Here is a 72,089-nt window from a genome sequence, read left to right on the forward strand (position 1 = left end):
TTATCCATAGTGTGGGTGTTTGCTCTTTGGATTTACATACTGTCTATTCCTTCAGACCTCAAGGTTCTATCCCAAGAACTTCTGAAAATATCTATCTGAGTGTTAGTTGTAAGATTTAAATATTGGAATAATGAAGCAAAGCCCAAAGGTGATTGGAAAGATTTTGGAAAGAAAAATCTGATTAATAAGCTATAGCAGGAAAGTGTGATGATGACTAAAAAATCATGTAATATTCTTTTCTAAAATGTAATCTTCTCTTGTTGGGGTTTCCTTGAGTTCTCTAGAGGCAGCCTTAGTTTCAGTTCAGTAATCACCCCAAATGCAGTCAGGTATTAAAGTCCAAATCCTTATATTGTCTCCCTTCAAATTCTTGTCTCCTTTACTTGGAGCTTGGCTAGTTTTTCTGGAGACCTATCTCTCTCCTTTGTTCTGAGAGCTTCAGGTCCCCACTTGCCTTCTCTGGCTTCTGAATCTCCCCGACTTCCAAGGGTTTGTGCTTCAGCTTCCAGCCACAACAAAGGTGGAAGATGGAATGAATCTGTTTCAGCCTCTGAGAGCTTCTAGTGCTCTTGCCTTTCTGGTCCTGAGAGCTTCTCCTTATATGCCCCACACTGAGTATACACCAATCATTATATCACTAGGTAACCATTATTGGTTGTAGGATTAAATCAATGCTAAACTAGATTTAACCACTGTCTCCTCAATTCCACTTAGTACCTTGTTTCAAGTTCTGTCTCATAATAACAGCAGGCTAAATAATGTGATATAGAAAATGATGTGTTGCTTGTGATACCTGGATGGGTAAATAGGTAGATGAATAATATAAATTACTCTCTTTAAGAATGGAGAAGAATACTACTTTGTTAGATATTCCTTCTTCTTAAGGTTTTTTGAGTGTTTTATTGACTTGATCTTATCTAAGTTTAGTACTATGTTGACTGGAGAAGACAAAATTATTTACTGTTAAATGATGTAGCTCTGCAATTCTAATCCATAAACAAGTCAAATCAATGAATATTTATTAAAGGGAATTCACACTTTGGGAGCATACACTATGGGCAGATTAAAAAAAATTCAGTCATGTTTCTAAAGGAGTTTATATTCTAGGCTGAGGACTAATTGCCATATATAGAGAGCAATTGGAAGAGAGTAAGAGATCATATTATGTTCAAGGACAAAAATATGAGGCAGATACTTTAAGACTAAAAATGTTTGGGGAAAGGGGAGTTAGATGTGGCCTTGTAAAGTAAGAGAAGGCTTCATGAAGGAAATGGGACTTAAAGATAAGATATGGCATATAATAATCACTAGGATGAAATTAAGTGGCATGGTGGATAGAGTCCTGGGCCTATAGTCAGGAAGTCTTGAGTTCAAATATGGCCTCAGACACTTATTTACTATGTGACTCTGGACAAATTACTAAACCTTGTGGACCTTAGTTCCTCATCTGTAAAAATGAGCTGGGGAAAGAAATGTCAAACTATTGGAATACACGAGAGCTACCTGACAGTGGCTACTAGAGATCCAACCCAGATTAATCTCTCCTTGTGAAAGGATGATACAAGGAGACTGAGAGGTAGTTGCTGTGCTCTGACCTCTCTGAGAAGCCATTGCATTGTCTGACCTCTCTCCTCTTCCCCCTGCCTTCAATTTGTCTTATTTCCAGTCCACAACACATGTGTCATCAAAGGCTACCTTGCAACTCCTTCAGATCCACAGCTGTGGAGGCTCTCGGAGAACTGTAATGTCAAACCACCTCTGTAACTTTGCTGAGAAAATTCCAAATAGGGTCATGAAGAGTTGTGTATAACTCTGAATCAATTGAATGATAACAACAGGTTGAAATTTAGTAGAATTGAATTTTTTCCCTAATTCTGCCATTAAAATTGATTGTATTATAAAGGGCAAGTCTTATTATCTCTTTGGGGCTTAGTTTTTCCATCTGTAAAAGGGAAGGGCTGGACTAATATCTAAGTTCCTTTTTAACTCTGGAAGACTGAATGATGAATACAATATTCTTGGTTGGAGACTGGGAGAGCATGCTAGATAATGGATACAGTACCAGTAAAAGCACAGAGGTAGAAATGAGTAACTGACCTCAAAGGATTTAGATGGGAAATAATCAATAAAATGAATGCTAAATAATTCTTTAAGGAATAAAGATCTATAAGAATGAATATTAAAAGCAAACAAAAAGAAAACTTGCCATTTCAATTATTTCCTCTCTTGTATCTCTACCCATAAAGTCATGAGGTTTAGAAGGAATTGATGTTCTAAAAGGGAAATAATAACTAGAATTATGTAGCATTTCAAGGTTTCAAAGCACTTTACATATATTATTTGTATATTCTCATGACTTAACTGTAAAGAGAGTAGTCAGAACTCCTTTTCAGTTCACTCAGCAGAATGAATTGTATGCAATCATGCTAGTTCTTACTTATTATTCAGGAGATATAAATATAATATCTGATTCGGCCTATTCAGTAGATGTGGCACAAAAAAATGCCACAGCCCAAATACAAGTTGTAGCTTCTAATATATATCAGTTCTTTAAGGAACTTCAAGAGCAAGTGAGAAAGAATCCAGGTAAGATTTATATCTTGCATATCTACTCTCATAGTGGATTTCCAGATCCGATTTTTTAATGGAAATTCAAAGGCAGATTGCCTTCTAACCATATTAGCTAATACTCCTTTATTTCAGGCAGTCCAAGAATCTCATTCTAAATATCATCAGGCTACTCAAGCTTTACGTTTGCAATGTAGGTTAACAAAAGAGAAAGATAGGAGCATAGTAAAAAGCTATATAGCTTGCTTTCCTTTCCATGCTCCTACGCTCCCTCCAGGGAATAACTCTCATGGTTTCAAACCAATGAAATTTGGCAAATGGATGTGACCCATTATAAATCTTTTGGTCATCTGTCTTTTATTCATGTTGTAGTAGATCTTTTTCAGGATTTACTTTTGCAATACCAGCAGTAAAAGAGACAGCCCAAGTGCTCACTGAATTCCTTATATAAGCTTTTGAAATTATGGGTGTGCCACAAGCAATAAAAATAGATAATGGACCTGCATATACTTCTAAACATTTTGCCCACTTTTGTGCACAGTATCAGATTTTACTGGCATACCTTTTAATCCTCAAGGACAGACAATAGTAAAGAGGAGAAACAGAGACATCAAGATGCTCCTTCAAAAACAAAAGAAAGGGGGAGCCACAGGTAACCCTAGAAAACTTTTAAATTTACCTCTCTATACTATTAATTTTTTGATTTTTGAAAAGATGCACTGGCTCTGGCAGACAGGTTTTATAACTCACTAGAAGGGCAGTGTCCAGTGTGAGCAGCTCCATTAACTTTAGATAATTGCCAGGTAATGTGGAGAAATCCAGAAAGTGGTGAATGGAAGGGACCAGATAGGTTAACTGCTTGGGAGAGAGGGTGTGCTTGTATCTCTACAGATGGAGAAGTAATCAGATGAGTGCCAACAAGCCGAATTCACCTTCTCCATCAGAAAGCGAGACAGAAAAGGAAAAGACCCTCGAAACAAAGGAAAAGACCTAAGAAACATCAGATGGTTCCATGTCTGACCAGGTATGTCACTGAAAAAGCATGACAATGAACAACAAAAATTGTTGATGAGACTACTGCAGGACTTCAAAATCTGAAGGAATCATTGGATTCCCTGACACATGAAGTAATGGACAATAGATTGGTTTTGGACTATCTCTTGGCTGCTGAAGGAGGTGTATGTGCGATTGTTATTTATATACCCTTCTTCTAGGACTTATGGGCATGTATAATTCCTTGTGATGATTCATGTTGTTTGTTACATCACTACTAGACTGTGTTATATTACTATGTGCTTATGTAATACCTCCCATACTGATGGATTTATGTATACCTGTTTCAAGTAAGACTCTTCAATCCAGAGGAAACTTGCTAATAATATCTAGTTTGGTGTTCTCACCTTCCTGACAAGTCAGAGAGGGAGTGATCACCTCTTTTTTGGTGTTTTTACCTCCCTTCCTGAGAAGTCAGGGAGGGTGTGACCATCTGTGTTCTAAAACATAAGAAAGGAGGAGATGTAGAGGGCAGAACTCTGGCTAAGTATACTTGAAAGAAGGTGTTAACTCAGTAGAATTGATGAGACCTTGGTTCTCTAGTTCACATATATACTTAGTATGGTGATGTAATGATTCTCTAGTTCACACATATTCAATATGCTGCAATGATGTAATTGTATTAAGGTATATAAGGGCTGAGAAGGACTGGAAAAGAGACATTCCATTTTTGATCAGCCTCAGGGTGGCTGTTCTGTCTTCATTACTCCTCTATTAAGACCAAGGACTCGGGCTGATCCCAAAGTAAGCTAGCCTGAACATTACATTTTAATGGAAGGAATGATTATACAACTAGACTAAATCTGAATTAAACAATAATTACAAAAAGAAAGGGAATAAGTCCTTGTATGATATGAGTCAAGTCACCCAGCAGTTAATGTTATAGAAATTCTACTTTGGCCCTGTGAAAAGTTATAGGAGTCTTGGGACACTTGATCTGCTCCTTTCACTCTTTGTTTTTCTGAGAGGTAACATTCCAAAATCTACAGCTTTACACATTAGAGAATTTTTTTTTTTTTTTAATGTGGCCCATTATTCTTCTCTGTGTAAGGAGATGAGTTTTCTGTTCCTTTTCTTCAGAACTGACTCCACTTGGGTCATGTTGGTTTCTCTGCACAGGGAATTCATCCAGAAGAGATTTCTGAGAAAGGAAATGAATGATAAAGGAAAAAGGAGAAAGTTCACCAGTTGTGCAATCAGTATGCCTAATCTGTCCATATGGATGAGAGTCCCAGATGTGTGTTGCACATCTGCAGATATATACCCACTAGTGGTCTTTTGAGAGACTTAGCAGTGCATACTTCCTATCTGAAATCAGACTCTGGCCTAAAGAATGTGACACAGAATATATTATTTTTCTGTCATAAAAACAAAGCAAAACAAAACAAAAACTCAAAAGACTTAGATGAAATAAAGGAACCCTTCATGTCTCATTGCTTTCTGACTTAATCTAAGCAACAGAGAAATTAGAAAGTTTCTTTTTGTACAGCAATAATTTCCTCTGTCTCCTAGATTTTATACTAGGATTTTTGAAAACAGCAGTTGCTGATTCTGATTGCTCAGACAATGTGATGGTCTTTTGTTAGACTTAATTCAGGTTTAGTCATTTGGTTAAATAACAATGATGATTTTTGCATGAGAATGAATGTTCACTAACTAAATAAAATTACTAAAATTTCAGGCAGCTTCTTAATAAGTTAGTATGGTTGAAAAATGACTAACAAATAAAATTCACATATAATAATGTAATGTTAATGCTGTGAAAGACTTAAGACATAATATCCTCTTGATATATATATTTATATATATTATTATATATACACATACATTTTATATATATGTATACACATATATAAAATATATTTCACTATATGTGTAAGTTGTATATGAGGGGATGGCTGTGTTTTTACCATGTAGATTGTATGTCCACATGGGTTTTTATAGAGAGTCTTTCAGGGAGGCAAGAATACATATATATAGTTTCTTCCTCCAATCTTTCCCCAAGAGAGACTTTAATATTTTCCAGGAAGGGAATTAAGGGGTTGAGGGTAGAAGTTGTACTGGGAGTATACACAGAGAAAGAGAGTGTGTACTAGGCTAGAATTATATCTATCTGTTCTTTTAAATATTGTTAATAGAGGGTGGGGATAGGGGATAGGGAGACAATTCTAAGGTTCATTCTATGCTCCTGATCACCATTCTTTAATGGTGAAGGTGGGTCCCAATATATAAATATCCCAGGTTTGATTTCCCCATTAGAATTTGCATAGCAAACAGATCCATTTGCCCACAGGAATAACAAAGAGAAATCAGAGAATCCATTTGTTCACACAAATAGCAAAGATAAATCAGAGAAAGTAGACATAGGAAAATATACAGCAGACAATATGCAGACATGTGAAGTGAGATAATTCAACTCAACAAGAGATAGTCTCAGATCTCACTAATGGGGAAATTTCTCCTAAGTCTTTGGTGAGAATATACTAAGAATAGAGACATAAGTAAGTGTATATATACTTATACAAATTGCTGTCTTGTCTATCTGTAGGCTTCTTCCCAAATTGTTTCTCCCTCAAGTACCCCGACCGTCTTCCCCTCCCAGTTTTTTTTAATTGCTGTTGTTTTGTTTTGTTTTATTGACTGTGTAAAAGAGGCCATTCTTTGCCTCAAATCTCATCTAGCCTTTATTACTGAATGGGTGTTACCTCAGTCAAACTGAGACTTGTTAAAGACCTTAGCTTAGAAAGGCCATGGTCTTTCACTTTATCTAAGGTCATCTCTAGGCATTCTGATCTATATTCTGTCATTGGACTCAAAAGATTCTGGAGGAGAAAGTGAGGCGGTGACTTTGCACTTCCTCAATTAAATCCAACTCATTTGTATATCATGGCATCACTTCCCTCATATCATAGTTCCCTTGGAGAAGGAAGGACAACTTTAAGGGAGTCTAGAATAGTGTGACTTCTCTTTTAAAGCTGGAAGCCGGAAGACTAGGATTTCTCTCCTTTGTAGCTCTTTTTTTTTTTTTTTTTTTTTTCCATTCCTCACACAGGTATAGAGAATTGAGCAACTGATCTTCCCCAATGAGAAGAATCTTATGCTAATAGTCTTTAAGCCAAGGATTGGATATGTTATAAATTGCATATCAAAAATATTTTTATAGCATGTCAATAGGTATATATGGAGAGATAAAGGAATTTCCTACATATATACAACTATGTGATATATACATATACATGCATGGATAGGCATTGATGCATATGTATATATTTATATGTACAAACCTATAATAAATAAGAGCTAGGTTAAAGTCTCTAGCATTTATTGATTGTTCAATTATGGGCAAATTATTTAACTTCTCTTAGTTTGGGCAGCTCTCCAAGTTTGAGCTACTAAGTGAAACTCAAATCTTCATTCAATCCTGGGAGTTTTCCTCCCAAATTTACTTACCCACCTTGTTTTGCTTCCACTCCGAATTTTTTCTGGTAACCTTAGAATTTGCTTGTTTTTAGGCCTCTATCTACATAAATAGAAGGTATCTAACTCCTTAATATGCCCTTAAGATAACAATGCAAATCAGACAAAGGACAGACTCTTTATAGGAAATGGAAAATAACATTTTATACAATTCTTTCCCCCCTTCTGTTACGACTGACTTCCTTTTACTCTCTTTTTATTCAGTGTATATACTCAATATCTACTCTAATTAACAAAAGATCTACTAATTACATATGAAGAACAGAATAAAATAATATTTTAAAGTAATTTTAACTAAAAGGATCATTTCATGTTCAGTGCACACATAATTCTGAATATCATCTTGTGAACTTGTGCAGTGAACAGAGTATTACTTTGTCTTTTTGACTACGTGAACATTCAGCTCTGTACTTTGGCATTATGATCAGTTACACCTTTTCTGTAGTTTTTTGTGACATTTTGGGGCACAAAGGAAATTAATTTGATGGTGTTGAGTGGAAGATAGATTGGTATGGGGAGAGATTTGAGGCAGTGTTACCAGTTAGAAAACTATTACAGTAGTCTAGGCTAGATGTGATGGGAGACCATCCATGGGATATACCAGAATCAAAGGAGAGAAGGAGACATATAAGAGAGATGCTGTAAAAGTAGATATTTTTTTCAAAAGTAGGACAGTAATACTGGTACAAATTACCTCTTAAAGGTGGTGACAAGGAAAACATTGTGTAAATGTGAATAATTATTGTCCTTCCTATCTCTAATTATAGTAAACTCTTTTTGACTTTGATTTCCAACAGTTACAAAGAAGCATGCTCCTTCCCAAGTAGCACACAAAAATAAAGTTCTGCATTTGCATAGGGGATTTTAACTTTTCAAAACACTAAAAGCACATTTTCTCAGATGATTGTAACATTGACACACAAATAATAAAAGCAGGTATTGTGCTCTTCATTTTGTAGATAAGAATCTATCACTTGGTCAATTGAGTGAGGACTTAACACTCTCTCTCTTCCTCTTTCTCTCACTCTTTTTCCCTGTCTCTCCTCTCTTTGTCTCTCCATCTCACCTCCCCCTTTCTCTCTGTCTCCCCCCTCTCTTCCTCTTTCTCTCTCTTTCAATCTTTCTCTCTCTTCTCTCTTTCTCTTTCCGTCTCACCCCTCTTCTTTCACTATCAGTCTTTCTCATACTCTCCTCTGGCTCTTCCTTTCTTGCTCTCTCTCTCACACACTCTATCATCTACTTATATTTATCTGCTAAAATATGCAGTTACTCAGAAAACTCCCAAATCATTCTGGAGAAATAGGAATTCATGGCACTTAGAACACATCTGTTTCTCATTTTAAACATCACTTTCTCAAAAATCTCTCTAAAGTATAGTTCTTATCATGATACTCTTCAAAAATCCCTTCCTCATTTTCTACTAGATAAAGTTCAAAGTCCTTATTCTGGCATTCAAAGCCTTTCATAATCTTATTTCACCTTTATTTTAAAGCCTAACCCCTTTACATGCTCTCTGATCCTTATAGTTTATTTTCCATCCTTATTATGCCATTTCATGCTTTTGTATATTTGCTTATATAGATTAGGTAATACAGTGGATAGATCATCAGGCTTAGAGTCAGGAAGACATCTTTTTAAGTTCAAATCTGGTCTCTGACACTTATTAGATGTGTGACCTGGGCAACTCATTTAACACTGCCTCAGTTTCCTTATTTATAAAAGTGAGTTGGAGAAGGAACTAGCTTACCACTCAGTATCTTAGCCAAGAAAATTTAAAAGGGGTCGAGTAGTCAGTAATAAAAACAAACGAACAAGAACGATATGCTTATATTGTTCTCTTTGTCTCTAACCCTCCATGCCTTACAGAGGTCATATGACTACCCCTACCCTCTTGAAATCCAAATCATTTTTCAAAGCCCAGCTTAGATGGCTACTTTTTAAGGAGAATTAAACCTTCTATGACTTTTTGTTTTTCTCTTTTTCACATATAGCTGGAATATCTCCTTGGATCTTTTGTAGTAATTTTCTTATACCACTTCTATGAACTAAAATTTTAAAAATATGGTTATTTAAAAGATGTAGATATATACTGCTTTAAATAGCATGCTCTTTAAGGGTATCTAAGATTAGTGGAGAACATTGCAGGCATTTAATAAATGCTGAAATATTTGAATATCTGTGTATAGCTGTAAATATGTCTATTTTCTCATACATAGGAGAAACCTTTGTGTTTATTCATATTTGTATATGTGATTCACTTGTGTGTATGTGTACTTATTTCTTTTGCCCTAGTTTGATGGTTGGGTTGCAAACTCTGTTCTTTGAAGATAATCTCTAATATGGTGATAATAATTCCTTGTGATGACTCTTAATATTGGTGCTTGACTTTCAGAATAAAGAAAAATAAATGTTCTTTCAGGTCGTGAGCAGTTCTTTGGTTCAAGAAATGGAATTGGCTGAAATCAGAAACTAATTCTATCAGTTTCAAAACATGAAATACTAGCTCTGATAATTTTTACTTCTAAGAAATTTTCATAGTGTCAAAAACCCACTTGAATATTATAGATGTGAAAAACCAACCAAAGAAAACTTTGAATTTTCCTGCCATCTACTGGTAGTTTACTTTTTCTGGCATTGCTCAATATGAGTTTGATTGTTAGAAAAAGACATGATTAAAATAAAGGAGTCTGGATTTGATCTTTTACAAAAACATGTAACTATTTTGCTCTTTGGAGTGGAATGAAAAGTTACATGATAAAAAATTTGAAAGTTAATTTTAAAAAGAGAATTTGTGCTGCATGGTGCTGGTTAGACCTGTGGGCATTAATATAAGAATTACAAAATAATGGGATTCAGGATATCTATATCTATTGGTAAAATGCTTTTTTAAACTTTCTTTTTGCCAAAATTGATTGGCCATATTTGGGGATTATGTTATACTAAAAAACACTGAATGCTATCCAGCTTTTATATAAGACCTTTTCTAATTTATCAAAGTGTGTTTAAATAAAGACTTATGTGTTTAGCATAGTACAAGGCACTGTACAGAATAGGTGATAAATATGACATGGTTCCTTTCCTCAAGTGTTTATAGTTGGGAAACCAAGATATAAAATAATAGCAAATAATAACACGCAGTTATTATATACAAAAAAGTATGTAATTAATCACTACAAGTCTATAGTAATTCAAAAGTGATGGAAACAAAAGAAGAGAAGGGGAAACAAAAAATAATAACAGAGATAAGTAGATGAAAACATAAATCTATAACTTTTAATGGATGGTTTATCCAATAAAATGAAAAATAGTGATAGTTTGGGTAAAGAAAAGCAGGTAGGCTCCAAATGACAGAGGATTTTAAATATCAGGCTGAAGAATTTGGCATTATATATTTTTAGTTGGGGGTGATGTAGTTAGAGCTTTGTTTTAGAAATGTGAATTTGACATCTGTGTGGAGGATGAATTATACAAGAACTTCTCCAACATGTCCTCCTTGTTTTTTTTCCCATTCTAGTACCTCACCCTCCCTTTCCCATAATTGTTAGCTTCCTTCAGTGTGTTGTTTTCTCCCATTAAAATATTTGTATTAGCACAGTACCTAGGTACATAGTAGGCACTTATAAAATATTTACTGATTGACTGAATCCAGGAGAATAATATGTCTGGAATAAAATGGTAACTGTTGTAATAAAAGGAAGAGGATTGGGGGTGAGAAACATTGTGGAGATAGAAGCAAGATTTTTATACTAATAGGATATGGGACATAGGATGTGGTAGGAATACTACTGATATGGTAAATGTGAGGGTTCAAGTTGTTGATATGGTTTCCCAGTTATCTAAGGAAAAAAAAGGGTTAGCTGAGAGAAGTCAATGCTCCCAGACTTGAGCAATGTCCCATTGCTCTGTGGTAAAACAATGTTTAGATAATTGGATAAATATATATCCATATATTGGATTTAACATATATTTTAACATGTTTAACATATATTGGATTGCTTGCCATCTTAGGGAGGGGAAAATTTGGAACACAAGGCTTTGCAAAAGTCAATGTTGAAAAATTATCTGTGCATATGCTTTGAAAATATAAAGCTTTAATAAAAAAATAAAGCTAGAAGGGACCCCCAGGGGGGAAAAAAAGAGAAAATGTGCTTGTAGTTCAAGACATTCTTCTGATCAGATACATTTCTGAATGGAGATGAAGGGCACTCAGTTATGTCTCCTGACTAGATGTGTGTGTGTGTGTGTGTGTGTGTGTGTGTGTGTATAAGTTGTGGTTTGAGAGGCAGTCATCTAGACTTATGGAAATGGTAAAGATGTTTATTTAACATAATTAACAAATGCCACCATTTATTTCTTCAGCACATTTTGTCCTAAGAATTTCTTTTGGAAACTTTAGCATATAGCTTGGGAGTAGATCTTGCTTGAATATAATTATTCTAGTTGCTATGTGAGCACCAAGCTCTCAATTTCATATCAAACCACAGAAAATTCAAAATAACACAAAGGACTCACATGAGCTTATAAATAAAAAGTGCAATTGTTTCTTTTCCAGCTGAGGAGTTCCCATTCTCCTAGCATTAGCAACATCTCTTCCTTGGATTTCCTATATTTCACAGAACTCTTCATATCAGTGCAAACCAATGGTGGGGTCAGGCCTGTGAGTAGCCTTTGCACATCAATCTGGATAAGATGGGGAAATCCTATAATTAAACGAGGTCAGCTAGGTGGCACAGTGGATAGAGCACCAGCCCTGAAGTCAGGAGGACTTGAGTTCAAATCTGGTCTCAAACAAGTAACACTTCCTAGCTGTTTGACCCTGAGCAAGTCTAACACTTCCTAGCTGTTTGACCCTGAGCAAGTTACTTAACCCCAATTGCCTCAGCTAAAAAAAAAAAAATAAAAAAAAATAAGCATTCAAACAATAATAAATGAGTAAGTGAATGAAGAGGAAGAATGCTATATAAAAAGAATATTGGCTTTGGAGTCAGACAGCCAAATTCAGATGTTAGTGCTATCCCTTATGTATTTTACTATGTGGCCTTGGATAAATGACATAAATCTTTCTGGCCCTTATTTAATCCATCTTTAAAATATAGTTGGAGTAGATGACCTCCAAAATTACCAACTCAAAAAAAACTGACTTGGGACTTCAGTATCCATCTAGACCCATCAATAAACAAAAGGAGTCCCTACTATAACATAACCAACAAGGCATTATCCCATCCCTAAATCTTTTAAATCTGTGATCTTATGATTTAATTTGTGGCTGCACTCACAATTCCAGACACAGGAAGTTTATAAACAGGGTTTAGTCAATCTGAATCAAGAAAGCTGAAGACACTGCTTGATTTTAGTCTTCTATTATTTTTCTTTCTGCAAGTGAGTAGAGTATAGTCACTACAGAAAACTCAGTCACATTTTCCAGTAGGGATAAGCTTGAGGTACGTATGTATTAGTTTGAGACCTTGGATCCCATAGCACAAAGTTGATTCAGATACAGAATTCCTAATGTCTGGTGCTTTTTTTTTGTTTGGTATCTTATAGATTGAAAAGAATTTACTTTTTACTAGTTAACTTTTTTCTCTTCTGAATTAGGGGTAAAGATAAGGGCAGGATAAGATATGAAGAGAAATTCTCTTCTCTTTAAAAAATCTTTCTTCATGACATCTTCCCAGTGGTTGCCAAATCTTGACCCTATTTGGAGCAAAAAGCTCAGCAATTCCTCTCCTTAGAGGAGGAACATGGGCTCAGATAGAGATACCCCTTTCTCGGTGGGTATTATCTAAGAATTCCTCAACTCTCCAGAAGATTGGGCCTAGGAATGGACCAAGAATTGGGCATTATTCCAGAAATCCCTTTTCCTTTATACAGGAGGCTAGCTTATGTTTACATTTTCTCTGAGCCTTGCAGTTAAGAAACTTTGGTGTTGTGATATGGGAGTCACCTCCTAGTGGCTGCTGAGGATCCAACTCAGACAGCAGAATGGATTCTTTCATGTGAGAGGATAATGATGACACAAGGAGATTGAGAGGCCATTGCATTGTCTGACCTTTCTCCTCTTCCCTCCGCCTCCAATTTATTTCATTCCCAGGCCACAAGCAACACCTGTGTCAGTAAAGGCTGCTTTGCAGCTCCTTCAGATGTTATGATTCCCAGCTGTGGAGGCTCTCGGAGAACTGACCTGTCCCTTCACTTAGGCATGATCCTTAACACTTTGGCTTTGCTTCTTGATGTCACCTCTTGTGTTCTGTTGATGAGAAAACTCATGCAACTATAATATCCTCTATTTGCCTTTCCAAGGCTGCATTAGTGGCTGGTCTAGGAGAGCTGGATATTTATTAGCAAAGCTAAAACAAAAGTTTATCATCTACCCTCAAAGCAAGTGGCATCATGGTCCACAGAGTACTAGATCTGGAGTCAAGACCTAAATTGAAATCCAGCTTGAAACATACTAATTGTGTGATTCTGAACAAATCATAACCTGTCTCAAGTTTCCATAGTTGTAAAATGGGGATAATTTTAGTACCTCCCAAATGAGGAGGATCAAATGAGATACTTTTCAAAATTAGTATTTTTTTCAAATGCATGTAAAAACAAATTTTAATATATATATTTTAAATTTTGAGTTCCAAATTTTTTCCTTCACTCCCTCTTTCCTGACATAGCAAGCAATTTGATATAGGTTATACATATACAATCATGCAAAATATATTAGTCATGTTGTGAAAGAAAACAGCAAAAAAAAAACCCACAAAAAATAAAAAAGTTCAGTTCAAACTTATGCTTTGATCTAATTCAGACTATCACTTCTTTCTCTAGAGATGGATAGCATTTTTCATCATGAGTTCTTTGGAGTTGTCTTGGATCACTGCTGAGAATAACTGCTGTGTATGGTATTCTCTTGGTTCTGTGCTTACTTCATTTTGTATCATTTCATGTAAATCTTCCCAGATTTTTCTGAAATAATGCTGCTCATCATTTCTTATAGCACAACAGTATTCCATTGCATATACCATAAGTTGTTCAGCCATTCCCCAAATGATGAGCATTCCTTGACTTTCCAATTCTTATTCACTATATAAAAAAGCAATTATAATTATTTTTGTATATATAGGTCCTTCCCCTTTTCTCCCCCTCTCCACATATTCATCTCTTTGGGATACAGACTTAGTATTGCTGGGCCAAAGGGTATGCATAATTTTATTGCCCTCTGGGCATAGCTCCAAACTGCTCTCTAGATGAGATAATAATTGCACATTACTTAGTGTAGTGCCTAGCACATAGTAAATGCTATGTAAATGTTAGCAATTATTATTATTATTATTATTACTGTGTATATTTAAAACTAATTTATTGTGTATATATGCTTACTGAGGCTTATGAACACTAAAAGACTTGTACCCATTAGTGCATGCAATCAAACTTTATCGACTATTTAACAATAAAAATATCCACATTTCTAGGAACAAATCATCTCATTTTGCTTGACTGTCCTTAACTCCATTTTGCTTGAGCCAATCAAATCATCTTCATCCTCTCCCCTCCCCAAACACACTTTTCCTTAGACAGATGTGAATGGATCAATAAAAACCAGGCCTCCCAAAAGTCTTCAATCTTTCCAAAAGGTGATAAAGGCATGTCCATACCATTCAGAGGAAGACATGGAAGTCTTAACAGAAGATGGTGAAAAGTCTCAATGGCTCATCTCTAAAAGTTTCATAAAATTAATAAGGCTTTTCTGATCAATTCTTTACATAAGAAAGGGTAGATACTTCAAAGAACAATACCAAGAGTTTTCAGAATTCTTTGAATCTGATTCCCATGGGAAATATAGTATTTCTTCCAATAATGACTATATTTAGGAGACTGTCCCATTTTCCAAGCACCTCTGGGGAACAGATATCAACTTTATACATCTTACTTAAGAAAAACCTTTTAGAATGCAAAAAAGGTACCATTTCATACCCATCAGGGTCGCAATGATGATGGAAAAATGACAAATGCTGGAGATGTGAGAAAATAGGATTCAACTGTTGATAGTTATAAACTATTCCAACCATTCTAAAAGCCACTTTGGAACTAGTCTCAAAAGATTAAACTATGCATATCCTTTGGCTCAGCAATAAAATTACTATATCTATACCCCCAAAAGATTAAAGGACCCAAATATACAAAATTATTTTAGCAGTTCTTTTTGTGGTAGCAAAGAATTGGAAACTCAGGCTGAATAAGTCATATGATAGTGACAGAATGTTATGTTATAAGAAATGATAAAGTGAATAGTTTCAAAAAAAATCTGGGAAAACTTTTATAAACTGATGCAATAAAGTAAGGAGAAACAGAACAATTTACATGGTAACAGGAATATTATAATCAACTGTGAAAGATCAATATAATGATCCACCACAAGGATCATAAGAAAAAATACTATCCACCTACTAAAATGCACTAGGGAAAAGTTTAACAAATAAAATATATGGAAACATAATAAAATGCAAAAAGTTATTTACACAAAAAATTATTTTATTTTTATCATAATCACACACTTTTGAACCAAAAGTATATAAAAAGACCAAAAGATTCTTGGAAATTGGGAATGAGTTAATATCAACTGTAACAAAAACCAGACAAAGCTTGTGGTGGATAATTAATAACCAAAGAAAAAAATCTGAGTTATATTAGCAATCATTCAATTTCCACAGCCACTGTAAAAAGAATGAAGTCTGGTTCATAGAAACAAGTGCTAACTTAAAATATTGACTACAGAAATAAGCACTTCTCAATAGTGATGCTGCCACCAGGAGAGAACTCTTAAGTATACACTTCTGGAAGTGAAAATCATTAATTCTACCAGACTTTGAGAAGATTATAATAACAATGATCACTGTTTTTTTTCTTTCTTTTTTGAATTGGAAATAAGCAATCCTGAGATACAAATGTAGTAGCTTAGTCCTATAGGGTTTTAGAGATAGTTCGATTGATACACTAACAGGCGAATCAATGATGCTCTTTATTTTCTTTTCTGTTAGCTTACCCATACATTATTGGAATAGCAATCAATCTGAGTAAAAAGATTTATTGCCATAATTGTGAGTTACAGATTTCCTATGTATATATCTCCTGTGGGACTCAGAGAATGTACAGTATTGTCAATTTTAAAAATTTTTCTCTAACCCCTCAGTGCTAATGATTTAATAAAGTCAATAAATACTAAATGACTCGATTAATTCTTTAGGCATTTCAAATTCAGAAATACGGTAATAATTAATCAGTTGTACAAATTTCTACTTTAGTCTCATAAATGAATGTCACCTACTATGAGGCTGATAATCTATTCAAAATGTCACTATTAAATGAATATTAACAGTGATTGACAGTCTTGAGTTATTGAACAACTATATGTATACAATATGATTGGTTTCCAGAATATGCAATTTAGAAATCATGCCTAGAAGGCATTGTATAAAGTCATCATTAAAGATAAAAAATTATAATAGAACAAGCAGAAAAAAATAACAGTTATGATTCTTTAGGCATATTACAGCTGTGAGAGCATGTCCTTGAATATTAGCTCATTTCCTTTTCCATTACCAATATCACTATCTGTAAAAATTATTTTATAGGGTTTTTCTGATTATCAAATGAGAAGGCAGGTCAAAACACTTTGTCAACTGTTAAGTACAAGTGTATTATTACTGAGGAACACACCTTTGGAAATAGGGAGTGAGAACAACATAAGTCTAAAATTATAAAGCATAACAATAATAACTGACATGAATATAATAATTTAGAATTTTAATATGTTTTTATATATGGGATCGCATTTGAGCATCACAATTTTGTATTGTAGAGAACAAAGCACTTTATAGGTGAGGAAGATAGGAATAACCTCATAGAGGTTAAGTGCTTGCTGGTGGTTGTTATGTAGCTAAGGAGTGTCACAGGCAAGATGTGAACTGGTCTTCCTGACTCCAAATTCAATAGTTTTCATTATACTGAAACTATGTTAAGATGTCTCCTCATGATGTCAGAGCAACTGAGAGACAATTTTCTTTGATAAAACTAGAGTTTTATCATTTCATATAATCTAATATTGGAAACATAGATCCTACTCACATTGTATTTGGTATTAAATGTTTTTAAAAAAAGTGCTTTTGATCCCCAAAAGTTCAGTAGTTACATCCTTTCTTCTCCTTATTTTTTCACTGAATTTTCTTATAAAAATAATCTAAAATATTATTATCAATAATGCTAATCTGAAGAAACTGTATTTTCTGGTAGAAAATTAACAGCCAATGTAAAATCAGAGGCAATGCCATCGTTAAGCAGAGAGACAGAGAGAGAACACAAACCTGGAAAGTGATTTTTGTAACCCAAACAATGAAATGTCTACAAAATGGGATGACAGAGCAATGGAAATACTCTTTTGTACAAAATAAAAGCAAAGTATTCAATGGATAAATGTACAAATCTAATGAAATGCTTCAAATACAACTACATACATAATAAAGTTTGAAGATTATATTGTAAAATAAACTTTAAAAATTCATGTATATTTTGAACATCTGATAAAGTAAATTGTTTAGCAACAGTTCTATAGCTAAACTTGTAATACAACTTCTCTTGGATCTTCTGGATCATAAAACAACCCATGATATCATTTTATCTTTGGGAGATGAATCTTTCATGCAAACTAATTTTCCCAAGTGAGAAAAAAAATTCCTTATCCTTTAGAAGGATGGAGATGAAACATTCAGTAACTCTTCACTTTAAAGAGTCTGGTTATATTAAATAGCACAATCCCATGAATATGACATTTCTGCATATTTAAAATCATGCTGAATAGTTTTCATATGGAGTTTATAGGTAGAGACAAAGTTCTGAAGAAGAGTGTGCTTGAAAAACAATCACGAAACCCCATATGATCCCAGTTCTAAACGTTTGATCACAAGACTAAAGGGAATCCCTTTGTGTATTTCTGGAATAATGCAGGTAGAATAGAGTCCAAATCTCATGTCTAGAGTTCCCCTACCAGAAAAACTGAAGCCTTCTGCACCAAATATGTACAGAATTCAGGCAGCACAATCATGAGTCCAAAATAATGTTCATTTATTCCTACAATGAATGTAAAAACATTCTAAGTATGAAGCCTTTTGATGTCACAGATTCAGTTTTCTTTATATTTGCTCCATCTTCAAGTTCACTTATAGTTCATCCTATTATAAAACAAAGGACAGATAAGCAAAAAGGAAAATTTTTAATGTAAAAATCAATTAGATTAGTACAAACAACTCAACATTTAATCTTTCAAAATTATTCCCTTGATGTTAACTAGAAATACATCATCAGTTGTGAAATTATGGAATTTCAAACTGTTAATGGAATCATACTTTTCCCTTATTTCAAGGGGATGTATATGATAGAGCGTATTTAAAATGTATTTAACATAGTACATGTATGGTCTTATAATACATTTGGAGACAATTGTAATGAAACTTCCATTGAAATCCTATTCTTGTGCTCAATATGGCATGAAGATGACTTTGGATTCTCCAAAGTTTAACTGCCAGAGAACACACTGAAGCAGGTCTTATAAAATTGGAAAGGCTGAGGGTATAGAGAAATACATCATCAGCTTGACCCTGGGATGATGAATATTTTGGCCACAGTAACTCTAAAAAATTATCTACTAAATTAATTATAAAGTGACCTGTCAAAAAAAGAAAATATCCACAATGATGAAATCACAAGGCCCTAATAAAACAATCAAGAAATTATCGATATGGAAAGTATTTTCTTCGATATCGAAAGCATGAATATTTAAATTATAACCACCACCTTTCCTTTCAAATTTAGAATAATGTATAATGTTGGTACCTGGCCATAAAATCTATTTCAAAGTCTAACTTCATGATTGGAAAAAATGTACTACTCCATGAAGGAATAGACTAGAAATTGCACTACTTAAAAAACAAAAACAGAGTCAGGCAGTGGGATGGACAATACAGACTTGTGATAAAGTTTTGTAATTAGAATACTATAGAATATATAATAAAATTCCAGTGCACTGATCTCCCAGTTAAACTGGTTTTATATGAAAAAGAACGAATGGTTAATGGTTGAGAGCTATATATATATTTTGTTTAACACTCTTAGTATTTTAGAATACAAAGTATTTTGATTATGGAATACTTTACAAATGGAAATTCTAGATACTTTGGTATTTCAAATAGTTTTGCTTATTATACTATACATTTTGGATAACATTTAGCAAATTTTTTTACAGATGACAATTTTTATCATATTAAACAATTGTATTTATTTCTTACCTTGTTTCTAGATTTCTCTCCATGTGTTTTACTTTCTAGAGATTGCAATTTTTCATCTAATAGGTCAGCAATACTTTTTGCATCTCTGATATCTATCTGCTTGCCAAGAATATTTTTCTAAAATTGAAAGAAAATTACTTATGATCTTTTCTTTGCTGCTCAATGGAACTATGACATCTAGACCAAAATGTCATGTAGTAACCCAAGATATGAATGGAATGAATTTGAAAAGCTTATTTCTAAGTTAATTTTTTGGAAATAAGACAGCATTTTATCCATAAAAACAGTATTATAAACAATAATAAAACTTTAAGGAAGCCCACAAAAGACCTATATTTAAACTTCCTACTAATATCGTTTCCTAAAGAGAAATATGATTGCCCAGATCCCATATACCTTATTCCAGCAAAATTATTTGGTCTGAAGTTCCATTTATACTACATAATGATTAGAAATCCAATAAGAAAGTAGAAAAAAAATTATTTTTTTCATATGTTCAACTCAATAAACATTTATTAAGCACATATCATGTGCCAGCACTATGCTAAGCCCTATATAAAGAGGAAGAAAACAGATCCTACACTCATGGAGCTTACAATCTAATGGGGAAGAAAATATATAAACACATACTGTAAATACAAAGCAAGCTACATATAGGATAAATAGAAAGTAATTAACAAAGGGAAGACATTGGAATTAAGAGGGCTTGGGAAAGGCTTCCTGTAGGAGGTGGGAATTTAGTAGTTACAGGAGTCAGGGAGTGGTTAGTAATCAGAGTAGAGGAAGAGAGTATCCCAAATATGGAAGACAGCCAGAGAGCCAGTATCACTGAATCAAAGAGCACATGTTGGTGAGTAAGATGTAAGAAAACTGAAAGGTAGGAAAGAACTAAATTATAAAGGGCTTTGAATGCTAAACATAGCATTTTCCATTTGTTCCTGCAGCTAACAGAAAACTACTATAATTTATTGAGTAGGGGAGTGATACAATTAGATTTGCGTTTAGGAAAATCATATAACTTAACAAATAGTTAGCCAGAGTAGGAAATAGAGGTCACTAAAAATAATACTGAAAGCATCTAGAAAGAACTTAAGTACAAGACCTAGCAGCTTCTATTATGATGTAGGACACTTAGGGTACTGTATTTCAAAAGGCAAGAGACAAGACAAACAAAAAGAATAATTTATCCTGAAAAGTTGAGTATAATCCCACGAGAAGAAAAATGTATCTTTAATGGTACAAAAGATTTTCAAGCATTTCTAATGAAAAGACCAGAGATGAAATAGTGAGTTTGGAAGACAAATATAAGAGTTGAAAAATCTAAACGGTAAATTTATTTGAACCACTGGATGAAAATGGTACTGAGGGGGTTAAATAAGAAAAACAGAAGACTTGAGGGTATATTGAGTCTATTTTAAGAGTCTGAAGGGAGTAAAAGTAATAAGTAGAACAGAAAGGAGTGGAATTTGCTCCATCTGTCCCAATAATTGGGACAGATGAGAAGATGATGCAAACAAGGAAGGAAAAATAAGTAGAAGAAGTGAGCATCAGATGAACCTCACTCTTATCTGAAATGGACAAAGGAGGGCTGAATACACATAAACATTCACAAATTTTGTATTGAAACATCAAAGTCAACAGGTAAAAGGATGGGGATAGAGACCAGATTTAAGAGAAAATTCCCAAATAATGTGGGAAGGAATAGTTGTAAGCAAAACATACTTTCTGAACCTAAAGGAGGGATTAAGAGGAAAAAAAATTCCTGAGATCAATGCTCAGACAATGATGATGTAGTGCTAACATTCCAACAGGAGAATATGAAAAAAATTACTCACAATGTTACTCACAGTAATAAAATCACAGATCTATTTAAAAACAAAAGTAGCACAAATCTACCGATTTCTACATCAAGAAAAATTAAGAAAGCTACTGCTTTTAATACAGGATTCATTAATTTGTCAAATCCTCAAATTAAATATAAAAAAATTTCACCAAGATGCAATATTTGCTGTTTTTTCCTAGCATGGCATGGAATGATTACTAACTTTTATATATGACATTATGGTCAATTAAATACTCATTTAACAACAATATTGTCTAAATCAAAGTTATAAAATCATTCCTAACTTATATACAAAATAGAAGTTTGGTGGAACTGATCCACAAAAATGTAAAAGACTTCCCACTCTAGTACTAACATTATGAAGAAATTCTGGGAATAAAATGAAATCAAAGAATAAAAAATTTCATCCTATTTTTAAATAAATTCATTATCATTAAGTTAGAATAAATATACACACATATCTCATATATGTATGTTATGCTTAATATTCACATTAAGGCTCTAAGTCAACTAATACCAACTGAATTTGTAATACACAAATGACACTGTCATGATTATTGCTTTTACAGCCTGGATAATCCTTATCATATAAACCCTTTTTAAAAAAAAAACTGTGATTCGTGATCTTATATGGGTTCTCATGAAATTATGATTTAACAATCATAACTGTTGAATATCTGATTTGTCTTCCTATTTTATATACCTATATACCCGGGGGTCACATAAAATTTTTTTGAGTGAAAAGGGATTATGAGTGGATAAAGTTTAAGAAATCATGATTTAAAACATTTGGGGTTTCAGGCAAGCCCTAAGAAAGGGTAATCTATTATTCCTAGGCACTGTGTTTATATATTGGGAAAAATGCCACCAAGAAAAGGGTGTGTAATTAGGCACTTTTCAAGTATGAATAAAAAAAGGATATAGTTTATTCCCTTCTATTCCCATCACAAAATCATTAAACAAGCTAGTTGTTTTTTAAATGTCAAAGAGACAATTTCTTTAAAAAATATCAAAGACAGAAAGAATCTTAGAAATTAAAAAATTCACAAGTTAAATTCAAAATCACAGAGCTAAGTCCAAGATCATGTAGCTAGTTAATGATTGAAGCTGGAATTACATACAGATAAAAAAAACTGAGGCAAAGAGAATTAAGTGATTTGCCCAGGGTTATACAGCTAACCAGATTTAAACTCGTGAAGATGAGCCTTCCTGATTCCAAGCTCAGTGCTCTATTCATTGTGCCAACTCATTGCCCTTTAAAGTTACAAAGAAGTTTATGGTCTTTTCTCAATTTTTATCTTTTTTGAACCCTCTGTAGCCTCTGATACTGTTGATCTTCTGGATAATTTTCAGAACAACACTCTTGTTCTCATATCTATCCTGTCCTCAATATTTCAGTTCACCACTAATTTCACATCTTCAACTCCCTTTCCGACATTTCTAAATGTCCAGTAGACACTTAAACTATATCCAAAATGGAAATCATTGCCTTTCCCCAAAACCTTTCCACCATTTACTTATCTTTTCAGTCCCTCAGACTCACAAGCTACAAGTCATCCTCATTTCATCTTTCTTACTTCTTCTACCTCTCCTCCCTTCCAAATTCAATCTGTTGTTAAATTCTGTCAATTTGACCTCTGCAACTTCTCTTATATATGCTCCCTTCTTTTCTGTTATACTGCTGCCATACTGGCACAGATCCTCAACAACTTATGCCTAGATTTGTACAATAACCTTCTGGTAAATCTGGATCTCTCCTGACTCCAATTGATTCTCCATTCATCCACTAAATCCCTAAAGTGATAACTCTGGGGGCTCCCTATTATCTCCGAGAACAAATGAAAAATCCTTTGGCATTCAAAGTTCTTTACAACCAACCCTCATGCCTCCTTTTCCTGTCTTCTTATACTTTATTCCTTGTCAAACACTCTTTGACATAGTCTGACACTGGCCTCCTGGATGTTCTGGGCATTTTCTCTGACTATCCCCCATGCCTTCAATGTTGTCCTTTCCATACTTTTGCCCATGTGTGCCCTGACCTTTGTAATGTCCCATCTAAAATCTTATCATTTAGAGAAAGCCTCTCTCAATCTCTTGATTCTACTGTCTCCTCTCTTTCTATTCTCTTTCTCTTCTATTCATTTTGTCTAAAGCTTATTTAAACATATTTGTTTACTTTCTGTCTCTCCTATTAGATAGTGAGTTCCTTGGGGGTGGGGACAATCTTTTGCCTCTTTTTGTAACCTTAGCGTTTCGTGCAGGTACAGGAGGTGCTTAATAAATGTTTACTGCTTTACCAAAATGCTCCAAAAGAGTATAAAGAAATAAAAGTCTAGAGAATGGAAGTATCTCACTTTTTTAAAAAGTCCCAAATCACATTCTGAGTTTAAACGGTTCAAAAAGAGTATGTTGAGATACCATACTTACCTTGTTTCCTTGGTAGGGATAAAATTTAACAGTAGGATAAGCTCTGATGCCAGCAGTCTGGCAAGTATAAGCATGAGCCTGACAGTCTACTTTTCCAGCTTTTACTTTTCCTTTAATAATCTAAAAAGGAGGAAAAAATGTTTACTTTGCTTTATCCTGGAAGTATTGATTTAAATATGCTTCATCTGGGTATGTACCATTATAAGAATAAAAATTTTAGTTTTCTCTATCAAAGGATAAAATAAAATTTTTTTTATTTGCTTCTTCTAACACACTCCCCCTCCCCGCCCCCCCCCATTTTAAATAAGAAAACTTAGAAAAACTCTAAAAGGCTTGCATTATGCTTTACCCTTTTCCTGGAATTTTCATGATATAACTGTATTATGAAAAAAAAAATTATATTAAAATATGTATAATCACTGGTTATCTTCTGGGAGATAATGATAATAAAGGAGGGAAGTAATTTAAGAATACTAATGAAGAAGTAGAAGAATGGAATTTTAGGGAAGAAAGGTATACTAAGCAAAAAGAAAAATTAACAGCTAAAGCCAAGAGATATTCCTTTCTCCCATGAGAAAAAAATGTTTCTAAACCTTAAAAATTTGGTTATAAAGTCAGTGACTATAAAACAGTAATTCTAATAGTAGAGTCCTATTAATCTTAGATAGACATAAGTAATCAAGAAATTAAATCATCTGTATTATAGAGATTAATACACTTCTTTTATAGGGAAAAAATAGTTTCAATTTAAAGACAGATTTCAGAAAAATCACTTCAAATAATTTTTAAAGTATTTAACATTAAAAAAATAAACCAAAGAGGAAGAGATCTATAGTTACTTACTTACTGGCTAAAACAGATATTACAAATTAGTGAAAAAGTTGAATAACACTTACCCTAGCCAAAAGCTCAAATTCTGGGGCAAAATTTCTGCAAGGTCCACACCAAGGAGCATAGAAATCAACTATCCAATGATCTTTCCCTTCTAACACTTTGTCATTGAAAGTCTGCGGTGTAAGTTCTATGGATACCTGAGGCAAATATCTGGCAAGCCATCAAAAGCATTTTCCATCATATAAAAATAGGGAAAACATTTAAAATGTAATAATGTAAGACATCCTACAATCTTCAAAATACTTCAATGTAATAACATTATCTCTATTGTACTGCTCATGAAATTGTTTATAAATTGAGTCTAACAATAATCTTATAACACAGGTTAAACAGAAATTATCATCTTCATTTAAACATTCCCTTATTTTCATAAGTTAAAAATGCTATCAACTTATTAGACACCTTTACTAAACTATAAAAATAAGAGAAAGGCATATAGTTTTTAAATGTCTGATTTTACTCACTCTAGAGCCCAGGTTCTTAGAGAATATGCATCTCTATCCCATCCATTATAAGTACTAAAAGAGATGAAACAACAAGATGTCTTGTTTACTGGTATCCTGTATATATTTAAAAGTTACACAAAAGCATTGTCAAAGTTCATTATTAAGTAGTATGAGCTATTATTTAGGAAATAATTTTTTTTAAAAAATATAACTATCAAGTTATTTTTACCTACTAGCTTAACACACCATCCTTGGAAACAAGTCACTTCTTTTAAAATGCTATATAGCTGTACTTCCAAATTTGCCTTTTTTTCAGCTTAGAATGTTCATTTTTGCTCAAAATTAGCTCCAGTTACTTTATTTCAGAGAGCCACATATCAGTGGACCAGTGATCCCATAGTAAAAGATTCTATATCATTATAAATCAGCAAAAAAAATGTTAGGTCTCAGAAATCCTTTTTACATTCTTGAAAATTATCAAGTATTACTGCCTCACCTCCAAGTTTTTGTTTATACGGGTTATTTGTCAATATTTATGGCATGAGAAATGAAAATATCACAGTATAATGAAAATAGTTTTTGACTTTGCAGACCAACCATCCTGAAAGTACACTTTTTGAGAAATGATGCTCCAAACAACTTTTGCAAATTAAACTACACCTCAAAATAGAATCCAAATAAGACTCTTTTAGCCACTTGATTCTAAATAAATACACACTATTAGGTATCTTTAATTACCAGAAGATTAGATGTGTTCAAAACTTTTAAATATTGTATTTCTTGGAGTAGCTCGAGATACTAGAGTATAAAAAAACTATCACAACATTACTTGCAAACCTTAAAATATTATGTAAATATTAGATATTGTTGTTGGAGCCATTGTGTAATAGTAGTAGCAACAGCAGCAGGAGCAGTAGTGATCCTTTGTTCTTGAGAATTATAGTAGTAGCATGTAAGCTTCTGAATATCATATTTAAATAAATCTGGAAAGGCTCAAATTGATTTTTTACATCTTTTGCGAATTCAGGGAGTCTCTGGATGAATTAATAGCAGTTAATTTTTTGGTCATAGTTAAATCTTGAAGTCTCTGTACTTAGTCAATAGGATGGTGATCTGAAAGCTTTAAATATTCTGAAACTTAAGTATTCACTTCCAGTTACCTCACTTATCCTAATAGCTCTATGGGGACAGTGAGCAAAATAGTTTGTTAGCTTACTGAGGGGGCCTCAAATTTTTTTTTAATACTTGTATGTTATAAAAATATATACTGTTACATATTTATCTATAAAATGAAAGCAATGGATGAGATGGCCAAAAGATACCATCCACTGCTTTCACTTTAGAGATTGTCCCCTATGCTACTCCTGGAAAAAAACTGGTAAGATATCATAAAAAGGTAGCACTTTCATACATATTAAATTTTGCGAGGTATTTATTCCGAATTCAGAAAGGCTATGTTGCACAGAAAGCAGAACAATGTAAAAACTGTATTACTGATTATTAGAGTGAGATTGATAGTTTCCAGAGCTTTCAGGGTATTGAAGATAAAACAGTTTTTTATCAATAATGAAAGCCTTTTAGTAACCACGCCACTGCTGTATATCATCCCCGACCAAATATAATAAATGAGATTTAATTCTTCTATAATGCTAACTACATAGATGCATGTTATTAAGTCTACAAGTTAAAAAAAAATACTTACTAATATTGATAAGCTGTGTTTGATTTTGGAGGGTAAAGTCTTATATCAGGGTATTTCTTGACTTGTTCTTCAGTACAAAAGGAATAATACTTTTGGCAGTCTACACTGCCAACACTGATGAGACCATTTAACAACTACAAGGGAAAAGTAAGAAATTAAATAAAATATTGAAAAATGATTAGAAGGAAAAGACTGAGATAAATTTTTTCTAAATATTTTTAAAGTAGAAAAATTAATTTAATTTAAAATAAATTTAATCATACTACAAATACATTAAAAATTGTCCTCTCACAAGGGCCTTACACCATTTAGGCCTAACTGACAAATAAGTAAAAATGGAAGATCTCTGAATTTAACAGAGCTCATCTCAGAATTGATCCAGATTAACTTTTAAAGTTAATTTATCTTTTCAAGAAAATTTAAGATTAAAAAAAAATCAAATAACACAACGAAAGTCTTTTCAGTACTGGTCCAAATAGTTATGCTTGCTCAAAATTTCAAAATGTAAAAAAATGTATTAAAAAGACGAAGTAGTAATGTCAAGATTTTGAAGATGTGTTAAAAGAAAGTTTTAAGAATCCTGAAATAATAGCTGTATTCTCAGGCTGTGTGCCCAAATAATTAATTTCTAATTTTTTTTAATAAAAATTCTTCTTTTTCAATTATGAAAACAAAATCCACCTGTTGTCCCTCTCCTTTCCCAAGTTGTTTCGGTTAATTATCATTGTGTTGACCTGATAAGTATGAAATTTTCACATCTAAAAACTTGTACAATGAATGTTACATTTGTTCTCATTTTAAATTTCCAAACTAGTTTGTAAAGAAATTACAAAGACAAAGTATTTTAAACTTTGTTTAAATGTTTGTTCTCATTTTAAATGACATACAACAAAAAGACAAGATGATATATCAGCTATATACTTTTAAGTAGCAGCCTTTTGATTTCACAAGAGAATAGCAATAGCAACAATTCAAATAGTATTGAAATATCAACAGAAAGACTGTTCTCTTTCTTGATTTGGGGTCCATGGAACTGCAATAAGTCTGTGTATTGATTGGGGGAGGGAGGAACCCTGTGACTTGGATGGGAAAAAATATTTATCTTTATTTCAATCTAATTAACTTTCTTGGTAATCTTATGTATTTTATTTTATGAATTTTAAAATATTTTTTGAGGTTCTATAAGCTTCATCATAGCATAGATTGCTAAAATAGGTTCATGACATGCTATGCTAAAAATATTAGGTAAAAGACTGTCTCACTTTATCTTTAGCTTTTCATTTAAATTTTACGTCTGCCACATCAACTTCAGTTACAAGATAGGAAAATTAAAATTTAGAAAAAAAAATTTCTCTTTTACCCGTGCCATCCTTTTCCACTCTGGCATTAACATTTGGCATGGTCTGCACCAAGGAGAATAAAAATCAACCATCCAAACTTCATCACGTTTTCTTTTCTTAACTAGTTCACTGAATGTCTCTGGTGTTAGAGAAATTACAGAAGGGTTCCTCAAATCCTAAATATATCAGAAATAAGAGAATAAGGCTTTAATTCACACACACACACACACACACACACACACACACACACACACACACACACACTCTTTCAACTCAATTAACCAACCAGGATTTATAAAGCTTGTGTATCAAATATATATTGTAAGTGCAGAGGATGATAGAAAGACAAAAATGAAGTAGTTTGTCCCCATTCAATCCATCTTTCCTACATCTGAAGGGGCAGGGTGGATGTGAAGGAAGACTGTGATATTCTTAGCTCACTTAGGTTGGAAATACAGTGGTAACTTATGGACTCAATTCCATTTTTGGTCAGCTCAGGAAATCTGACCTGCTCCAGTTTTCACCTGGACCACTTTGCCCCTATTTAGGTAACAACCTAGTTGTCCCCTCACTTCCAGGGTTCATTATATTAGAACTGGACTTATTGTGACTACCTGATCATCTTAGTCTACTGAAGCTTGGTTTATTAGGCAGAGATGGACTGATTCTATTGAAACATACAATCAATGCTGGTATTAATTTTCCTTGTACTTAGTTTAGCAGTTTTAAGTTTACCACTTTTATTATGCCTTTAGTAGCTGCCACTAAACCTTCTATATAAATAAGTATAATGAACTCTCACATGACTCTAAAGTTTATAGTTAACTTTGAGTTTCCATGCTTCTGGAGCTTTACAAATATTAACATTTATATAGAATTTATCAAGCAAGTACACACACACACACACACACACACACACACACACACAGCAGTAATATACTGTAACTTAACATACCTCTATAAATTCTAAAATCTCTTCAGCTGAGTGATGTCCCTCATATTCATGAATACTGGACTGGTTGAATACCACTGTTGTTGGATAAGCCTGAATGTTATACTATTAGAAAAGGACGGACAAATAAACATACAGAGTTAGCATTTTTAACACAATCTATTATAAGTTGGACCTTCCTGATTTTATTAAGAGTTTTGCTATTGGTAATTGGACATTTTAGCTAGGCTAAGAAGTTGGAAACACTACTGTGAGCTTTCATGAACATGGCTCTTCCTATATTCATAGTTTATGAGTAGCTACTGCATGATCCAATGACATTACTGAAATGCTTACCTTAGAAGACATAATTAGATAGAAGGCTTCAATTAATTGTTTTAGAGAAAAGTTATCAGAGACCATCAAGAGACAGGATATCACCTTATCTTTAAGGCTTCCTGACATCAACTCATGAACAATGGGAAAAGTAGTTTTTGGTGTCAAATTCTGTTTCTCAGCACTATTTCATTGTCTTTGTCCACTGGCTAACTATTATATTTTTCACTACAATTGTAGTAAAAACTCTCCCCCCCATCCTATTTATTTATCTTTACAGTTTTTCTTTATTCTTTTCTACAAATGGAAAGAAAATTTTACAAATAAAATAAAATTGATGGAAATTAAGTCAACGATGATTTTAAGAGGTCTTATATTTTGATTTCAATAAAAAAAATCATACAATTCAAAGTGCTCATCAAGTGCCAATACAGTAGTATAGGAATACAATTCATTCCTCAGTGATCTCTTGATCTAAGGAAAGGGAAGAATTTTTATCTTTGAGCCTACTATATGGAAGTGCTACATATATATGTGTCAAGATGGTATGCTAAACATTTTAGCAGCTTACAAAAGAATCTGTATTTTTCAAAGTTAATTTCATATTCAAAACATTAAAAATATTTCTGGAAATTAGATGTATATAATAGAGATTTAAAAGATAAGCAATAGAACACTTAATGGGTTTTGGGAAATTAATATAAATGTGAAGTTTCTTAAGATTTAAATATTATCTATTTCAATGGGTCTTTTATCTCAGTACTATGGGTATGCATTGAACAATCGGAAATGGTCTTTTTGTCTGAAGCCTTTTTGTTTTCTTTATAGTCTATGAATATCAGCTTAGAACTCACTCTAGGTACATTACTGGCTCTTTTTTTCAATTTAATTTAACAAACATTTATTTAGTGGTAACTACACCCTAGATTCTGGGATAAAGCAAAAATAAATGAGTTCATATCCTTAAGCTCCCCATCTATAACTTGATGGAGTTAGATAAGAATGATCTGTTTCAGGAACAGATTACTGTTCCTTTCAGTGATAATCACGGCTTTAGAATATTAAGTTTCTGAATCTATGAGTCTAAAACTGCTAGTTCAAGTCTTTAATAAAAAATGTTTAAAAACTTAGAGAAACTGCATGAGAGGAAGTACTACTGCATAAGCAGTAGCATTAGAATCAAAGTTTAGTAATTGTACGCAAAATCCATTTTGTTTTGTGAATTTGATAGTCACAACTGCTTGGATCAAAACATATCTTCCAAAATCTACATTGATTTAATGGCAGTATAGTTTTATACATGGATAAATAAATATGGAGAGCAAGGAATATCATAATTACTTAAACTAGGGGCAGTTAGGTGACGCAGTGGATAGAGCATCAGCCCTGAATCAGGAGGACCCGGGTTCAAATCTGGTCTCAGACACTTTCTTAGCCGTGTGACCCTGAGCAAGTCACTTAATCCCAATTGCCTCAGGGGGAAAAAAAAAGACAGAGTACTTAAACTAGGAGCATAATTTTAAAAAGATTCCATTAGGTCAATAAATTTGTTAGAAAATATGATAATGATTAATGAGAATTCAAATATTTATTTTTATGACATTTCCAATACTTTATCATACAACTTTTGCAACTTCCAGAACCATTTTTATGGAATATTGAAACAAGTCACAGGGTTCAAAGGGACACGATCTGGTAAGATGACAAAAATATTTATTATTTTCAAAGTCAAGGATCTCTGTTTCCTCATTATTTCCTGTGCAATTTAGAAAAACCTTTAAAATTGTTTGTGATGGTGTCATGTAACAATCCAAATACCAAATTGAACACAATTTGTCAGAAATAGGCTAATATGATGAAAAGAGCACTGAACTAAAATTTGATAATCACGTGATCTCAATTGACCTATGTAACCTCTCAGAGTTTCAGTTTATATATCTCTAAAATGGGGTAATTCCCCTTCCTCTTAGAGCTATATCTTGCAATTAGGTGTTTGAGTATACATTTTTTCCTGAATGATACTGTCGACTCATAAAATATGGGATTTGTTTCTCAATGAATCATTTTACACACTTTAGATTAAATTTCTTTTAGTCAGGCACTAACTTATTTAATTAGTTCCCTTTGCTTTCAATCCCAAGCATTTTTCTATCAATCTCTTCTAGTAACCAAATTTTCCAGTGTGCTCCTGGATTTAAGTTTTTTCTAATATCATTAAATCACGGACAAATGAATAGGAAACTGGACACCTTTCCATAAGGACCCTGCCAACTGTTGAGATATTTTTCCTGCAATATACAAATTCCTTTCTTATAGGAATCATGAATGTGGTATCCAGTGTCCCCTAAAACACACTATCAAATCTTGTTAGACTTAAAGTGTCATCTGAGTTCAAAAGGAAGCTTAGTAGCTATATTTTGGGAAACTTTTAACATAAAAATCACATTTATTACTCACAAAATTCCATAGGCATTTGCAAAATTATTTCTTGGGCTAAAACATACCTATTAGACAAACCATGTCATATTATGTTTATACTGTTCTAAAAGTATTTGTATTTTTGACTTAAAGGGCACCCAAATTCATATAATAATGAATTGTAATGCAGCTTTAATGTATTTTAAAAATTGTTTAACTTTTTATTCATTTAACAAATTATAAGTCTTCAATTTTAATATTTCTCAGAGCCGTCTCTAGTCAACAGAAATTTTTGCTAACATGACAAAATTTTTCTTACTAACAAAACTTTTAAAGAAGCTCATTTGTTGTAATGTTTTCTGCTTAGAAAAGAATGATTAGGAAAAAAAATCATTTATTTTTACATTTAAACCATACCATGTTGCAGAGACCTTCATGTATTGTACAATCAAGGGTGCCAAATTTAAGCTGTCCATTTAGATGCTTTGATGCTTTCCGTAACTCTGGCAACAAGGCTCGACAGGGTGGACACCACTTAAAAGAAAAAGAAAGCAATTATCAGTAGGAAAGAGAAAATAAATAACAAATTAGTTAAGTAGTTATTTCTCTTATGTACATTTAAATACCTATTCTGTAAAATGTACTGAGTACTCTGTGTTATAAGTTACTCAAATACCTGTTATTTCACTAGTGTATATTCACAGATAGATAGTCTAGCTATAATTTTATACTATATGAGAATTATCTGAAGATCACACCAAGGGTTAAAGGAATTGGCTAAGAGAAAGGACTGAAATCAGGTCTTCCTAATCTAATGCTTTTTTCATTAAGACATGCTGTTTTTTCCACTGTATATCATGTAATCAAATTATTCTTTGAAATACATATTCACGGATATTAATTTGTTAATAAAAGTGAAATTATCTGACTGAATTAAATGGTACAGTGCATGGGAGTAGTCATCATGGAACTCCACACTTGAAATCAACTAATAAGCATTTATTAAATACGTATGACACAAATTAAACTAAGATGTTTTTGTTACAAAAGAAACAATTTCAACAAAATAAATACTATTTTTTTAATTTGAAAAAGGTAAGATAGAAACACAACTTACTTACAGGTGTAAAGAAATCAACAAGCCATGGTTCTTTTTCTTTGTCAGGAAAATTCTGAGGTCCAAGCGTGACAACATGAGAGTCAACACTTTCTTTAGCAAATGCAAGTATATGGTACAGGATCTTTTTTCCTTTGAAAATGAATGAAAAGAAATTCTTACCATTACCTTTCATATATATAGAAAATATTCAAAGCTTTCTATATTTAAAATATTAAATATAAGATGACAACCTAATCAAAACTTGATTTTAGCTCTTTATTTCACTTTAATGCAATTTTATTCCCAACTGTACTTTGTATCAATTCCCTGTATGGAATTCTTAATAACTTGAAATCTAGTTAAAGAATGACACGAGATTATAAAATCATTGATTTAGAACTAGAAGGGACTGAAGAGAGTCCAACCTTCTCATATTACAGATGAGAAAACTAAGATTTCATAACATTAAATGGGTTGTCTTAGATCACCTAGGTATTTAAGGATCAGAGGGAGGATTTGAATCAAGGTCATCTGACTCCAAAGTCACTGGAAGTCATTGTCAATTATCTATTGAAGAGACTGCTGAAAAATAAATTAGTACTTTAACTTCTTTGGCATATAAATCTTTCATCTCTTCACTTTACCAATGGGAAAACTATGGTTCACACAAGTTATATAAATAATTTCCCCAACTATACATAACTAAAATTTATTGGCAGAACCAGGATTGGAATGTAGGTCTTCTAACTTTCAATGCAACACTCTTTTCATGATGTTGTTTTATATGTCCATAGGGAAGAGGAAAGGAACAAGCATTTATATATGGCTTAGTATATGCCAGGTGTCATGAAATTATGAAACAACCAAAAGGAAGAATTATAGCTATATTTGTATAAATAAAAAGTTAACGATGCTATAAAAATATAGTAGTATGAAGATTAAATAGTACCATTTAAAATAAAGGTAACTTAAGTTTTATATATTCTCATCTTCTTACCATGATGAATTTCATAATCTTCAGTTCCTTTACCTTTAAAGACTGCCACAGATGGCTGATGAACATAAAACTTACGGCAGGTATCTGGTTCAGAAAGACAGTCAAACCTGCCAACCTAAAAAAAAAAAGAAAATTTATTTGAGTCTTAGGAAAAACCTATTAATATCTAGCAAAAATTTTAAAATTATAAGGATGTTCTAAAATAATATTGTACTATTAATATATAATTGTTTACTCCCTCTTTTTAAGAAGAAAATTTTAAAAGTTGTTTCCCATTTTATTGCTTTTAATAATTTTTTTTTAATAAAGTGAGACTGATCACAAGGGCAACTCATGAAGGAAATGCATTTTAACCATTAACAATTATGTCTCTTAAAATTTGGAATGAAAAAAGAAAACAAAACCAGGATGTTTGAAAAGAGAATTTCAAGTAAATCTGATATTTTTGATTCTTGAGATCACTTAAAGTACAATTATACTTACATAACATAGAAACATGCTTTCTCACCTGAATATGTTCCTTTTTAAGAAGAAATTTTAACTTTTTTAAGTCATGAGCATTTGAATTTTCATTTTTTCCAAACTGAAAGAAGAGCAGCCATCTATGATGAGCCAATCGATCCTTGAAAATGACAAAAAAGAATATGGAGAAACTGTAAATACCAACTCTTCATTTCTAACTCTTAAAAGATTCACATTATATAATTTTTTATTTCAAATAAACTTTTCAAAACTGTCAGTCTATTTAAATGTTCATTTTATAAATTCATTCTCTTTGACATAATACAATAGATTACCTGCATAATATCAAGCAAACTTTAGTCTAAATGTCAGGTAGCAATGAAAATGTAAAGAAATTCTTATTAGTGAAGACTTTACTAGAAGATGAACTGAAATAAAGATAAATTTTTCAGCTTTCCCAGGAAAGATATGGAGGGTTACGGTAAAGATGGAAATAAATGTTTAGAAATCTTCAGTACTGATAACTAGAGTATAATAAGTAACACTCCTAGAATAATTTGACTAATAATTTTTTTAAGTTCTTCTTAGTTGGCTACTTCTAAACCTTTATGTGCACCAACATAATAGAATATACAAACTGGCAGTTTTTAAATAGTTTAATCTTACTTGAAATGCCATCAGCTGTTAGTGTAGTTAAATATCACACATTACCTTTAGTGAATCTGCAGAGAGTATTTCAAAATCTGGAAGATGATGCATTATTTCAAAATATATCTCTCTGGCATCCAAGGAATTGAGAAACTAAAATCAAGACAATAGCAGGTGAGACACCCATTAGGTTCACAAAGGACAAATTCAAGAAAAGAGTTAATAGTAAAACCTTTTAGTTTCAAATACCTAATGTTTAGGCAAAAAGAACTAGAGGTCCCAACAGAAAAAGAGACATATATAACCTCATAATATCAGTAATATGTGGTGGGCTAAAACTCATAACTAGAATGTCGCTCTGGATGCACATATCCTATTCAGAAGAAGTAGAGAAAAGTTGTGCAGTACTATATATATTATAATGCTGCTGCTGCTAGCAATCTTGTGAAGTCGGTGCTATTGTTATCTATATTTTATAGATGAAGAAACTAAGGCCAAGATAGATTAAGTAACTTGCTCAGGATCACCCAGGTATTAAGTATATAAGACAGAAATTAAAGATGGTATTTCTGACTCCTACTACCATGAGGATATCTAGGAACCAGAGAACAAGAAAGCATTTGGGCTGAAGGCCAAAGAAAGGAGAAAGATGATTTTTTTTCACTGAAGTATATTTTACAAATCACTTGGATAAAAAGTGAAAATAAGATAAAAAGTTTGAAACTGATCAAAATCTTGATACAAAGGAAAAATATAGTGATTATTGGGGATTTCAGTTATCTACTTTGTCAAAAGCAAAAAAATCTAATAACTTCTTTATCTGCCTTGATGAGCACTCTGGAAGGAAGTTTGTGATTTAGAAGGAAAAGAAAATCCAATGATGGTCTGAAATGCACCCTAGTGCATTTTTTTTTTTTTTTTGATTTTGAGAAAACAAATTTCAACAGATACTAAATAAAATACTGAATAAAAGATATCCTACTTAGAGGCTAAGATTATAAAGAAGAAATCAATACAAGAAGGATGAGAGAAATTCAAGAAATAAATTCTGAAGATATAAAGATAAAAACAATTTCAGCTGAGTGAAATAATGGGAATTGTTTGAAAGGATAAAGAAGAGGAGATGGTCAGATAACAGACATGGTATGCTTTAATGTGTTAGACAAGCTGAAATTCAGAATACGTAGATGTGGGCAAGAGAATGTAAGTACAAGTTATCATTTTTAAGAAAGCTAGATGAGTAGAAAAAGGAATTGGACAAGGTAAATGGAATGATAACTCACAACAGAAAGAAAGTAGATATGCCACTCTCATTCTGATTCTTTTTTCTCTACCAAAAAGGATGAGCTTTACAATGGAAATCATATGACAAGGATAGCTAGCAAGGACTTCATCTCCAAAGTAAGTAAAACACTGGTTAGAGAATACTAAGTTATGCTTGATGAATTAAAAAACAAAGGCCCAGATGATTTAATTATTCAGGTACTAAAAAAAAACAAGATGTGAATGCTGAGCAATATCAGTAAATATTGTCTACAATTTCAAAAAAGAAGAAAATCCAGAATTTGTAAAAAACAGAATAGTTGTTAGTAGTTCAAAGTAGTAAGATCTCATCCGTGAAGAGCCCCAAAGATCTGTGCTTGGACCTGTGCTAATTAATGTTTTTATCAATCACTTGGACAAAGGCCTGTCAAATTTGAGATAGAATTGAATTGGGAGGTACATCTAATACTCCATATGACTGAGTTAGAATCTTAAAACATTTTAACAGGTTAAAGCAATGAGATTAATCTAATAAGATTATGCCAAATAAAGTTAAGTACAAAGCCTTACACAGGTTCAGAAAATAAATTTTAAAAATACAGGATGTAGGAAGCAAAGTTAAAAAGCAGACTGACCTTGCAAGGTCAATGGGAATCAGCACAATGACATAGAAGTCTAAAAAGCAAAGGTGATTTGGGGCTGCATTCTAGATGGACCAGAATTTCAGAATATTTTCAAGGACCAAATTGCATGATGACATCATGCATTTTTTTTATTCATAAGGCAAAGAAAATAGACACAGGATGAAAATTTTTATTTCGGAGTAAAATTAAAATGATCTTTTTTTTGTATCAATTGATGCATCTGGCACTTTTAGTATTAAAAGAAGGACCATTTCAGGAATCAATAGCTGAGAGCCATTCTATACTTCGCCTTTATTTGACCTCATTTGCAGAAAGTGGTTATTTTTCTTAAGTATGCTCTATACATAGATAAATGAAAACTGATTTTACAACTTGACCACCTGACAAAATGACAACCCACAGAAATTATTTAAAATTGAATCATACCAAAACACCTCCTTTTTCTTTGTTAGTTAAGGTGGCCCCAGGCGGAAAATAAGCTGTAGTACTTGAAGTGATGTCTAGACTTTTACATAGTTCACCTTGGGTGCCACAATCCATCCAGCCCACATTAACAAGGCCTTCCTAAGGGGTAAAAAAAGAAAAGAAAAGAAAAAACTGAAACAAAATTTACCAACTGAAAAATACGTAAATTGAAAACTTCTGAAAGCTGTATACTATGCAGGAAAACATTTAAAAATTATTATTTAGGAAGCAAAATCATACTACTAGAATTTAAGGCTCTTATTTTAAAAATAGATTCTTCTTAGACACCTTGAAATAACAAATTTTCATACTATTTATCATATTATTTTTGACTTGGGTCAATCTGTTTCATTTCCACGTGAATCAAAAAATATACTCACCATATTACTGATATTATTCTATTTTTAACATGGGGGGAGGGGGGAAATCAACCACTAAACCTTCAAAACAAATTCTACATATAATACAACTTCCCTTCTAGTTTTTATTTGATATGGTTGACCCAATTTACTGATATCAACAGAAATTTTTAGAAGTTCAATTGTTGGTAAATATAACAAAAGTGCAAGTATATTACTTAACTTAATTGGTGTACTTTTAACAAAGTTTATTTCTGCTTACCAACATGCCAGCTAGTTTAAGACGTGTCTGTGAACTCAAGCAGTCTGAAATAAAGGGAAAGAAATTATCATAGTTTTATAAAGTCATCATCTTTTCTTCTACTTCTCAATTTTTGGCATTAATAGCTTGTTTGAAAAATGTTAGATTTGAAGGTGGTGTAATTGTCTGTCATGTCTTCTAATCTTCAGCCTTCTTAAAAAAATTCTTATTTAGTGTTGATTCTGACCTTTGTTCTAACTAGATATAATAGCATGGTCAAGAGAATTTGATATGATTTACACATAAGCTGCCATGAAAATAAAGATACAGTTTAATATTTTGATTTTTTCCACTGCATGCTACGTTTTACCACTTTGCTTTCTTGTACAAGAAAGCATTTCTGACATATAGACACCAACTTTCTGAGTAGCCTATGTAAACAGATTTCTTTTGTTTTTCAAACCTTTTTTTTTTAAATGCAAGATCAAACTAAAATATTGTCTCTTCACCATAATAAGAAAATAAATATTTCTACCTCCTGTCTTAGCACAAAAAGTGATGAGCCAGCCAACACCAGAGGCAAAGGCAGTTTCGATGGCATTAACAAAATTTCCTTTAAAAAAAAAAAATCACAGACAGACACAAATACACAGACACATAAAAACAATTAGGAATATATTTCAATATTTTCTTTCATGATTGTGTCATAATATTCAAATTAGCATAAAAACTTTTAAATTAATGTAAATGTTACTTAATACATTCCAATGTTCCCTGAACTCATTCAATTAACTGTTATCTTTTAGCTATTATGTTCTTATTTCATAGGGTGAGTTTAGTGTGGTTAAATGATTTGGCCAATGTTAGAAAGTCAGTGACAGGAATAAGAATAACAGCTAATTTTCTAAAAGTTGGAAAACCATATTCAAAAGTAATAAAAATATGATATGATGTAATATAATTAAACAAATTTAATCCCCCCCCAAGAAACCCCTCTATTTTGAAAAAGAGGTTTTCTCTTTGCAAAATCTAGCTCTTAGCTATCCCTCTTTTCCCAGTCTCCAAGTCTAATCTCATTAGTATTCATTATCATAGTAAGTTCTATAAAAAGAATTGTGATTTGTCACAAAACATATTATTTAGGTAAGAAATTAAGTAGCTGTATGACTTCTTGTATAAAATCTGAAAAGAGGTTTTAAAAGCAATTTGTGTTATGCTTATTATTAAAAATAAACAGGCATTAGGATTAAACTGATGAAGTAAATTACCTGCCCATAATTCTGTCACTGTGCTTGTGACATACCGCATGGCAAAATTCACTAAGTGATCTTTTGATCTCTCTCCAAAATACTTCACTGGATTCTATTTTTAAAAATAGTAAAAAAAAAATTTTATTTTTAAAATATATTATTCTCATGAGCCCCCAATATAATTAATACCAAATTCTGAAGTTTCTTAAATAGAAACTAATTAAATATTAGTAAGCATAATAACTGATAACTTTAAAAAAAATTTTCATTAAAAAAAAGAATTGTGGATTTATTTTAGGGAAAAAAAATGCCACTGCCAGAAAACTTAGAGAGTCAGGCAGTTTTGTACCCTAATTTTCAGTGACATGAAATTATTTTAATAACAGCCAGATAATGCCATCATTTAAAGCTTAAGAAAAACAGACAATGGGGTTTATTTTATTTGTAATAAAATATCCAAATATTAAATACAATAGCCTTAATTTTATAAAAAAAAAAAAAACCCTGCAAAATATAAAGTATGATGATATGTGGAAGTAGTAACTTAAAAAAATGTCTAACAGAAGAATACAATCATAACTACAGAAGTTAGATATGATGTTTAAAATAAGGTTTTTACAATTGAAATTCTTTCTAAATTTATGGATTTTCTTTGCAATTCTTATTTTATTCCTTTATAATGACCATTTTCAGGAAAAGCTAATTTTTTTCTTACTGCTTCAGATTTGAAAATGTAGAGGCTTGGATAACTCTTGATTCCTTTCATTCGGCAAAGCATTCTATCATCACCACAATTTACAGCTCCAATGCGAAATAAACCATCCATTTCTTTAGCAAATTCCCTCCACTAAGACAAAAGAAAAGAAAAAAAAAGTTTGTTTTTTTTTACTTTTCATGAGATTTAATTCATTGCCTTTTCCAAAGGATTATAGGGAGAAAATGAAAAAGCAAATAAAACTTTGCATTTATGGAAGCAAAATCATATTCTAAATTCTATTTATTTCTGACTGAAAAGACTTCTGACAACAAAATAATTTTTTAAATGATCAAATCAAAAATTTTGCTGGAAATGAAAAATGAAAAACCTAATGGTAAGATGCTAGATGAATACATACTGTGGGAGCTAAATCATGGCAGTGTGAACATCCTGGGGAGTAGAAATTTATGAACCATAGCTCTCCAGAATTAACAGCAGCATCTAAAAAGCACATGAAAAAATCAAATTAAAATGATTTATTAAAAAAAAAAAAAAAAAAAGGATTCCTGAATGTTTTGGTTTAAATTACATGTTTGTTTCCTGCTCACAAAAAAATATATATAAATTTAAAAAAATTCATTTATTTTTGAAAAACCAGTTAATATGTCATACTTCTTTGCCTGATTTTCTTAGTGTAAGGCATAAGGCTGTCTTAACTTATGAGGAAATATTAAAATGATGTCTTCCTTTTCCTCTCTTAACCTTTTTTATTTTTATTTTTGGCAGGCAATTGGGGTTGGTTAAATGACTTACCTAGGGTTATACAGCTAGTTAATTGTCAAGTATCTGAAACTAGATTGAATTCAGGTTCTCCTGATTTCAGGGCTGGTACTTTAACCACTGTATCCCCTACCCTTTACTCTTTCAACACTAACCAATCTCTTTTTCGAGTTGACTCATTTTAGTCAATAGTGGGGAAATTCCAGATATAAAACTGCAAAAAGTTAAAACAAGGAGAATGAACTGGGCCTGCTCACAAAATATTCTTCTGGTCTCTTTTTCAATCAACCAGTAAGCATTTATTGAATACCTACTTTATGCCAAGTACTGTTTTAGGTATTGGGGATACAAAGGCAAAAATTAAAAAGTCTTTGCCTTCAAGGAACTATTAACATGCCACTTGGTTGGGATATAATGAACACACTAGTAAGCAATGCATATTAATTTTAAGAGAAAGCTAACACCTGAGAGGGAATTGGTAAGAGTCTCACATAGAAGGAAGTTATGAATTCCATGAAGCAGATGAGAGAAGGAGCACCTTTCACACATACATAAGGGGACCACTCTGCAAGGCCAGAGGTGGCAAAAGAGTGTCATGATAAAGGACTGCTATGATAGTTTTAATTGGAACAGGGAGATTGTGGAGGGGAATTAAATAAGCCTAGGAAGATAGGAGAAATCCAAATTGTATAATACTTCAAATTTCAGGTTGAGGTTTTTAATTTTACAACCTAGAGACAATATGGAATCACTGAAAATTTCTGAATAGAAGGTGAAACAGATGTGTATTTTAGAATATTGATTTGGCAGCTGTGTGAAGGATTGATTAGAGAGATAAAAAAGAAGTTGGTAAATCAATTAGGAATCTATTGCAGTAATCCAGGTGAAAGATGATAAAGGCTTGAACCAGAATAGAAGCTTTGAGTGAAAAGGAAAAAGTTCAACAGGTGTTGTGGAGTTAAGAAGGCCAAAAATTGGCAAATGATTTGGTTTATAAGGGATGAAAAGGGTTAAGGAGGATTTCAAAATTTCAAATAGAATGACTGAAATAATCATGGTGTCATCAATAGAGAAAATATGAGTAAGGTTTTAGGAAAATGAATTCCATTTTGTACATGTTAAAGGTAAGATTCCTATGGGACATACCCATGGGGATGGATTTAGCAAACAGCTGGTAATAGAAAACTTTAGTTCCACCGAAAATAATCTTGTAAAGAACAGTGTCAAGTCAAATGGTGGTGTTACAAGCCAGAATGCAAAAGAATGAGAAATGAGTAGAAGTGGAGAAATAGAAACAATGAGTGTAGAAAACTTTCTTGGAAATTGGTTGTGAAAGGGAGAATAATAGATGCATGGTCAAGTGAAAAAACTTTAAGAATGGAAAAAACTGAAAACAATAGGGAAGATGCTAGTTCAGTAGGAAGAGATGAGATTGAAGAACTTGTAAATCTTTTAACATCACAGTAAAGCAAAGATGCCATAGTATTCTGTATACGTATCACTGATTCAGTTTAGAAGACAATGTGAAGAGCTAAATCATATGCTGCTCGAAATTAGGCATAGACCCACATTTAACACCGTATACCAAGATAAGATCAAAATGGGTCCATGATTTAGATATAAAGAACAAGATTATAAACAAACTGGAGGAACATAGGATAGTTTATCTCTCAGACTTGTGGAGGAGGAAGAAATTTGTGACCAAAGATGAACTAGAGACCATTACTGATCACAAAATAGAAAATTTTGATTGCATCAAATTAAAAAGCTTCTGTACAAACAAAACTAATGCAAACAAGATTAGAAGGGAAGCAACAAACTAGGAAAACATCTTCACAGTTAAAGGTTCTGATAAAGGCCTCATTTCCAAAATATAAAGAGAACTGACTGTAATTTATAAGAAACCAAGTCATTCTCCAATTGACAAATGGTCAAAGGATATGAACAGACAATTTTCAGATGAAGAAATTGAAACTATTTCTAGTCATATGAAAAGATGCTCCAAGTCATTATTAATCAGAGAAATGCAAATTAAGACAACTCTGAGATACCACTACACACCTGTCAGATTGGCTAAGATGACAGGAAAAAATAATGATGATTTTGGAGGGATGTGGGAAAACTGGGACACTGATACATTGTTGGTGGAGTTGTGAACGAATCCAACCATTCTGGAGAGCAATCTGGAATTATGCCCAAAAAGTTATCAAACTGTGCATACCTTTGACCCAGCAGTGTTTCTACTGGGCTTATATCCCAAGGAGATACTAAAGAAGGAAAAGGGACCTGTATGTGCCAAAATGTTTGTGGCAGCCCTGTTTGTAGTGGCTAGAAACTGGAAAATGAATGGATGCCCTTCAATTGGAGAATGGTTGGGTAAATTGTGGCATATGAATGTTATGGAATATTATTTTTCTGTAAGAAATGACCAGCAGGATGAATACAGAGAGGCTTGGAAAGACTTACATGAACTGATGCTAAGTGAAATGAGCAGAACCAGGAGATCATTATATACGTCAACAACAAAACTGTATTAAGATGTAATCTGATGGAAGTAAATTTCTTTGACAAAGAGACCTAATTCAGCTTCAACTGATCAATGATGGACAGAAGCAGCTACACCCAAAGAAAAAAAACACTGGGAAATGAATGTAAACTGTATGCATTCTTGTGTTTGTTCCCAGGTTATTTTTACATTCTGAATCCAATTCTCCCTGTGCAACAAGAAAACTGTTTGGTTCTGCACACATACATTGTATCTAGGATATACTATGACATATTCAACATATATAGGACTGCTTGCCATCTAGGGCAGGGGATGGAGGGAGAGAGGGGAAAAATCGGAGCAGAAGTGAGTGCAAGGGATAATGTTGTAAAAAAAAATTACCCTGGCATGGGTTCTGTCAATAAAAAGTTATAAAAAATAAAAAGAAAAAAAAAATCATATGCTGCTCATGGGAAAAATGCCAAAGACATAAAATGATAATCTGAACAATAATTCATGGAAAGAATTTAAGACAAAAACCTTATTTTTGCCAGTTAACTAAGTTCATATTTTAACATGATTTTAAAGGAAGTTTTCTTTTCTTTTCCATTACACACACACACACACACACACACACACACACACACACACACACACACACACTTCTTCATGCACCTAAGGAATTTACCTGGCAAAGGTTTTTTTTTTCCTTCTATTTTTCAGATTGTGATTATGAATTTTAAATTTGATGTGATTTCAAGTCCTGAAATGATTTGAGATACACTGAATATATTTTAGGTTTCCTCTTAAATTGTTCTATTTAGATTTAAATAATTTTATTGTTATGAGAGTCATTATTAGTTTGTTCACTGTTTCTCTCTCGAGCTATAATTTGAATTTCAGAGCTTTTTTTTTTAAACATCTGGTTACTATATTAAATTGCTTCTTAAAAATAGCTGGAACAAGCTTTTTGAAATATTTGAGGCAACTACACCTGCAGTGTACCCTCATGTAAAACTTTCCTTTTTCACAACAGAACATGATTATTTAGGGGAAGGCAAAGGAAATGCTAATGACTCATTAATTTCCTTTCTTCTTTTCTTAGGGTACCTAAGATGTTTTCACTATAAAACTATACTTAGAGCAGCAAGGTCTTCCTGGGTTTTAACTTTTTATTAGAGAAAAACAGAAAAAATTTCTCTGTGGACATACTTGTATTCTACCTAACATCATGAGAAATAACTCTTAAGATACATCTTATATATTTCCTGGCAAGGTGCAAAGGAATACCATGACAAACCCAAAGTCCCTTCCCTCATGGGGTTTATATTCTTTGGGGAAGACAAAATATTTACACAAATAGGCAAATAAAAACATATAGAAAATAATAAAAATTAATTTCAGGGAGTGATAATTGGTAGTGGGGTCAGAAAAGACCTCATATAGGAGGTAGCATCTGAATAGCACTTTGAAGGACAATAATGATTTTCTGAAACAAAAATAAGGCAATAACATTTCAGACATGGTATACTCTTTGTAAGATTCACAACATTCTAAGGTTAATGAAAATAAGATTTCATATTGGTGTTCAAAGCAAAATTTATTATCTTTCCTTTCAAACCCATGCCTCCTCTCTGAACTTTCCTGTTACTGTTGAGGGCATCATGATCCTAGTCAATCTTAGTTTGCAACTTCAATGTCATCCTTGACTCCAATGATTTTTAGATTATAAAGGTGTCACTCTTTTATTTAGTTAATTAGATTGGCTCCCTATTAACTCGAGGATCAAAAAAACCTCTGCTCGGCATTTAAAACACTTCACAACCTTGCCCCCTCTTTTCCAATTGTCTTACACATTATCTACCTACACACAATATTCTACTCTAGGGATATTGCCTACCTGCTGTTTTCTTACATGAAACTGCATTTCCTGTCTTTGCACTGATTGTCCTTCACTGGTGCAATGCTCTCCTCTCTCATCCCCATCATTTGGAATCCCTAACTCCCTCTAAGACTCCATTGAAGTATAACCCCCAACAGAAAATTTGTCCAGTCCTCTGTTATCTTTCTCTCTGATAACTTTGTATATAACTTTACACTGATAAATATACTGATAAATGTATATGTTGTTTCCCCCATTAGAACATAAGCTCACTTGAGGGTACATTTTGTTATCTCCACAATTCTTGGCATACTGTAAGTATTTACTTAGATACTTTTTTATTGATTAATGTAAGATAACCAACAAATAAAATAAGCAAGATTATCCTTTGGTTATCTTATTGCATCAACTTCTTAAGATTTAATCTAACTCCTTTCATTTTAAGGTGAGGACTCTGAGATTGAAAAAGCTTAAATAACTTGTTTGTGGTTATATAGCAAATTAAGAGTGTTAGGAGTCAGTATCTGAGTTCATGCCTTGACACCCAATTCAGTGTTCATGTTACACTCTGCCACTTTTCGATGCTCAGACTTTGCTCACTTTTCTTTTGGTCACTTTACCCACAAAAATATAATGATGAATATAAAATGCATAGGATGTATACCCCCTAAAACACAAATCAATATTCCCCAACCTCTAGACTTTACATTTTTAGTGTTATGTGGGGATTGTGAACACACATGACATTCCAAAAGTCTTAGTCCAGTTCTAATAGCTCAAAAGATTAATAAGCTTTAATAACAAAGTTGCACTAAGAGACTGCAGAACACCCTGTATTTTCTATAGGAAGACTTTTAATCCAGAAAATGCCAAGGAGCAAGTAAGGACCTTGAATTTAGTCCACAGACCCCATTATAGTGCCTGGCACACTGTTTAAAAATGTTCATTTGATTGACTGGTCACTCAGTTTGCCTCTACATATTCATTCTTCTTATGGACAATTCTTGCCATTGAAATTATTTCAACTTATGTGTTTACTATATGACAGGATATATATTTAACACAACATTATTAGGTATGATGATACAGTGTTTTCTAATAAAATAAGCATATAAAAATACATTTCACTTCTATTATACTTAGATCAGCAGTTCTCAAAGTATGGTCCAAGATCCCTGGGCTATCTCAGACGTTTTAGGCAGTCCCTGAAGTCAAATTTATAAGAAGTTATGCCTGTTACTCTTCCCTTTTTCAACTACTTATCTTTGTGAGGTTGGATTTTTTAATACTTCAACTAAAGCAATGTATTACAAGAAGATGAATGCAAAAAACAGGTATTAGAATGCAGTTGTTTTTTACTTAGACAAATATTAAAGAAATATGCAAAAATTTGTAAAATAATGACACTTTTCAGTAAATTTTTTGTTTTGGAAAACAGGGGTTTCTCCCCATATAAATTTATGTTAACTCATAATAAGCTTATTACTGTTATTTTTAAATGATTAAAACTATTAAAATTTTTTTTTATCAATTTTAATTCCTAATACAGTAAATATTGATCTATGTAACACACAAAAACAAACCTCTTCAGGATCCTCGATAGCTTTTAAAAATACAAAAAGGTGTCCTGAGATCAAAATTTGTTAGAACTATTGCTTTAAAATACTAAATAAAATTTAACACTACCAAAAATGAGACTTCTAATACCTGAATCTTTATAGGTTTATCTGTTAAAAATAAATATCATGATGAATTACATTTCTCCTAAAGATAAGTAGATATCAGGATATTTACAGAATCAAAAAAATTGGAGGGCTCCAACTACTTTCATTTTAGAAATGAAAAAATTGAGACCCAGAGATAATTAGGTGGCATGTGCAAAGCCCCATTGCTACTGGTTACAGTGGAAATGTAAATATGACAAATATAGTTTGGTAGCACAAAATGAAAAGAAACAGATTTTAACCTTTACTGTAAAATAGAATGGGGACTACATTGTGATGTCACTAACATAGGAATAAAGCAAATAATAAAATAAGTACTTTGTAATGATTTAAAAATATTTCCAAATTTGTTATATTTTTTAAAGATGGAAATTTTGTCTGCTTCATTCTTTTAGCAATTCAAATAAAAATCTGCCACTTCAGCTGCACAAAGGAAAAATGTGAATAAAAAATTATACATAATATGGACAAAATAGTTTTGCTTACTAATAGCATCAACATCATCACAATGCTCTGATAAAGTTATATGCTCTTACAGCCTTACCAAATTCTCTTCTGTCCAAGGTTATAATTTCAGGATCATCATCGTAAATACCTAGTTGTAAAAGGACATACATATAAATACAAAATTACAAAAGAAAATATAAATTACATTTAGAGTAAAGTTTGAGTACTGTTTCTACAAAAATCAGAATATCCTAAATCTTATTTACACTTGAAAAGAACATGCATAGAAATGCTAAAGGAGAAGTCCAAAATGAATACTATCAGTAACACATTTAATGCATGAAAAATAAAGCTTGAGTATAATGATTTCATGAAACTGCTTAATACATTAATTTTATATAAATTAATCAGGAAAGAATATATCTTTAACATATTTAACATTTGTTGAATCAAAAAAAATTCTGTTGAGTATTTTATTTTTTTAAATGCTAAACATTTTTTTAATTAGACTTGTGATTTTCAAGTATAGATATCCACCCTGAGATGTGTTATTATCCTCATTTTACAGATAAAAAATGGGTTAAGCAAACTGCTCAAAGATACAAAGCAAGTAAGTTTTTGAAGCTGTGACCTTAGGTCTGACTCGAGGTCCTCAATCCGTTGATCCATCTAGAAGCCACTTACAGATTTGTGAGAGAGTATAAAGAGGCGAAGTGACTTAACAAGGATTACAGTCAGTGTGTGTTAATTAGTGGGACTTCCAAGGCCAGGTCCATAACACTAAGCCATGCTGACTTTCAACGAAGTACCAAAAGCTAATTATGAAGCCAAATTAATTGTAAACATGCATGATATTTTACACCGTGAAGCTAATGAGAATTGAATATTTTTGCACTAAAGAATATCTAGACATTAAAATTTCCCTTTATATATTTTATGTTCTAAAACTGCTAAATGATATTTAATTTGATGCCAAAAGCATACTAAGATTGCATTCGAGAACTACTGAGTACTGAAGGACCCTATCTAGGGTCTGAATCTACCCATTCTCTTCTACTCTCCTCCCCGATTTGTTGCTCTTTTGGACTTCATCCCTACTTAAGTCTTTTTATCTTAACTTCAATTTTTGTGTTTTTGCTACTTTCTCAACCCACAGAGGCTTTTATTAGAGCGCACATGAAGTATAGCATGTTTGATATAGAGGTTTGTCCTACAATTAAATTCAAGGGGAATCCCAACTTTTATTAAAAGAATTACTTCTTGCAAATATTCAAAAGATATCTCAAAAGATAGACTTAGGATATTACTGTGAATTAAAAAAAAATAAACAACCACCAATTGTTTTAATTAAAACAATAACCAGAAGATGATTTACTACCCTCAAAATTATGTCAATAATATATCTAATAAGATATTTAATTTTATTTGAATACTATGACATAGTAATAATGGGAGAAACAAGTAAACAGATCAATCAGAGTTATTATATGGTGCTTTAAGGTTTACAAAATAAAAACTAAAGCCTTCAATATAATCTTAATTAAGAACCACAAATTTTGTTAAGTTATCATAAAAGTGTCTTACCAAAATCATATCGATAATAGTTCCAGCTTTCATACTGGCCCCTTTCTTGATTATCCTCAAGTCCTTTTTCTCCATATTTATCATATTTTTTCCGAAGATCTTCATCTTTCAATACTTCATATGCTCTATTTATTTTCAAAAAGTCTTCATGAGCATTTGGGTTATTCTAGTAAAGAAAAATGGTAGACACTAGTTACAAAGTCACAAACTTAGGTTTATCACTTACAGCCCAGCTACAGAATTTATTCAAGAAATCTTGGGAAAGTATCAGTGTTATGACACTGATGACAAAATAGAAAGAGTAAATGACACAAAGATGCTAAAGGTTGAAACCTATTTTCTATATCTTATAACCATTATAAAGTATGAGAAGGATATTAAAAAATAAGCAATGTCTCCTCTAAGGATGTGCTAGGATTAGTTCAAACTTCTTTCTTTAACTTTTAATGTGAACCTTTTAGGAAATCAGTTAAGAAACTACAATTAACAGGTTGATTTACTGTTTAATGACTGTCTAAATTTGAGGAAGTGATAAAAAATTAATAATGTAGATTAACCTTAAAAGTATATTTTATGTCCATTATTTTCTTTCTGTAAGGCCAAATGTTACATATTTACTAGTAATCCCTGACTTTACTTCACTTTTACTACTACCTCCAAATGTGGCCAGATAGTATAGATACATGTAACATTCAAGGAATGCATTTGAGGAAAAAAAGATTACTAAATCTTCTAAAAAAACATAATGTGGTCACCTTACTAAAACCTAACCAAAACATAAATCATGGTAGCAACATCAATTATATAGTTCATTTCAACATATGATAAAAAACTATTTTGCAACTGTGGAAAGATATAAAATCAGTGTACTAAGAATTAAGAATAATTCAATATAAGTCTTTGAAATACTATTCATTAGTTATGAATACATAAGTTATAAATTATAAATGTTCTAGAAGCAAGTTATTATATTTTAATGACACTTTTTACATGGCAGGCCTAGATTTAATGGCATAGGAGAGAAACCTTTCATTTGAGAAGTTAAAAATAAAAATAACTTCTATTAAAAGAGAACTGACAACAAAAACATCAAATGAAGTAGAAAGTAGACCTTGTGCATCCATGTAATTCAAAGTGCCCTGAATTGTTTTACTCTATTATGTAAACAATCTGTTCACCTTTAAAAATGTTTGCAATTACAAAGTTGTATCAAGTATAACCTACTTATGATTTCTTCCTCCTTTACCCTGATGAAAGATTAAGAAACTCATTTAGTTTAAGAATGAGAAGTAGTAGATAAATTGTAAATCCATTTTGAATTGTTATTTATTTCTCAAAAATAGCTGAAGTTACAGTTTTGGTTGATAGTACCCTTAAAATACTTGATATTTTGTTTGTAAGTTTGTTAACTTTACATAAGTTTATAAACTCTTTCAAGTTGTTTTCTCCCAACTGTATTAGCAAAAAAAAAAAAAAAAAAGCAACTATTCTTTATTTTTAATCACTGTTAAGAGCTTATCTAAGTTATAATATTATAATTATCTCTCTCTTTCACACATACACAATGTGTCCTCCAGGGAAAGAAACAAATGAAACAAATTTATTTTCTAAAATGTTTAAAATAATCAGTTTCCCTTCAATTGTTGCACTATTGCTGCATTTATATTAATAGTCCTAGATGCCATATACACATACACACACACACACACACACACACACACACACACACACACACACACACACATATACATATACATACACATATATATGGGGGATATTTTGGCATAAACCATTTAATGTCTTCATTAACAGTCCTTCAGCTGTTACAGCTTCTCTTTTCTAACATAGCAAGTGAAAAAATATATATTGTAGTTCTAATGCATCAATATGCATCATTTAAAATTCTAAATTTATGACAGGATTAAAAAATATTCAAAATGAGGTAAAACAGTTTTATTAAACATCCTATCATTTCAGTAACTTTATCAAAGATGTGTAAAAATAATGCCTCAATATGCATCACTTAAAATTCTAAATTTATGAAAGGATTTAAAAAATATTCAAAATGAGATAAAACAGTTTTATTAAACATCCTATCATTTCAGTAACTTTATCAAAGATGCGTAAAAATAATTTGTACCTACCGGATTTTTATCAGGATGTAACTTCAATGCAAGCTTCTTGAAAGCTTGTCTTATTTCTCTACTATTTGCTTCTTTAGATATTCCAAGTAAACTGTAAAAATCCTTATCAGTGTAGACTAAAGTAGTTAGGTATACTAAAATTAAGAAACAGAGAAGAGTCCTTTTCTTGTCTCTAATACAATCTTCTTTCTTTAACCACCCTTCCATCCTTTTTTTTTCTTACATAAGTTCTAATTCAAGTAAATATTAGGCTATTACAGTCAGTTCAGGTTGAACTTTAAATCTAGTACTGTACTTTGAGAGATGAAGTCCATATTAGTCCATAAATGAAGCCTGGTCTTCTGTGAAAATTGTAACCTGAAAAGTAGTAAATCGGGAATTTAAAATCTATTTCAACTACAAAAGTAAATGACAGAACTTATTTATCAAATGATTAGATTAGAACTTTTAGTTGTGCTATGTGGCTATACCTGTCTATATAAGCAAATAAAGTCAATCCCTTAGGCTCACTAAGGGGAACAGCTCTGCTTCAGAAATCAAATGGAATTTTGTGCAATAACTCAGGGAGACAAAAGATGAAGCTGCCAATCAAAAAGAATGATCAAGAAAACTCCTACACATGAATTCAATATCTAAATGTCCCAATAATCTCCAATTTCTTTTCCTCTTTAATTGACGATCATTTTAACTAAATTTCACTTTTATCAAGTTGTTTCCCAGGAAGCTGATAGTGGGGGAGATAAGTAAGGCTCAAAAGAGAGTCCCCTCAATTGCCCAAGAAATTTTGTTCTTCAATAATTTCAGTTGTGTCTGACTCTATGACACTATTTTGGGTTTTCCTGATAAGATACTGTAGTGGATTGCTATTTTCTTTTATATCTCATTTTACAAATGAGAAACTGAGGCAAGTAGAATTAAGTGACTCGCCTAGGCAAATCACTATCTGGTCTTAAAATAGGAAGTGTCGGAGTCCTGATCTGAACTCATAAAGATGAGTCTTTGTGATTCCAAGCACAGTGCTCTATTCATCTGCCCTGCCCAAGAAATAGATTTTAATAGATATATATAAGAATTCTCAACTTATTTTGATGAGTAATTTATATATTAGACTACTTTCTCCTAACTTCTCAAGGAAACTCAATTAGTAACGACAATTTAGGGGTTGCATTGTGTTGTATATAAATTTACTTATAAAATGGAATCCACATTGCAATTAAATACATTTACAATCTAATACAGCAAAACCAACTTCACTTAGATAACAATAAATTCAGAGTAACAAACTTTAGTCACAAAGTCCTTTAAAAACCAATAGAGTTCTTGATTATGCACATTTGTTATGAAGGGTTTCTTTGCTTTTTTTTTTTAATTGGACAGCAGAGAACGATAAAGGAAATGCTTGTTAATTAACAAAAGAGTAAAATAATTGACCAATTAACTGACATTTATTAAGCACCTACAATGTGCCATACATAGTGCTGTTACATGCTTCAGACACTTACTAGCTGTGTGACAATGGACAAAGCATTTTACCATCCTTATCTTCATTTTTCAATGGAGATAATAGCATCTTATCTCACAGTATTTGTTGTGAAATCAAGTGAGAAATCAAGTACTATTTAAACGCTACTATCATCATCATCATCATAAAACTCAAACAGAACACTGTCAATCTCAGTTCCTCTTCTGGTCTTTTTCATCAATTAAGTCTGCACAGTAGATAGAGGACTAATATGGAATAATCAAGCAGATGCAAGTTCACTTACTAGTTGTGTGACCTTGGAAAAGTCACAGAAAATGTCTGCCTCAGTTTCTTCTTAGTGAGAGTATCAACCTCGCAAGATTGTAAGAAAAAAAGTGAGGTTAAAATCGGTAAAGCCTTGTGCAATATGCAATATAAATAATTATATAAATAACCCTAAATTATATAAATAATAAATTAATATGCAATAAAAATGTTAGCTATTATCGTTCTAAGTTTATATATATATATATATATTAAAAAAGCATATATCTTTGTGTTATATTTCTTACCTGTGTTTTGCTGGTCCTCAGCTCTAATCCATTTCCTCCCTTTCCCCACTATATACAGCCACACAAGCTAGGAATAAATACCGAGGCTGCAAAAATGTCAAGAAAAAGCAAAACAACGCTAATTACTAAAACTAACAAAACCTTGACTCAGGTACACTGAGACCTCTGTTAGCACTCCTGTACAAATCTCAGTCCCTGGACGCGGTGTATCTGATTGCAGATTCATACACTAGGAAAGAGGGGGCCGGTTCCCTCTCCTCTTGCTCCCTTCTCCAGGCCCGGGGCCGGGGTTGGGAGGGCCCCCGATCTCTCAGGCTGGAGGAGGGCGGCGGAGCGCAAATCGAGGCTGCGGGCAACAGAAAGCGGTGACAATCCGCGCTGGGCCGAGCGTGGCGAGCCAAGAGCCGTGGGAAGCGCGCTCGGGGGACCCACCGGCGGCGACACAAGTACCACCGAGGGGTGCCTGGGAAGGAAGCCGGCGGCACGGGCACCGCTCTGGGAAGGAGAGGCCCGAGAGGAAGATAAGGCGGACGGCCGAGGGAGGGGCGGAGGCTACAACTTTCGCATCACCTTTCCTGAGACAAGGGGCCTTGTCCCGCCAAGTCACGCCGCTCCTCCCGGGGCCATTTCTCACGGGCCGGGCTTCCCCTCAGGGGGCCGGACGCCTCGGGCCTTTGTCTCCGCCCCGAGAGCCCCCTCAGAAACCACCCGACCTCTTGCCCACCCGCTCAGGGGCCCGGAGGACGAGAGCGCTCGGGGGAAGGGTGTCCGCGGCGGTTCGGGAGAAGGGGGTACGTACTAGTCCGACAGCCGCCCGGCCGGCAGCCGAGGGGGCAGCCCGAGAAGGAAGCGGAGGGAGAAAGGGAGGAAGAGGAGGAGGAAGAGACTGCAGCCCGGCTGGCAGCCCAGGGAGCTCCTCCGGGCTGGCGGCCAGGCGGGGTGGGAGGGGCGGGCCGAGAGAATGAGAGGCGTGGTTTGGGCAGGCAGTCGCGGAGCATTGTGGGAGAGGCGCTGGGGCGGAGGAGAAGAGGGCGACGGGGATCGCCGGAGCCTACGAGACTCGGCCGGCTCGCCACGGCTGACGTGTCCTGTTCCGGCTTTGGTTCCGGCTCCAGGCCTAACCCGGATCTCGGAAAAAGCCGGGTCCGAGCTTTTGTGAAGCAGAAGCCGGCCTTGGCTGCTCGCTCACGGGGAAGGCGGAGCTCCCTGGATGCTCCCCCCCCCTCCCATCTCCATGGTGACTTAGAAGCTAGAGGCTAAGTCAGGAGAAAGGGACCGCCCGTCCTAGGTTGGGGAGCGTCCCTGCCTCTCCTGTCCTGGGACGCTTTTTTCCCGCTCCATTCTCGAGAAACTGAATGGGATGAGAGAGGAGAACTCTTCTGAGAAGAACGGTTGTCTAAAGGAAACCTGATAAACCTTTTGGTAACTTTTTGAAGGCTTGCTTCCCCAGGGAGTGCTCAGTGCTGATTATGAAGGACCTAAAAAGACATTTCCCCTAACTTTGCACGTAGCCCTCCGCACCTGAAATTTACTCCTAAAAGGAGTTCCCATTTCTCCAAATCCCCAGTTTCCTGTGAGGCCTTTCTTGGCCGCTCCTCCGCTCTTGAACTTTTCTAGTCTCAAATTAGTATTTTCTCTGTATACACACCGTGGCCCTCTTTGTGATAGTCATTTCTTATTCTTACTAAAGTCTATTCTATGCCTTATATCTGCACACTTAAATAGCCCTGTGGTTTTGATTGAATCACATCAACTTTGATTTTGTCATCAATAAAATGAAAGAATTGGACTGATTCATAACTCATATTCATAAAACATTTTGTCGTTGATAAGGTATGCTGATGTTGGCTCCTTTCCCACAATATCCCCTTCTTTCCTCAAATTTGTAACTATCTTTCTTCCCTACCCTTCCTGTGTATTTCTTGCCTCTACTCTCTTTTTCCTTGTACTCCAAGGAACTCCTATCTCTGTTTATTTCCCACTCCCCAATTCCTATCTCTGTTTAAAACAAATAAAACCCTTCCCTTTGTGTTTAGCCTCTTCGGTCTAACTTCCGTGTTGCAATCTGGCAAACCTGGCTCCAAAAAGATATGCATGCATCTACCCCAAAGCAATCAGAGAGAGGAAAAAGACTTACTATACAAAAAGATTTTTAGCAGCTCTTTGTGGAGGCAAAACCCTGGAAACGGAGGGATTGCTTTTCAACTGATTTGCTAAAAAGATCGATATATGAATATAGTGGAATTCTCATGTCAAGAAATGTTGAAGGGAACAGTTTTAGAAAAATGTGGGAAAACTTATATGAACTGATGCAAAGTAAAGTGAATATGTTCAGGGGAACAATTTTTGTTATAACATTGTAAAAATGAACAACTTTGATTTTAGAATTTTGATACAGTGATCTACCAATCAATATAATACAACAGTGATGGCTGAAACATTTCCTGAATGAATTGTTGGACTTATGCGGAATGAGACAAATTTTTTGAATATGAACAATATGAGAATTTTTTTTACTTAACTAAACAATTATTATAAGTCTCCTCCCCACTATGGGGAGGTAGGAAGGAGAAAAAATGATAATTTAAAAAAGATAGTGCATTCCTCGCTTCTCAGGATAAGATGTAGCTTCCTTCTTATTCTGTGACATACTACTGGGTCAGAAGGAGTAACTGGTTTGCTTTTTGCTCTTCACTGCCACTTCTTATTACTCTTATTTCTCATCTCATTTGGGATTCACTAAGTATTTTTGTAGTGCCTGGTGGCGAAGTGGCCAGCTATTTAAATAGCTAAGTCATCGATTTTATCTCCCATGATTCATACCTTTACTTTATTTCAATCACATACAAAGTTGGTCATACTACTTAAGTGTTATTATGAATAGAGTGCTTGACTTGAAGTAAAAGAAAATTTGAGTTTGAATCCTGCCTCAAATACAGCAACAGCTCTCATTTCTTTTGATTGTATCAAATGGTGTGTAAAGGACTTAGAATATCTTAATATATTAATAATTGGAATATCTTAAATGCTAGTCATTTTAACTCCTATCATTACACACTTTATCTTATCATCATAATTGTTTAATTTCCATGATTCAGTTCTTTTTCAGATCATGGATCTTACCAGCTCACCTCTGCCTCTTAAATCTATTCTTTTGCCTTAATCCTGACTTTACTTGCTGTGTTCCCAGTTCATTAGTCTTGCTCTAATCTAACTAACTCTTCAATCCCCTGCCTTCGTGTCCAAAACCCACCATTTCTTTGAAAATTTCAGCACTGCGTTCTCTATTTGGACTATCTTGATGCTTAGTGTTAATGGATATTGCACAATTATACTCCCTGGGTTCAATGAAAATTTATGCCAATTTTGTGGGGTAATGCCCCTAGAAAACTGAGTGAAAATAAAATACACAAATGTTGATATACTGAACCTATGGGAAATAGGGATTAGATTCCAGTGATGTTGAAAAACATGAGATTGCTGAAAATACTATTTTCTGAATGCAATTCTTTTTAACAAAATATTAATTCTGATAACATGCACTTTTCCTAACAGTAACCAGGAAAAACTTATTAAATTCAGGGGAGAGGAAAGGCAACCGGGTCCTGGGATGGGTAGGGGCTGAAGCAAAACAGGGAGAGGCAAAGCCCACTTCTTTAATCCCCCTCTCAGCTCAGTGGTTGAATTATTTCCTCTTGAGAATTCATCTGGAATGAGTCCTGGAGTATTTGAGAACTCAGATCTTGGATTGGGATAGATGGCCACCCTGCTGCATGCTGCTTTTCTGCTCTTCAAGGATGCTCAGGACTCCAGTGGTATATCAGTAGAAGAGATGGTATGCCAGCTTACCTCTGCAAGCATCAGTGAATGGGTTAGAATGACCACCATCTCATTTACCCACAGACTTAGCTACTTTTCCATTTTTTTCAATTCCCTCACTGCTCACTTGAGAGGTTACTTTAATACTTTCTGAAGGGGATTTATGAACATTTTTACAAGTACTTTGCTCTTTTGTGGCTATAAGCTTGTGCATGGTGCTTCTCATTTTTTTTTCCTCTACTGTGCATAGCTGTACATCTGTGGTTGCCAATGGGAAAGTGGAAATGAAGTTATTAATAAAATCACCATGAAAGTTGAGAATTGATATTTATTTTAACTTGGTTTTTACTGCTTTTACTTTTCTCTTGTTAACTATCACATTTTCCACATCTATTCCTCAAGCCACTCATACTCCTTCACTTTATTTGCCTCATACATTTTACTCATAAAATAAAGATCATCCATCATGAGCTCCCTTTTCTCCCCAGTTCTGCACCTCCAAAGCCTCATTTTTATCTCCATTTTTTAAAAAATCAAAAAACAAATAAACAAACAAAAACTTAGCATACCTTTTAAAAATTATTTATTTGTTTTGGCTGAGGCAGTTGGGGTCAAGTGACTTGCCCAGGGTCACACAGCTACATTCATTCTTCCTCTAGTATCTGACAAGGTCTCCTTGCCAATGACAATCTCTTTGCCTCCTTTATCCCATCTCTTGTGCCCTCTTGAAAATTTCCCTTTTAATCATTTTGTGCTTATCTTTACCTTCTCCTTATCTACTGGCTTCTTCCCTAAAGCTCACATTCTTCTCTCTCAATCATCTTATCCATTTATGCTGTCATAGCTCTTCCAAAACACTGCTCAATTCCAGTAACAAGTTGTTTATATCTTCATGCATATAATTTTCACCTTATACTCACTCAGTTTCTTGCAATCTCACTTTAGAAAGTAATATTTCTCCCCAATTACATATGACAATTTTGTACATTTATTTTAATAATATTTTGATTTTGGAATTTTTTCCCTCCTTTCTCTCCTTAAAAATCAGATAAGCAATCTGATACAGCAGTCTTGTAAAACATTTCCATATTGATAATGTTGAGGAAGAAAAAACAGACCACAAAGAGGAAAATAAATAAAACTACAAAGTGAAAATAGTATGTTTCAATTTGCATTTAGACTCCTATCAGTTCTTTTTTTCTGGATGTGGATAACATTTTCCCATCAAGAGTCTTCTGGAATTGTTTTGAACCATTGTATTGCCGAGAAAAGCTAAGGTATTCACAGTTGATTATTATCTAATATTACTAAGATCATGTTGGGCTAAGTGAATCTTGGTCCTGGTATAAGATCTCTGCGTAGGAACTAATGTTGGAGAAATAAGTAAATTGAAGAATTATCTTAGTCAGAGATGGCCCCCAAATCCAGTCCAGAAGGTGAAAGTACTCTATGATAACTACAAGAAGAGACTTAAAGGAAAAATGAATTAACTTCAGGGATTACATGAATTTCCTGAAGAAATGAAGCAAAAGATAAAAATATGAAATACAAATTTTGGGGGAAAAAATTAGAAAAAGAATAGAAAGGTTAGAACAGAAAGGAATGGACTTCCTACAACTTAGAACAGTACAAGCAAATCAGTGACTCCTTTAGATTATAATAGAACAAAATCAAAAGAGTAAAACAAATAGAAAATGAAAAATAATGGCTTTTAAAAAAACTGAAAAAAAAGGTCAAGAAGAAATCATTTAATAATCACAGGCTTTTTTAAGACCTTGATTTAAAAAAAAAAAAAAAAGCTAGACAATATCAAGAAAGCATAAATGAAAACTGCTCAGATCTATCAGTATCAGAGGACAAAGTAAACATTATAAGAATCCACAGATGTCTTCCTAAAAGAACTCCCAAAAGGAAAAAAGTAATAGTATAGCTAAAATCCATAGCTTCCATAATAAGGAAAAAATATTGCAAACAGAAAAAGGGAGTTCAAATTTTAAGGAACCACAGTCAGGATCACACAATATCTTTCAACTTATGTTAATGAAAAGAGGTCTTATAATATTCTAAAAGGCAAAAAATATGGACTTACAATAAAAAACCAACCACCCAACAAAAAACCCCACAACCCTCTCATCCTGCAAAATTGAGTATAAGTTTATAGGAAATCCTATTGGAATAAAGGACTTTCAAGCATCTCTGATGGAAAGACTATAGCAGAGTAGGAACTTTGAACTTCAACATGAGTCAAGAGAAGCATAGTTAAACTTATTTGAGCATTTTTGAATGCAGTGCTAATATTATAAGGAGTGAAGGGAGGGGAGAGAAGAGAAAAGTGGCTTTTTCAGAGGTGACAAAAAAAGAAAAACTGAAGATATAAGAGTAGATTGAGTATTCTGAGGATTTTAAGAAAGGAACTGGAGGAAGGGATAAAAGGAATGCAATAGTGTAAGGGGGAAGAAAGGTGGAATTTCCTATTTCTCATAATTGAGGTATGTGAAGAAAAGTAAATGAGAAGGGGTGAGGAAGTAGGGGCATTAGATGAACCTTGCTTTCATCTGAAACTTACCAAAGAGGAATGGACACTTACAAAAAATTTGGTGTAGAAAAACAAACTTAGCCGAGAAATATAGGGATGGAGGACAGAATTAAACAGGAAGAAGATGGGAGAAAGCAGTCTGTAAAAAAAGGAATTTAATAGAAATTTAAAGAATTGTCTTAGCACCAAGTCAGATAGTTGCTGGGTTTAGGAACTACAACTCAACACCAGCAAAAAAAAAAAAAAAAAAAAAAATCAAAAAAATTTTAGTTTGGAGGTACTATGCTGGTTTTTGCTTAATATCTGCTTAGATGTTGGTGGCTTTTTGCCCTAAAAGAGTTTTAGAACTTCCTAACCAAGAAGGAATACTAAATGTTACATTCCAGAAATATTTTACAAATTTAAATATTTACAAATACAAATATTTTCAACTATGGTAAAGTTTAGAATATATAATAATTGTCAATTATGCACAAAATTTCTTTATTAAATGTCAACATACACGTTTAATACTTGTTATCAGTATTTATAAAAGAAATATGAAGAGATAGAATTTAGAGTAAAATTTGAATAAGTACAAATAGGTACTTTTTCATATCACTAATTACCTAACATTGTATAGTTTAATTCTAGTGGTTCTTAATATATTTTAAAGAAAATCAATGACATGTAATGCCTTATTGTATCAGAACTTCTTTACATATCCCATTGATTTGTTATTGATATAATTGCATATTGTATTACCATTTTCTGCTATTACTAATGGAAATTTGAAATCTTTTCACAACAAAAACTTTTCTCATACTATAATAGCCATTGTTTAGCTCTACTTATCTAAATAATGACTGTGAATTAAAAAAAAAAGTACTGTCTGTTACAGCCTGTTATTGCAAACTGCGCTTGCTTTTTAACATGGCCAGCATATAAGAGCTGATAAACATCAAAAGCATGTTTTCATGTTTCAAGTCCCTGTGAATGATCTTTTCCATATAAGATAAGTATTCTTGCATATCATATTTTTGCAATTAAATATTCTTACAGATCTTATGAATGCCTAATTTTTACTGAAAGGATTTATTAAACCTTATAATCTTTAGTATTTCTTTCAAAGTCTACCTCTTTTCCTAGGAACATATTTTTTGGGGGGAGGCAATCAGGGTTAAATCAGTTGCCCAGTAATTATCTGAGATTGGATTTAAACTCAGGTTCTCCTCACTTCAGAGCTGGTGCTCTTTGCACTATGGTACCTTGCTGCCCCTCCTGGGAACAGTTTTTTGTTATTGTTTGTCCTTCCTTCTCAAAGAGGATCAAGAACTTGACTTGTAAGTGAGTGACCTGTATTTAAGTGAGGTAGAGCTGTGCAAACTCATCATCCTCTCTCTTCCATGCTCAAGAGTCCAGTGGCAAGATATAGGTCAGTATGATAGGAGATGATCCCAGATGCAGTGGGAGATCTTAACCTTTTTAAGCTAAAATATATTCCAGGTCTCAGTTTATCTGAGACAACTCCCGTTCAATAATTTAAGTCAAGGTAAGAAATGAGGCAAAAGATGGCTTAGTTTGCCTCTCAAAAAAAAAAAAAAAATCAAACCAGGGAGTGAAGATCCTTAAGATTTCTGGCCATAATAGAAACAACTGCTATTTACACTCATTCTGAGCCATCAAAATCCCAAACCATAACCGAGTAAGGTTTAGGCTGGCACCCGTTATTGGACAATCAATGAGAGCCAAAGTAATTTGAGTTTAAGGTATAGTCGTGTATCTCCATCTGAATCCCAATGGGCTTTATCAAAGTCTGTTCAGTGTCCTATTTCAAGAAATCATAAATGAAACTACATGGGACAAAAGAGGGTGTTTTTTTTTATTAAAACTTTTTATTTACAAAATGTATACTTGGGTATACAAATTACTTGGGTAATTTTTCAACATTGACCCTTGCAAAACCTTGCATTCCAAATTTTTCCCTTTCCTCCCACTCCCCTAGATGGCAGGTAATCCAATACATGTTAAATATGTTAAAATATATGTTTACATATTATATATATATATATATATATACAATATATGTATACACATTTATAGTTATCTTGCTGCGCAAGAAAAATTGGATCAAGAAGGGAAAAAAAACTGAGAAAGAAAAAATGTAAGCAAACAACAGAAAGTGTGAAAATGCTATGTTGTGGTCCATATTCAGTTCCCATAGTTCTCTCCCTCTGGTGTAGATGGCTCTCTTTATCACAAAATTATTGGAACTGATCTGAATTATCTCATTGTTGGAAAGAGCCAGGTCTATCAAAATTGATCATCATATAGTTTTGTTGTTTCCATGTACAATGATCACCTGGTTCTGCTCATTTTATTAGCATCAGTTCATGTAAATCTCCCCAGGCCTCTCTAAAATCATCCTGCTGATTGTTTCTTACAGAACAATAATATTCCATAACATTCATATAACATTCAGCTATTCTCCAACTGATGGGCATCTACTCAGTTTTCAATTTCTTGCCACTACAAAAAGAGCTGCCACAAAAATTTTTGCATATGTGGCTCCCTTTCACACCTTTAAGACCTCTTTGGGATATAAGCCCAGGAGAAACACTGCTGGATCAAAGGGTATGCACAGTTTGATAACTTTTTGAACATAGTTCCAAATTGCTCTCCAGAATAGCTGGATATGTTCACCATTCCACCAACAATGTATTAGTGTTCCAGTTTTCCCACATCCCCTCTTCATTATCTTTTCCTGTCATCTTAGCCAATCTAAGAGGTGTTTAGTGGTATCTCAGAGTTGGGATAAAAGGGTTAATTATCCTAGTTTTTAGAAAATGATAGAATAAATAAGTAGGGAAGAGAAAAAATTATCTAGCCCTCAAATCCCAAGATATCTTGGAAAGTTTTGGTGATCAAAATTTATTTTCCTCGGAACATTTTAAAACATTTTTGAATGGACTAAAGTATATCATTTGGGTAAACCATTCAAGAATAAACTTCTCATTAAGTTTAGCAATATTTAATGTTAATGTCAATTGGCCCATGCCAATAAATCTCTAATCATTATAACTATTAAAAGAAAATTTTTGATTTACTTGTTTAATGAATTGTATTAGACACTTGATAGATTTAAAAAAGAGAAGACATGATTTCTGTCCCTAATTAAAGAGTTGAAATTTTAGCAAAAAAGTATTAACATAAGTAGATGACTCAAAGCTAATATACTGCTTATAATCCTTATATTAGAGTCAACTGGAGATTACTTTTATGCTTGCTATTCCATATAGCCAGCATCAGTGATCTGCTATTGGGTCTTTTCTCTTGTTTCAGCATAAATTGGATGCTTTCCATATCATAAAGAGAGATTTGCCAACTAGGCCATGTACAGCCTCCAGCAATTTTTCTGAAACAACTAATTACACTGCCAAGTAGTCATACATCCTGGCAAGTTTACTGATATCAACAGTCTTTCAAATGCAAACTTCCAAATAGGTTTAACTCTGAAAGTCACTGAATAGTTTAAAAATTCCCTTAAACTCTCAAAGGGTATCATGAATTATTACATTTTGTTAGATCTTCTTGAAGTCTTAAATAGAATTGGTAAAGGCTTGGGTTTTATTATCTTCCAATAAAATGAAACTTTCAAGAGCCATATATTACAACTAATTTCACTCTCATTTACTTTTCCTTTGAAGTCAATACCTGAGAACTTATTTTAAAAAGTGACTTTACATCCAAAAGATCATTTGATCCACCTTTTGAAAAAGCACATTTGTTCCCCATAATATTATTTTTTTTAATTATTTTTTTTCAATTATTTTTGTTTTATTTATCAACAATTTAAAATGGTTGAGAAAGTCTGTTACAAAGCTAAAGTTCAAAGAATCCCTCCTGATTTAAAAGAAACAAATGTAATGAAGGCTTTAAGGATTATCACATTCCTACTATTCCTCTTTTATTATTTCATAATCTGACCTGACAAAAAGATGGCATTAAGTTTCATGGTTGTCAGATGTTTAGACAAACACTTTGGAAAAGAATGCATCATTGCCATCCAAAGAACTTCTGACCTTTTATTTGTTATACTTGTGACTTTGAGGCATTTAAAAGGCAAACTTTCAATTTCAGTATATAGTCTGAGAATTCAATTACCAAATGATTTTAATCATCAATTTCCCGTCACAAAAAGAAAAAAAAAATCAATACCACTAAGAGGCAGCTTTCCATATCTTTAAGTAGATTCAAGAAAAGATGAAGGATAACAACACATACACATATATAAGTGTATATATATATATATATATATATAATTTTTTCCCATAATTTAGCTTTCACGTATTTTTAGAAATAGCCATAGGGTTGAGTTGGACACTTTCTACCTCTAATTGAAGTACAGAAATACTTAATAATTTCTGTATCTTATTCAAACTATGAATGGGCAACCTACTGTTTCCCTTTCATCTCATATATGACAGGGAGGCTATTTATATCTACATTCAATTTATAAAGGCTATCTTATATCTACGTTCTTCATACACAATCAAGTTATATCTTTCAGGCAAATGCTTTGGTCTGCATTTTTAAAGTGACCTTGTATTGTTACTAGATTCCATACTAGAATTCCATAGTAATTCATAAAGGAGTCAGAAAAATTAAGGATTGCTAAGATTGCTTGTAGAGTGGTTAGAATCCTGATTTTGGAATCAGAACTGAGTTAAAATCTGGCCTCAAGCATTCATTATCTGTGTGATTTTGGACAAGTTACTTAACCTTTGAATCAATTTCCTCAACTATAAAATGGGGATAATAGTACTACCTCCTAGAATTGTTCTGAGTATCAAATGAGCTCTCTTGTAAAGTACTTAGCCCAATGCTTGACACAGTAGATCATTAATAAATGCTTGTTCTTTTTCTTCTAGTCCAAACTCTACTGTATGAATTAGGCAAATTACTTCCTCTCTTTTCTTTCATCTATTTTCTTACTTCTTTAAGTAGTTCCTTCCTTTTATCAGTTGCCCAGAGTCTAAAATTACTCTTTCCTCTTGTTTCCTCTAATACCTACTAGCTGTGTAATCTTGGGCAAGTCATTAAACTTATTTCCTCCTCTATAAAATGGAGGGAATAATAATATTTCTAGAGAGCCTGACAGAATTAAAATGGATTCTTTAAATTCATTAGTATGTGAATTCATGGGCAACTCAAATCTGGATTCCCAAGATTTTGGTTAGATAGTTATTCTTTCCCTTTCCCTAGAATGTTTCAGAAATAATTGCTTTCAAACAAATGTTTTAGTGCAAAGGGTTTTAGGCTTTAGTGTAGTTAAACAGGAATGAAGGGCTACTGAAGTTTTTAGGGTCATTTCTTAAATATAATTCTGCTCAATTCTTCTGTAAACACTTTTTTTTTTTCTGTTAGAAGCTAGAATTTTTTGGTTTCTAGGACAGTGACACTACAATGCAAGATGTTCCATGTCTCTCCCACTTTCTGAATTTCCAACAGAAAAGATTTCTTTTATATGTTCATCTTTCCAGAAATCTAAGTATAACAATTAGAATTCATGCCTCATGATATAATCATTCTGCTCCAAAGCACAGTCTCAGGGAGGCTAAGTTCTATGAAATTCAATCAAACCTGTTTGAAGTCCAGGATATAACAGAAATATAACCTTCTAGTCTTATTTCCCTAGTGCATTCTGAGCTTCTTGTCTGTATTCCTAATACAGAGAACTTAGCAGAATTAAAGAGTTCTGTGGAATTAAAGAGTTCTGTCCCCACTGTGGACATGATACCTATGCCCTTCTGTATTCTTTCTTTGTGTATCTATGCTTGAAGGGGAAGGGAGGAAATGTAAGCAAAGACTGCATGATTACTCTCCAGATAAATTACTTAATCCCTAAATAAATGTCAGCTTTCTCTAAGAGTTCCAAACCTTAACTTTCAGTAAATCCTGTATACCATTATATATGATGTATCTATACATAACATTACATATAACATATATATATACCTGTATACCATTCAATAGGAAAGGATATAAATTCTAGAGTTTATCATGATTGTGCATAAGAAATAAAATATGAAGATTAATTTTTATAAAGAAAACTTCATTTGGTACAATGTAGCTTAAAGTTATTACATATTTATTGGAAGACAGACATTTAAATTAGTGAGATCTTTGATTCATTTTCTTTCAACCAACAGATTTATTTTCAATATTGTCTTTGAAAGAGATGCACTCATATTAGATTCAACTTTTGTTTCTTTCTTTGCATATGATTGAAGAGACAGAGAAGTCTAATTCACAGAAATAATTGTTACTGAAAATTAAAGACATAAGTATATTTAGTAATAATGCCTTTAATAATTTTGTAATTTAATTAGGGATTAATTTAGAGCTTCTGGTTATTGAAGCTATCAGTTCATTACTCACTGGATCGTTGTGAATGGTTTTCTCTAGCTCAAGGTAAAAAAAAAAAAAGAACAGATTTCATATCTAAACTTTGTTAGTTTAGTTTTCACAATTTTCAAGTATACTATAACATTCCCATTCTTTCAAAGCCCTCCTTTGCCATCTCACTATTCTCTTTTCTATTCAGCTTTTGTTGTTGTTGTTGCTAGTATTACTATTTGTGTATTATTTCAATAGGAAGAGAGAATTATTTACTAAATGCTCCCTTTACCTCCTTGACATATTTCTTGAAACCCTTTATTGGGACTCCCTGACCTAGCTGCATCTGAAAGTCTGTCTAGTACCATTTTAAGTTCTTCAACTTAAAAAGAAAGTAAAGATTTCAGATACAAACAGAAGCACACAACAAGTCTCCCAAGATGAGAAAGCCTATGTAAGAGTGAATATTTTTTTTTCAGGTACAAAAATGAAGCATTTATTTAGTCCCTGCAGGGAAAGAACCAGACACACACATGGGAGCCATCCCAGCTCCTGCCATGTGCTCCTGGAACCCGACCACCTTCCAGCTTGTTGGATTTAAGTAGCAAAAGACCCAAACCTTTTCATTGGATAGACTTAAAAAACATGTCTGTCCTTGGCCAATGGTCACCAATGTTGTCTGCTTCCCACAGGTCACATCACTTCCTGTAACTCTCTGAGGGTCTAACCTTTAGAGACCATGTGACTCCCTGCAACCCAAGGTCCAAGATCTGATCTTCCAGCCCTGGAATAGGGATCATGTGACTTAGTCTCAAACTGAGAAAACTTCATCTAATCAGTCCCATTCAGTCTCTTCCTTCTTTTTCATCCCTTTGAACAGTAAAAATGAATTGAGTAAAGCATAGTGCCTTCAGGTTGCTGAATCTAATTATCCCTGGCCTTTGATCCTTCCCTCTTTAGACCTCCTTCTTGTTGAGTTAGTTTTAATTTAGCCCAAGTTCTTCTTTGAAGTCATTTGTTATACCATCTTAAGATGCTCTGCTGTGCCAGTAGAAATTTTTCTCTCAACACACAGGACATTGGTTGATATCTTACCATTTTGAATTAAAGTTTGGCAAGGAAGGTAATCATGTCCCTCATCTGGCAGGAAGTTGAAGCAAGATTTGAAGCTGATAGCTTCTAGACCAGAGAAAGTCAGTAGCTACTTTGCATTAACAACTATCAGAAATCTAGGCCCAGAAATCTAAATTACTGTACCTCAAAGAGTAGAGGGAAAGATAATAAACATTTATATAGCTTCTACTTTGTGCCAGATTTTGCTAACTGCTTTTTATAAATACCCTCCCATTTGATCCTCACAAGAACCCAATGAGCTAGAAGCCATTATTATTCTCTTTTACTTTTGAGAAAAGCATGTAAAACATGTTTAAGTGGCTTGTCCAATCCTGAACCAAAATGACCTAAGTCAAACTTTATTGGAAAATTTTTCTTTACTGAGGCTGGCTGCCACCTAGCAGGGGGGAAATGACTGGTGGGGAAGCAGTTGTCAACAGTTACTTCATTTGATAGTATTTGATTTAGCAGTCTAGAGAAATTCAGTGTCTTCAGTGATGGTTCTCCCATTTTTGTATGTCAGTCAGTTAATAAGGATTTGTTTAAGTGCCTACCATGTGTTACAATGAAAAGAAGTCTCAGTTTGTAGCTAAGGGACCTGGGTTTGGATTCTACCTTTGCTACATAGTACTTTTGTGATTTTGGACAAATCTTTTCACCTCTTTGGCTCTTTGTTTTCTCATATGCAAAATGAGGGTATTAGACTTCATGTTTCTAAAAGTCTTTTCTAACTCTTATCAATGATTCTATGATCCTGTGATTTAGTTTGCTTCTGGAATTGTTAGATTGAAACTCAGTCCTGTTAGAAAAGATACTTTAAAAACATTTTTTATTAGTTTTTGACATTTACTTTTATAACATTTTTATTTTTTATTTTTTTCCCTCCTCTGATCCCTTCCCAAGACAGAAATCAATTTGATATAGGTTATACATGTGCAGTCATGTTAAGCATATTTCCACATTTGTCATGTTGTGAAAGAAGAAACAAAAGGGACAAACCATGAGAAAGAAAAAAACAAATACAAAAAATTGAAAATAGTATGCTTTCATCTACATTTAGACTCGTAGTTTTTCTTTGAATATGGATACCATTTTCCATCCTGAGCCTTTTAGAAGTTTCTTAGATCATTGTATTGCTAGGAAAGTGTATCTAAATTGATCATCTGCACAATGTTGCTGTTAACTGTGCACAATGTTTTTCTGGTTTGGTTCCGCTCATTTCAGCATCAGTTCATATAAGTCTTTCCAGGTTTCAGAAAAGATGCTTTTGCAGCAGCAAACATCATTATATTAGTGGAGGTGACCATCAGTAGAAGACCTTTTGCCTTGCTATCCATGAGATACAATCTGTATGGTTCTTTGTGAGGAAATACTACAAAACTTTCTGGGTGCTGATGTTGACTGCTAACAGTTTCTGCTCTCACATGATAGTCCACAGGATACTTATTATTCCACTACCAACAGTTATACAAAGATTTTAGCACTTTGAAGGTGGAGAAATTGTCCTAACATAGAGCACATAACTGCTATTAATTTAGTTACAAAAATTTTAATATCTGCTAGCCAGCTGTGTTTTCTGAAATGGCAACTACTGTGGTCTAAAGAAGAAAGAAATTTATCCAACATTCTATTTTGCTGATAGGACCCTGATTATATTTATTTAAACAATAAAAGCATGAATTGAGGCCTGTTCTGCTATGACTATTTGTGATTAATATTGTCTTTTAATTTCAGACCCATGACATTAGCTGAATTCAATAGTTTAAAATATCTAGGGAATTTTATTTGGCATTATCATTAAATTAAATTGAGACCCCTGGGTACAATGATATATGGGCTTCCTTGATTTCAGGATGAACCAGGTCCAAGTTCTGCCTCTGATATATATGGGTTGTTTACCATGAACACTTGTCACTTAACCTCTTAATGCCACAGAAAACCCTTTTAAAGCCTAAAAATAACAGAGAAGTTTCTGATCTGCATTAGTGTAAGGAATTGTATAATGAGAACTCTTTATACTGATGAAATCATAGGTCTGGATTTTCCCCTCTTCCAAAATACCTTGTATCCTTCCCCCCAAATTGAATTAACTTAAAAATATTTTGGAATATAATGCTATGTATGACTTATCTAGAAAGAGTTATATCATCTGCATGTTTCTCTTTTATGAGATTATGATCTTATTGCCTTTTGTCTTTCTTTGTATCCCCTGAATACATAACACACACAGTGTGTGACATATGGTAGAAACTTAACAAATCCTTATTGACTGACTGACATACAAAATGGGAGAACTGTCACTCCCCATGAAGAATTGGTGTTATCCCATTATGCAAGGGCTCTCCTTCTTATGTATATCATGGTATATTGGCCGTGAAAGAGAATATAGATTTGAGTTTCACAAAGGAGGAAGTATACAAAATTTAGGAACTCATGAGTCAATCTCTTGAAAGCTACATATATTTAAAATGTCTATGTTTTGACCCATGTAGGAATTCACTTCAATCAAAATAGGTACATTTGTTACAGCGTTTTTCTTTTTTGTTTGTTTTAATTAGGGAGAAAGGGAGGAGGGAAAGTAAAAAATAAATGCTGATTAATCCAAATTTTTTAATGTACATATTTAAGATGTGTCTATTATTTTTTATTTCACCAGCCTAGGTGTTTAAATACCTTTTCTTTTCTGTTTGTAAGGGTGACTGTTTATAGTGGCCAGTTAATTCTAACGTCTGTACATTAAAAAAAAATACTAGCTTTTTATTTTTCAAAATACATTCAAAGATAGTTTTCAACATTCACCCTTGCAAAACTTTGTGCTCCATATTTTTCTCTTTGTCTCTCCACTTCCCCCTCCCCTAGATATCAAGTAATCCAATATAGGTTAAACATGTGCAATTCTTTTAAACATATTTCCACATTTATCATGCTGCACAAGAAAAATCAGAGCAAAAAGGAAAAAAAAAGAAAGTAAAAAAGCAAGCAAGCAAAGAACAACTACAAAGGTGAAAATATACTGTGATCCACATTCAGTCCCCATAGTTCTCTCTCTGGATGCAGATGGCTCTTTTCATCACAGATCTTTTGGAACTGGCCTGAATTAGTTGTTGTTGAAAAGTGCCAAGTCCATCACAGTTGATCATATAATTTTGTTGTTTCTGTGTACAATGTTCTCTTGGTTCTACTCACTTCACTTAGCATCAGTTCATGTAAGTCTCTCTAGGACTTTCTGAAATCATATTGCTGATCGTTTCTTATAGAACAATAATATGGGATATTAATATGAATAATATAGAAAATCTGAGAAGAAAGGTTTTTCTTAGGAGAATACAATTTAGAGCTAGGTAAGGAAATTGAAGCTCAGAAAAGTTGTTAACTGATCAAAGTCTTATACTTAAGTAATGAGACCAGGATTCAAACTCTTTGACTCCCTAGTTCTTTATGGCATCCTGGTTTTTCTGGAAGGAAGGAAATAAGTATTTATTAAGCACCTACTAGTGTACTTAATACTACTATGGGCATCGTGCTGAGTTTTTTAAGAAATATTTTCTCACAGCAATCATAGGGAGAAGGTGCTATTTCTATATTATAGCTGAATAACCAAGACAGAAGTTAAATAACTTGCTCAGGGTCACAAAGCTAATAATAATTTGAGACTGGATTTGAATCAGGCCTTCCTGATTCTAGGCTGAGCTTTTAATCTATTATGCTATCTCTGTTCAGTAATACATGTAACTTGAATTCACCTAGAATCAAAGCACCCTTTTGTTAGATATATAATAATTATGGGTAAATAATGAACAATTCAACTTTTTTTTTGACAGTCTGATGGATAGATACAGTATGCTTTGTCCTCTATTAAAATGCAAATCTTCTGAAGCATGATAACATATTTAACTTCTTAGTCATTTATACCTTCCTATGCAAATTCATTCCAGTACACAAATTTTGATTTGGAGGAGGAGAAAAAAAAAAAGATGCGAGCATGAAGCTGTGAAGCTAATTGCCAAAATGGGAAAGAGAATTAATTCCTCTGGGGCAGGGGGAAGGAAAGGGGAACTTGATCCAAATAACTTTTTATATGAACATGTAAAATATAGTCATATATCTGCTAGTTTTTCTGTAATTCTAAAGAATTTAATTTATATACATTGAAGCAAATAAATGCAGTTTACATAGGCCACAAAAACTTCTCTGTTTAATTTCTGGAAAGATTTCAGAGGTCTACAAGCAAAGAACTGTTCAGGACAGTGTTTTTCACCAAGGAAATAAATCACTTGCAGATATTATTTTGGAGATATAGAATATGTTTAAATAAATAAAGGTAGGTAATTCTCCTGTCTATTTTATCTACATTATTGTTAATAATAACAATAATGATAATAATTAATAATAGCTAGCATTTATATAGCACTTTAAGGTTGGTCGAGTACTTTTCACATGTTAACTCATTTGATCCTCACAGTTCTGAAAAGTAGGTGCTATTATTACCCCCATTTTACAGATTAAGAAAAATAAGGTAAGTAGCCAGTTTGAGGCTGCATTTGAACTCAGGTCTTTCTGACTCCAAGTCTAGTACTCCAATATAGCCCTTGTATCAACTCATTTGTTAAATACTTGATAATGTCTTTACTATAAATATCTATTACTTTACTTTATAAAGATAAAGTCCTTACATTTTTGTTTTTATTTTTTTTTTTAAAGCATTGACCTTGATGTGAATCTACTTAGAAAAAGGTTTAGAGGTCAGCTGTACAATTTCCATGCAAAGCCTAATTAAGCAATCATCTAAGTTTTAAAGGTAAGAATTATGTAGATTTAAGTATTTATGTAAGCTCATCGAATAATTTCTCATATTGTGGCAGGTTATCTTGGTCTGAATATGTTGCATTTGTTTTCCTTTCAGTAACAACATTTCATCTAGTCACATAATTAAGAGCTATGTGGCAGCCCAAGATAATCACATTGACTTAGGCAAAAGTATCATTTATAGAACAACACTGAGAGAAATGACAAAATTAATACTAGTACTTTGAAAAAAGTGAAAAGTAATGGATGGACATATTAGCCTGCTTAGAGCTAGCTGCTAAAGGAGGTCATTCCAAGGGTATTTGAGCATGAATAGAGAGGGGAAATGTGAAATGGAGCAGATTGAGATCACTGTGTTCTCATAGTGATGACAGAGCAGCCACAGTATTTGGCTTTCATGTGATGTGCTCCAGTGCTTTAGTTCACTTCCTTCCTACTCTCCTACTGTCTCTATCTTTTCCATCACTT

General features: G+C 33.1%; 1 protein-coding gene across 5 annotated transcripts; it reads right to left on the minus strand.

Annotated features, from left to right (window-relative positions):
* Positions 1-16,766: 16,766 nt before the first annotated feature.
* Positions 16,767-53,944, minus strand: DNAJC10 (DnaJ heat shock protein family (Hsp40) member C10). Of its 5 annotated transcripts, none has more exons than XM_031960358.1 (25): positions 53,769-53,944; positions 52,970-53,055; positions 52,702-52,769; positions 50,936-51,292; positions 48,792-48,957; positions 47,305-47,355; positions 40,308-40,390; positions 39,908-40,039; positions 39,211-39,304; positions 38,478-38,555; positions 37,964-38,007; positions 37,304-37,441; positions 35,034-35,123; positions 34,369-34,482; positions 33,861-33,975; positions 32,886-33,013; positions 32,182-32,298; positions 29,035-29,136; positions 28,100-28,255; positions 26,740-26,873; positions 25,056-25,109; positions 24,594-24,741; positions 23,698-23,817; positions 19,428-19,544; positions 16,767-18,314 (listed from the first exon to the last, which is right to left on the minus strand). In XM_031960358.1, the coding sequence occupies exons 4-25, from the start codon at positions 51,140-51,142 to the stop codon at positions 18,303-18,305; spliced, it is 2,400 nt and encodes a 799-aa protein (XP_031816218.1). In that variant the 5' UTR covers positions 51,143-51,292; positions 52,702-52,769; positions 52,970-53,055; positions 53,769-53,944; the 3' UTR covers positions 16,767-18,302. The 5 variants fall into 5 exon arrangements, with proteins under 5 accessions (XP_031816218.1, XP_031816219.1, XP_003764074.1 ...); XM_031960359.1 differs by lacking the exon at positions 53,769-53,944 and adding an exon at positions 53,540-53,604; XM_003764026.4 differs by lacking the exon at positions 53,769-53,944 and having other exon boundaries at positions 52,970-53,205.
* Between the last annotated feature and the right edge of the window lie 18,145 nt (positions 53,945-72,089).

Source organism: Sarcophilus harrisii, chromosome 3, assembly GCF_902635505.1.
Source record: "Sarcophilus harrisii chromosome 3, mSarHar1.11, whole genome shotgun sequence".
In the NCBI taxonomy this organism is placed as follows: Eukaryota; Metazoa; Chordata; class Mammalia; order Dasyuromorphia; family Dasyuridae; genus Sarcophilus; species Sarcophilus harrisii.

Coding starts and splice junctions, on each gene's coding strand:
- DNAJC10 (XM_031960358.1), bottom strand. CDS start 51,142: ATGGAAGGGTGGTTAAAGAAAGAAGATTGTATTAGAGACAAGAAAAGG. Junction 39,305..39,907: donor ACATTTTCAAATCTGAAGCA/GTAAGAAAAAAA, acceptor TTTTAAAAATAG/AATCCAGTGAAGTATTTTGG. Junction 38,008..38,477: donor TTTTTGTGCTAAGACAGGAG/GTAGAAATATTT, acceptor CCTTTATTTCAG/ACTGCTTGAGTTCACAGACA.